This window comes from Typha angustifolia, chromosome 13 (genome assembly GCF_048772165.1).
Source record: "Typha angustifolia cultivar Huaian chromosome 13, ASM4877216v1, whole genome shotgun sequence".
Lineage (NCBI taxonomy): Eukaryota > Viridiplantae > Streptophyta > Magnoliopsida > Poales > Typhaceae > Typha > Typha angustifolia.
Window position 1 is genome coordinate 7,752,351 of NC_133251.1, and position 72,089 is coordinate 7,824,439.

General features: G+C 37.2%; 2 protein-coding genes across 3 annotated transcripts; one reads left to right on the plus strand and one right to left on the minus strand.

Annotated features, from left to right (window-relative positions):
* The first annotated feature begins 8,786 nt into the window (after positions 1 to 8,786).
* On the plus strand, positions 8,787 to 20,148 carry LOC140772802 (beta-glucosidase 8-like). Its single transcript, XM_073114995.1, has 11 exons — positions 8,787 to 9,095; positions 13,004 to 13,062; positions 16,000 to 16,075; positions 16,203 to 16,274; positions 16,370 to 16,457; positions 16,865 to 17,108; positions 18,730 to 18,845; positions 18,924 to 19,141; positions 19,252 to 19,283; positions 19,512 to 19,614; positions 19,690 to 20,148. Exons 1-11 carry the CDS (start codon positions 8,867 to 8,869, stop codon positions 19,959 to 19,961), a joined length of 1,509 nt encoding a protein of 502 aa, XP_072971096.1. The 5' UTR covers positions 8,787 to 8,866; the 3' UTR covers positions 19,962 to 20,148.
* A 1,938-nt stretch (positions 20,149 to 22,086) lies between these two features.
* Positions 22,087 to 27,499, minus strand: LOC140774654 (eukaryotic peptide chain release factor subunit 1-3). Of its 2 annotated transcripts, none has more exons than XM_073117730.1 (2): positions 27,366 to 27,499; positions 22,087 to 23,679 (listed from the first exon to the last, which is right to left on the minus strand). In XM_073117730.1, the coding sequence occupies exon 2, from the start codon at positions 23,637 to 23,639 to the stop codon at positions 22,326 to 22,328; it is 1,314 nt and encodes a 437-aa protein (XP_072973831.1). In that variant the 5' UTR covers positions 23,640 to 23,679; positions 27,366 to 27,499; the 3' UTR covers positions 22,087 to 22,325. The 2 variants fall into 2 exon arrangements, with proteins under 2 accessions (XP_072973831.1, XP_072973832.1); XM_073117731.1 differs by lacking the exon at positions 27,366 to 27,499 and adding an exon at positions 27,152 to 27,302.
* Between the last annotated feature and the right edge of the window lie 44,590 nt (positions 27,500 to 72,089).

The following is a 72,089-nucleotide window of genomic DNA, read 5'->3' on the forward strand; positions in this document are numbered from 1 at the left end:
TATCTTCCTGATATTTTCACAAAACTATGCGGAATTAGGATTTTAGAGTTTAAGTATGGATTTTATACTTATACTTAAACTATAAAATTTTAGTTCTGCTCAATTTTGAAAAAAAAAATATTTAGAAGATAATTATCTAGTGTCTAAATATTATGAAACCAATTGGATAAATAAATGGTGTAATGATCTAAAACTTTTGTATTTAGAGTTTTTTATATTCAAAATCTACTTCCTCTTACTACTCCTTGCCTCTTCTGGAAAGTTCCTTTGACCCAATAGAGTCTCTTTCCATATAGGGGAAGGAAACGCTCTCGCAGTAGTTGTTCTGTAAGGGCTTTCATTAGCGTGGGAAGGCAGTGAAAGGGTATTGAGCTACGAATGGCTTATACAGGGCAACTATAGGGCTTATAGAGAATGAGAGGGGCTCATTAAAGAATTTCTAGTTTAAGTATAAAATTTATAGTATAAGTATGAAATTTTAACTATAGTTCACAGTTTTTTAAGTAGATAATATAATTTAATATTAAATTCTTCTTTTGAAAAATTGATTAAAGAATTTTTATTTATTTAATTAATCCTAATTATCTCAAAACTATTTCTAATTTATATTTTACTTTATTAATTGAAGAGCAATTAAAGAGACTTATATTAAATAAAGAAAAAAAGAAAGATTAAGAGATTGAAGAAATAGTAGCTGCAGTAGAAGAATAAGAAGAAGAAGAAAAGGACAAAACGAGAGATGTTTTGATTTGAAGACAAGAGAGTGAAAAAGCTAAAAAAATGGGTCATTTCTCTTTAGTCTTACATTGTCCCATTAGCATTTAATGAACACTAAATGATAGAAAGATAAACTTAAAAGAAATAAATAAAAATTGTCTCATATGTAAAGAAAATTGAAAATGGGTAATTTTGTTTTTAGTGCAAATTACACAAAGATAAATAGATAGATACGAACATTTATTCATACCAAGAGGCTAGAAATGATATGGTCATAGGCCATATTTTGACGAGGATCTCACCCATCAGAGACACCTTTCGAGATGGTCGCTTAGAGGGATTTTGGTTCTGCCACTCGATCGGGGAGCCGAGGTTGAGGAGGCTTGGGCCTTGGGGCTTGCCAATGGCTCGGCAACCCTCATCACAAGACAACCGAAGAAAATAACACAAGAAGAAATTGCCAAAGACTATTCGTCAGAGACCAACTTAATTAAGATAGAAGGTTTTAACCTTAGTTCAGGGATTTATGTGCAAAGGCTAGTTGAATTGGTCTGGGACTAAGTTCAAGTTTCAAGACAAATCTTGAACTTGGATACAATATTCTTTTCACGGTATGTGTAATTCCTAACACCATATTTTAAGACCATATAAAATAATTTCAACTGAAATTGATATGAAAATGATATTAGCATGATACCGAATAAAAGTTAATTACTTTACTCAATAAAATATTACATAAGTACCTATTGAATTATGTTGGTAGCAACTAAATAAGTTTTAAGCCTTTGAAATAGTTGAATTTAAACATACTTATTAGAGTGGAAGTTTTAGAGGATTAAATAAGCTTTCCAATATTGCGCATTAGTTTTTAACATCAGTCCTACTTTATATGGGATCTAAGAAACCCACGTGTATAATATTTAGTTAGGTGAGTGATTTTTATCTATCGTTCATTGAACCTAATTGATTTGAGTTACGGTTTCTAAATCTATTGGAGATTTTTCTATTTAGTTAAGAAATTTCCTATGTATTCATGATAAGGTATGATACGATAAGGGTAAAAAGTAGTTGTGATAATAAAGGACCTTGCCTCTCTCTCACCTATAAACGGAGGGCTCATATCCCATTAATAGTAATGCATTCGGTGAGGTTGGTGAGAAGGTAGAACCTTAATTATCCCTAATGCGTGGAAATCCAAGATGCGGAGACGATTACTTTCCTCTAAAGAATTAGCATGGATCGACATCCTATCTATCATATTGACATGTACGTCTCCAATCTTGATTAATTTTTTTTATCTAATAATTAGTATTAGAGCAGATTGTTTGAGTTCTCAATCTCTTAAGTATAGATTTTGGGATCTCAATGTATCTTATACATATGTTTATTTCTTATCTTTTTATCTATAGAAAATTTGGATATATATATATATATATATATATATATATATATATATATATATTGCTATTTCCTTCATCTCCCTTGCATGGAATTGCCACAAACATGGATTGTGAAGTACAAATGTGAAGATTGATTTTAGGTTTTAGGTAGAGGTGATCATCGAGCAAGCTAGGCTCGGTTTGGGTCGAGCCTACCGAGCCAACCGAACTGGGCATTGTGTTTGCTAGCCCGCTTGCAAGCAAGTCGGGTCAAGCCAAGCTGGGCTAGAAAAGTCTAGCCTATTACTACCCATCGGCCTGTTAAAGTGCGGGTTGGAGACTCCTCTCATTCCACTATTTAGCACGATATCTGTTGTCTCCCCAGAAACAACAACTTTGCTACCTTTTCACTCTTCCCTATGAAGAATAACTCCGGTGCTACGTAATTCACTATGATTGTTGTCCCCTTCATCTTCTTCGATCAGATCCATACTAGCCTCCATCGCCTTCAAACTGTGTACACCCCATACCTAAGGATAGAGCAACCATTAGTTACGATGACATTGCTACCACTCGCCCGCCGTCGCCCTGCGTGAGCCATCGTTCTACCTCCTCACAATACAGGAAGGCCCCTTGAACATTGACCGCAAAGGTGGAGTCCTTGTCCTCAAGATCTGTGTTAGCGATCAAGGGGTAATTCGGGTCAAGCAGCCCGGCGTAAGCCACGAGGATGTAATTCGATTGGTCGAAGGAGGATTTAGCCCTATCAAAGAAGGCTTAGACTCCAACGCGGTCGGAGATATTAGCTTTGACAGACACGATGTGGGTTTAGGAGGAGTTAAAAAATATAGAGTATACTAAATTTTCTTGTGTTTTATTGTAGCTAGTTGGGCTTACGGGGGTTCAATTAGAAGGTGAGCTTTCGATCGGGCTTATTGGTGGGCTGATGTGCTGGCCGATAAGCGGGTTGTCTAGTTGAGCTTATAGGCAGCCTTTTGGACTGGGATTCCAGGTTGGGTTAAAGGGCTAGCGTGTGCTACCCATTAGTAATTGGGCTGAGCCCAAATAGGGTTCGGGACGGACATAGGCAGCCTAGGTTGTCTGATAAGATCTAGTTCTTGATTTTTCTTTCTATTTTTTCTTTTCGAGATATTTTTTCATTGGGTTTTGATTGTGTTTTACTTGGCTAATGGAGCATCATGTTGTGATCGGCGATGAAAGGGAGTAGTCACCGAGTTGGATTACTGGTGGGGATGGTGTCAGCATTTAGAATGAAGGAAGATGGCGATTGCGATTGGGCTAGAATGGCTCAACGGTAGATCAAAGTGGAACTGGTGGTTGTGGTGAGGGAGAATGAAGGTGGGGTGGTGTCGAGGCTAAGGAAGAAGAGAGATGAGGTTTGCGATTGAGTGAGTTATTGATGAGGGTAGTCGGAGTGATGTGAGAGGAAATGGGTAGGTGTTACGATGGTGGTGTGAGGGACTCAATTGGTGGCCTCGATATGGGCACCACCAACTAAGAATAAAGGTTTAGAGAGAGAAGGGGGGGGGGGTGAGAGAGGGGAGAGGAGAGAGAGTAAGAAAATTAGGGTAATTTTCTTTAATACTTTTGGGGTGCTCACCACACCTACTTAATAGTGGTTACCCCATTTAGATGAATTACCCTCTAAGTAAAGCTGAAAAGAGCTAGACTAGACTCAACCCAGCTCACCAAATAATGAAATGCATAGCTCGACTTGACTAAGTGTAGGAATAATAATGGACTCATAACTAAACTAACTAGACTAAGCCCACTGGACCTCTCAAGCTGGGTTATAACACATTAGATCTAATTAAGGAGGCATAATAAGTACTATAGAGAAAATTTAAATCCCAATAGATACCAATTAAACCTCTGATCACGTTGTTTCAAGTATATAAGATGACATAATTGTTTGGCATAAAAAATTACTATTTGGTCTTACTAAGATATTGAGATCTATCAAAAAATCTTCATACTTTATTGATTTTGGTACATACTAAACCCCAAACCCTAATGTTATATTAATATTATTTGATATATTTAATATATATATATCTCAGATGTAAATTATATATATTCTCACCATCTCTATTGTGTATTAGACAAATGTACATTTCGATTAGGGCGACATTCTATGGTTACGATTCTATAATATGTGTTTTTTTAATTTTGTCAAAAATTGATTTTACAGAATAGATGCTTATAACCTCTCCCGCTATGCCCTGCGGTAATAATTCCTTGGGCATTACGACCTTTATAAACTGATGCCATCAGTAGATCAAATTATTTGGTTGATTGGATTTCACTTTTACTGTCTACAGCTGAATCTTACGCTTTGCATCTGTTTTGCAGTTTGATGTCACATATCAGGTACATAATTTCAATCCGAATTTGATAAAGCATGTAGCTTGAATGCTTATTTATTTCCTTAAAAGTATTAATATTGCTTTTCCCGTTTTATTTTTAAAATTGACCTGTCTATCCACACAAACTCTTTGATTGCTTTTGTCCTAATCGGATTTTTTTTTACCGTGACATCATTGTTAATTTTAAATGCTTTAACTCTAATCATTGATTATGTGATTTAGTTAGTGTGAACACGGAACACGTACTGTTTTATGGATTAATTAAACAGTAATATTCTAGAACATGTCACACGTTATATCTGCACTGAAATATTATATGTACATAAATTTTACAAATCACTTCTTACATTTTATTTATCTTTTTAATTCTTACCTCATATTTGAGATTTTTTTTAACTCAACACTACTTTTTATTTATAATGCTCATTTAACACCTTTCGTTAATTTAAACGATACTAACAAAGTAATATTCCGTTATAATATATAAAATAATTTATAATTATCTAAATTATCCATGCCTTCTTTAAAGGAGGGGCAAAAAGGAGGAAAAAAATAGTGATGAAAGTATTTAATAATTTGATCAATAACAATTAGTCAAAAAAACGTCAGAGTATTAAATGAGAATTATAGAGAGAAAGAAAGGGTCGAGTTACAAAATTATCAAAGACGAAGTGTAAATTACAAAATAGGTAAAATGTAGAGTGTGATTTGTAAAATATCTAAAATTTTATTATAGTTTACCATAGACATAAGATTAAATCATTATACTAAATATTTTAGCATGATATTTATGAAAATCATCTAGCTTTAGATATGACGTGTATATAAGGAAATTATTGCAAACATAAAATTTTGTTTGTTAACGTAAATTATCGATATATGTTATATTTGATTGAATTGATTCTACTTAGAAATCTTATGATTGAGGGGCTAGCATCTATTAATAAGCATAAAGTTTAAAAGCTCATATAAGGATATCTAATAAAGATACTTTATCGAGAGCAATCAGTGATAACTAATTACGAAAGGAACTATGAGAAAGAATTGCAGTAGAATCGTCGTAGTTTTTATCGGTGTTATCTCTATGTTGAATTAAAAGATATTGATTCTTAGTTTTCTAAAATTACGTATGTATCCTATTTCTAAAATAAATCAGGTTCGTTGTTCTTTATAAATATGTATACAAAATCTATATCAATATTTTGAAAATACACGTGTGATTATTTGCCGAGTGGGAGAATATTAGGCGTGGATTATTTTTGTGATGTGGATCTCACCTCACATGGGATTTGAGAGACCGACGTACATAATATTTAGTTAGTTGAGTGATTCTTATGTAGTATACGAGATAGCTACTAACTACTCTATTAATCTTTTTAGTTGCCTACTATGTGACGTTTATTGAACCTCGATTTGAGTCGGTTATAATTTTTTAATCTATTAGGATTTTTCTATTTGATTAAAAAAATTTCTACGTAGAAAAAAGAGTTGTAATGATAAAGGAATCTAGCCTCTCCCTCACTTATAAATAAAGAACTCATATCCTATCAACGGTAACCGCATCAAATAAGGTAAGTGAGAGGGAGGAAGCTTACTATTCCCTAGTGTGTGGAGATCCAAAATATCATCTCTTTTTGCCTAAAGAATTAGTATAGATCGACATCATATCTACCATGTCGACACTAATTTTTTTTATACTAATTAAAGTATTTTAGCTAACATCCAACGCATATAAAATAATATTGGTCAAAGTTCATATAAAAAAAGATATGAATAAAATACTAAATAAAAGTTAAATATCTTACTTAATATGAAATTATGCATGTATCTATAAAATTACGTTGGTAGAAACATAAATAATTTTAAGCTATGAAATAGTTGAATTTAAAGATATGCATTAGTGATAAAATTGTGGAGGACTGAATAATTTTTCCAAGGCATATAAAATAATATCGATAGGAGTTCTTATAAAAAATATATAAGAAAATTAGTGGATAAAAGTTAATTATGTTACTCAAATATATAGACTACCTAGGCATTTATAGAAGCAAACAAAATTTTACTTTTACTTTAAATTATACTTTTAATTTAAATTTTAAGCCTCTAAAATAATTAAATATGAAGATACTAGAGATGAAGTAATAAAGAATTGAAAAATCTTTACAATGCATATAAAATGATACGAATCAGAGTTTGTAGAGAAAGATATAAATAAAATAGTAAAATAAATTAATATAATAGTCGAATTTGAAGATACTAGTTGGAGGTCAAGTTTTCGAGAATTAAATAAATTTTTTAGCACATTTACAATAATGTCAATCCGAGTTTCGTATTAAAAAATTAAATAAATACTTAAAAATTATAGCTACAAGATCTTGCATCTAGTCTCACCTAATAATAATAGGATGGGAATAAATTAGCCAGAAAGAAAATAGTGAAATACGAAGAATTTATAATAAAAATATAAAATAGGAATGAATGCAAATTTTGCCTTAGTGTCAAAAGGGCGCTCCTGGCCGAGTTCGGGCTGAGCTAAAATATTTTAGCCTGTTAACGCCTACTAACCCATTAGATATTAGGTTTGTGTTAGATATAATAGGTCTAATATAATGGGTTAAATATAAAAAATATTATATCTTATTGGGTTGAATTTAATAGGCTTATATAAAGATATTTTAGTTATTTTTCATAATGGGTCAAATATAATAAGTTAAATATAAAAATATTATATCTTATTGGGTCAAGTTTAATGGGCTTATATAAAAATATTTTAGTTATCTTTTATAAGAACATACTTATATATTAATATTTAGTTTACTAAATATTCAATATAGGACTAAAAAAAATATAAGAATATGAATACATTATGAGTCGGGTCATAGATGATAATAATGGATCGGGCTCTCAGACTCGGGTCAGACTTAGCCCGATTAAAATCGGTTGGGTTTGGGTTGGATTTGGACAGGTCAAGCTTAATTATCATGTCCAGCGTAAAATGCTTTATTTTTTAAAATGCCTAGCAGGTGAATAGGTCCTAATCGACGCCCACTAGTTTGAGGAATTCTTTGATTAAAACAAGCAAAAGAGAGGCATTAACTTGCGGAGGATCCAAAGAGGTGCCTCGCTGGTTTACTTCTGCAAAGGTATATGCCCAATTATCCATCCCCACTTGTAATGCAGATCAACGACGGTCTTTTCTTCCGAGTTATTCACGTGCAGATGTGATGCTCACGTGAAAGACTCAAACGTTTGGCTACACGGAACCCGTGAAGTTATTACGGATCACGGAAACTTTTTAGTATTATTATTACAATTATTAAAATTAATTCCGTGTCAGCATAATCTATTCCAAATCATATCTTGAAAGAAAGACCAAATTAGATTGTACACGCTACTAGCAGAAATATTGGAAAAATAAATATCATCGTTATCGCTGTATTCTTTAGATCACCATATTTGTCATTAAAATCATTCCATCTTTTATATTGCAAATTTTAATAGGTAATTTCTTAAACTTTGTTTTTTAGTAGTCAAACAATTATTATTCGCTAGGAATAGGATATTATGACGCAACATTATGGGGGACCCTCTAATAAATTAATTCTTTTAATAGCATCTCCGCATTTATTGTCATATTTCTCAAATTATTATGCTCACGTTAATCATGATGTTGGATTCATTGGGATGCTTCTCTCGATAAACTGTGTGTGCAGAGTACTTGAACACAATTAATTGACATCACAATTCACAAGTATACGAGGAGCATGAAGTAATTTTTTTCTAGCGTTCAAACCATAAAAGACTAAATACATAATAGACAAAAGGTTAATTATGTTTAGATACAGAGTAACTTAAGTCCATCAAATTTTAACTAATATATAAAATCACTTAATCTAAAGTTCAAACTATTAAATTGTTAAATAATTTATTTTATAATAATGATTTGAGGTTACCGAGGGGGCTTATGGATTTTACTAAAGTTAGTTTGTAAAGGTAAAATGTACTTTTCTGATGAAAACCTATCTATATAGGTACTGTACATGCAATAGATTGCTGCAGCCCTAACTGCTGGGATCCAGAAGGTAGGGTAGGTACTACTTCTAAGGCTGTTTTTGGACTGGCTACGTCTACAAATCATCTAATACAGCGTTCAAGTAAATTTTGGAAATTACTGTTTGTACCGTATTAGAACATTAACAAGTACCAACCTAAACTTTAGTATTTTTACGATGAACACCCTGGCTTAGTGCTATTTATAATTCAACCCTTCTATATACAGCAGTACGTACAAAGGTGGGAGTCAGTCATCATTCGAGCTATTGTAAGCTAAATTATATAAACATCTCGGAGCTCATTCGCTCTTCGTCCTCCAGAGGCGACAGGATGACTCCACTGCCTTCTCTTTTCTTCTTCTTCCTCCTACTCGACTACGAATGGCGAGCAGTAGTAGTAGCAGAGCAACCTCAGGAGATGGACACCGGCGGTCTGAGCCGGAGCGCGTTCCCGGAGGGCTTCGTCTTCGGCACGGCCGCCTCCGCCTACCAAGTGGAGGGTATGGCGCTCAAGGGCGGCCGTGGCCCCTCCATCTGGGATCCCTTCGTCCATACCCCAGGTTAATTTATTGATTTTATTTCTTTTGCAGTAATTAATTTCATAGATGATGAGTATATTATAATTTCATCTTGTTTTAAGTTCAATTATCTTGTCTTGATTTCTTTTCCTTTTTGGATTAACAAAGACAACAGAGGAATTAGAGATGCATGTAAGTTGGTAGGTAGTAATGGTTTTGTGGGGCCAAAAGTTGGAAGTGATTTTTTGCCTCAGATTTGACTACTTTGTCATTTCTTTCGCCAGTCCTGGGTAAAAGTAGATCATGTTGATTATCTTAATTTGTCCCAATCTATAAGTGCTACCTAAGCACTGACAGTGTATGGTACGTATCTTAAATGTATGCTGTTCATTGGTAATAAAAGTGAGAACTAAATGGTTCGTGGTTCATGGCTCATGGCTCATCAATTTAGATATGAGATATAACAAGTGGGAGGTTAAAGATGGAACATAATGAAGTAGATAAATAGCTTCTAGAAGTGAAGAAAAGGGGTTCCAGCTCGAATGTACCAATGCATTATGCACCTCCTTCCTACCTCTATAGAGAGTAGATTGAATGTGGTATTCGTTAAAGGGCCCACCCACCTAATTTACCATGTGAGTCATTCTTGGGTATGCACGTTCTTGCATCTGAGGGTCCACCCAGATAGGAGCGCTCGAAAGTAAACCACACCCTTTTGGAAAATCGTTTGCACCAACTCCCAATATGAAACAATCAAGGTTGGCACTACCTTACTCATTGACTGCCAAATTGATAGAGGGACAAATGTTAATTGGATCTACTCAAAATTGATATCTCATTTAATGGTTTATTCAAGAGATAATGATTGAAACTAAATCTCATGGAATTGGAGTGGAAAACAGGCTGTGACGAGCTTGTAATTGAACAAGATTTGGTAATACAAGGAAGGTGCATTGCTGATCAAAACTCATCACAACTAAAGGTTATGAACTCGGGTGAATTTTGGTAAAATTCTTGTTTTCGGCTCAAAATTAGTGATCGTGTCATTCTGGGTAGAAAGGATGCTCCAAAATGGGACTTAGAATCTATATCAAATATGGGTCGGATACTCTCTGGACACGTATCTAATACGTTTTTAGAGCATCTGAACTAAAATAATTCACTTTAGTTACCGAATAAATTTGAGATATGACCGAACATGTAGAAAATATGACTGACATATAATTTTTAGGTTATTAGTTATTTTAGGTGAACATTGGGTACATTAAATGGTTTAAACCTATTAAGCCTTATCCTTTTAACTCGTGAAGTTATTGGCAAGTGAGAAGGAATAATAAGCATCAACTCAATCCTTTCATAAAACACAACGTTTCCTAGCTCCAGCTCCCTCCTTTTCTCTCTTAATGTTGACGGGCTTCTCACATAAGGCATCAATCTCCCTCCTCTCCTCCCATTGGCTTCCTTGTGTACTATATCACCCTTTCCGCCCAAATCCTTCAAGCTAAGTCTCACCTCTAAGGTTAGAACCCTTCCTTTCTACAATCTAGTGTTTTGGATAGCGGTCATGGCGGCGAACCAACTACCCCACTAACATGGTTGGGGCTTGTATAAGGCAGTTTGTTACATGGTGGCCAGGCACTAAAAGGTGCTAGGTGGGCTAGTGGCTTGATAATGCGGGCTGTAAGTGAATCAAGTTGAAATGGGTCGGGTTCAATTTAATGGATCAAGTTTAACTAACTAACCATTTTATAAAAAAAACCCCTCTCCCCTTTGCTCACTTTCTCGATCAATTAAAATGTCAAAACGCTAAACCCCTCTCCGGCTTTTTTTTTTCATACTCTTGAACTATTGATTGCCCAAATATTCAATTAGTTTTAATTTTTATGCTAGGCAGCTAAAGATATTAATTGGAGGAATTAATTGCGAATTAGCTTGTGAATTAAGGTTATTGAATTTTTTCATAGTTTGGCATTATTAATTGGAGGAATTACTAACTAATTGCTAATTAAGTAAATAGTTGCTGAATTAACTGGAGGAAGTAATTAGTAATTACTGATTAGTGATTATTCATTACTGTTTTTATATCAATAATTATTATTGTCTTACTGATTATGTACAATAATTACTTTTTAATTTGTAAGATGTGAAATGTGAATTAACTAGTGTAGTGCATTATTACAAATTATATATATACTATTAGTATCAATAATATTTCATATATAATTATTTTTAATTTTTTTCAATATAAAAAATGCTAGACCACTTTGTCCCTCACCTTCCACTTAGGTGGTGGAGTGACTGCCTGCAACCGCAGCCGCCTTTCAAAACATTATTGTAATCCATTCACTTCCGCCCTTTCGCCAACCCACCTTAGTCCTTTCTCCTCTCCACCACTAGATTACAATCCCATCGTGACTGACTTGCTTCTTTTGCTGCCAAGAAGCTAAGTCATATGTTAAGCCTTAGATTTTTGGACTTAGAATATAAAGGGATGCTATGTGTCGGTAATTAAATTTATATATTTTGGATATTTTTTATCTCCATTTTCTTTTCTTCTATGAGAGAGAGAGAGAGTAGAGAAATGTGATAATATTTAGTTACTTAGATGGAAATTTGCACATTTCATATATTGTTTTAAAATGTGTATATTTCATGTGTTTCTTAGTCCTACATGTATATGTTATCTTTTACTTTCTACAAATAAGCATGTATAGTTTGTCATTAGAATATAATATAATATAATATAATATTTTATTTTATTTCTTTATTCTTGTATACTAGATGTATTGCATGACTGTATCCTATTTTTCAATGATTTGCCATATCCTTGTATCGTATTTATCGTATTCACTCATAGATGTCAGGGGAAATTACAGTTGAATTTTTTGTGGTTTGGTCGATCGTCTTACCCATGTATAAACTTGAGCACTTAACTAGCTCCCTCCACCTGCCCCTCCCAAAACACACTCAAAGTTGCAAATATTAATCAACTATTAATAAAAATGTGAAAAGAGTTAAGTACCCATTATATATACACTATAATTACGAAATGGTAGGGGTAGTTTGGTCTTTGTATTAATAGTTTGTATGAAAAATCTAACAATTACAATTTGGTCTATACTATATGGGGGTTGGGTTTTTAATTTTAAAGTAAAAGGGTGTAACTTGAAATCAGGCCAAACCATGAGTGGTGAAATATAATTTTATCTTGGTAGTATTATCAACTAAAATTCAAGTTTTTTTCTCAATTGCAAACTTTTGTGTTTCTCAAAAGTTGATACCTTGGATCCGGTATTCGTGAGAATTAATAGATTAGAGAGAACTTCCTTATGATGTTTTATATAACTTTGTTGATACATCACAAATTTTGGTAAAATCCTCTAGTTTTTTAAATTGAAAGTTTCCAATTAATTAACTCATAAAAAATAGAAAGTTTTAATTACAATGAAAACAATAATAGATTGACTCAGAAGTATTAAGTAATTTCCCTAATTGTCTTATCTTTCAAAATTCAAACTAAATGAAAAAACATATATAGATGGAAAGAAGTATTGATTAGAAATCTAAAATGCAGAATACTAGAAAAATAAGGTTTTATTGGCTTAATGTGATGATACATCAATAAGTTATCATTTATATAAGATCTCAAGAGAAACATCACTACTATATCCACTTGGTTGCTAGGCTGAAATTTAATATTTGTGACTAGTGTAATTTCCTGGCTATGCAAGTGCTTCTCTCATTTTTATAAGAAACGACTCAAATAACTTACTTTTAAGTTGCCTTGACTCACTTAGAACATCAGAGACCAATTGATGACTCTCTAATATCAAATCTTTGTCACCCTTTATGCTCTTGTATGATAACGCCTCCAAGATATTGTTTTCCTTATAGATTAAGGATATGTTCATTGTAAATCTCATCTAAAATTGTTTTATTGATATGAACAGGGAATATTCCAGGAAATGCTACGGCAGACGTGACGGCGGATGAGTATCATCTCTACAAGGTACTCATAAATAATCAAAGTATGCTAAATTTGTCGTAAAAATAACTTAAATGATTTAATGTTACTATATAGATGGATGAAATATTGTTCTTTATTTACTCATTTCTAAGAAAAAGAAACTTTAGAGATTAGCTCCTTGCAAAGACAAAACTTACAATGTTTATAAACTGATTAATCTTCTTATACGTTCCCTTAGCATGTGCCTGATTTGCAATTTGTAAACTGTATAAATAACTACAAACAATGAATATTGGCCTTTGATTGATCTATCAACCAAGTTTCCAAACATTAATATTAGTTGCTCAAAAAAATGATACATATTGGCTGTATTGGTGGCTCATATTAGACAATGATATCGAATAATTTTTTTTAATTACACAAAATTATTCATATTAAGCCTACAAAATAAAAATGTACTCACTCAAAACTATAATGAATTCTGAATTGAATTTGGTAAATTTCTATGCTTGTAAATTACTATTGCAAAAGTGAGATAAAAGAGATTTATTGTTTTTTTCTCCCGTCACTAGTAAGAGAAAGAGAGAAATGGAGTTAGAGAGTGGGAGAGAAAGAGAAAAAATTTAAAAAAAAAGAGAAAAACACTCACCTCGAGAAAGACAAACCTGAATCCACTGATTGGCACAACAAGTTGTATGAGTACAAGGACGTAAGAGACTAGTCACCTTGAGAACAAGGTGTCAAAAGCGTGGTGGATTGTTACAATTCGACCATATGGGTTAAGTCGAGTCAAGTTAATTACTTAGCTTGACCTATTGTTATGAATTTTAAATAAATCGGATAAACCGCATGTGGATCTGATCCGCTAGGTATTTTACTTCTATAAATAGGAGTGGACATATGTTGATAATTATTATTGAAGAAATCTGAGTTTAGCCAAGTTATTATTTTCGTCCTTATCTTTTATCGTAGTCGTTAGATCACTTTATCTTTCTAGGTGTAGATCATAGTTGTAAAACCTCTAACGCTTTCAAACCCTGGCCACCACCTTCCTCCAGCAGCCATCCTATCCTACGACCGTCCACCATCCTACCCTATGGCAGTTCACCACACCACACCTTTACCGTTCTGTCCTATTCTAATATATTTCTATTATTTTATTTTTATCTTTTCATTCCGATCTCTGATTTAAATGAAACTAGAGCCATTAAAATCCTAACTCAGGAGGATACTACCACCTAAATTTTTATAATTTTCTTACATTCAGATTAGTCCAAATCTAATTTGTAACATATATTTACTCTCCTCTACTTGGAGTGCCTTTTGGAAATCAAATGGCAAATAAAAGACTATTCGCTGATTAAGGTGGTAAATTATTTAAGATTAATATAAGTTTCTCCTAATTGCTAGTCAATGGCATTATACCTTTTTAAACATGATATTTTCTGCTCTTTTTATATTAATTTTTTGCTACTTTTTTGAATTTTGTACATCTCTTTGAATTATTATTACTTTTAGAATGATAGAAATAAAAAATACCGAAACTCTTAAATAGACAAAAATGATTTATAATTTATCATGATAAATTACATGTTAGTGAAGTGGGCAGTTTTATGTTTGACTTCATCCAACTTTTAGGAGTTCTCTATTTTTAGTCAAATCAACTTCCTCTTCGAAAGATGGAGAATTGGAGAGTCAACTTCTCTAAGATAACTCATATTATTTTATTTTAAGTTCTTTCTATATGTATAATCTTCTAAAATCTATTATTTTCTGTATACCATTCTAAAAATAATATTTATATTTATCTTCTTTAAAACTCTTTAGTTTTTTACATTTATGTTTTTTTTAAATAGTTTCTTTTTAGCCAACCTCAAATCAAATTAATCATTAAAATTTCATCAATTTGACTAAAAAGCTTAAAATATCCTTATCTTTATTTTTATACAGTCTTTTCAGTGAATAGTAGTTTATATCTTTTATATTTAAGTATTATATATTTTAACTTATATTAGTAGAAAACTAATATGAAGGGCATATATATATATAAATTATGGATTTTAAAGGATATAAACATAAATATAAAATTTAAAATCAATGCATACAAATAAATAATTTTAAAGGATTTATAGACGTAGAAATGGAGTTAGAGAGTGGGAGAGAAAGAGGAAAAATAAAAAAAAAGAGAAAAACACTCACCCCAAGTTGACGCGAGTGCAGAGTCATCGGATTTGCTGTCAAATAAGATCGAGAAAGTTTGAGGAGTGGGAGGAGAGAATGTCTCTTTGTGTGTGTGTGAGAGAGAGAGAGAGAGCGTAAAATGTGAAAATTTTGAAATGAAGGCAACTGAAGACATCAATTATTGACATCCCTCAGGTCAGATCTGACCAAAATCTTTAAACAACCAGTATCAGGCCATTTTGGTTGACTTTGCCAATCTCACCGATCCAATTCTGAAATTAGCCATTTTGTTTGGATGGGGTAGGTCCCGATCAGTTTTGGCCGATTTAGATTAGGATCAATAGAAACTGTCATCCATGCAAATCAACTATCAATATAGTTCTAGTTGACAAAGTAGAACAAAAACTTATGTAGATGCTTATGCCCTATCCTTTTCCATGGATACAAACGGAAATATTACCCAACCATAGGTTTTGCCACTCATACTCCTCTTCTAGTACTCATATCCATCTATTCCCCAACACTTTCTGTCTTGTCTATCTTCTCTTTTAGAAACCAACAGTCTAAACTAAGTACTCACATGATCAATCCAGCAGATCTATATGCAGAACCAAAAAAAAAACAAAAAAACAAAAAAACTTAAAAGTCTGAAGTAAGAAAATTTTTCATTCTATTTTGTAAAGTGATGTAAGCATTTAAGATGCCTGCTACTTCTCTCAAATAGTATTCAAATTCTTATTATTTTCATTCTATTGTTAAAGTAAGTTCAATGACTCAGTGATGGATATTATATTGTAGGAAGATGTGGATATCATGAAAAAGATGAATTTTGATGCTTACAGGTTCTCTATTTCATGGTCTAGGATCTTTCCAGGTAAACAAAACTTTTTTCTGATGCTCTGAGATTAAGTTCGTGCTTGTCTTTTTACTTGAAATGAGTTGGTAAGACCAGATTAGAAGATTTCATTGAAAGTAATTGGTGGTGACATCCCTTTATGTAGAGGGAGAGGGAAGAGTTAATCCGAAAGGTGTAGCATATTACAACAAGCTGATAGACTACATGCTTCAGCAAGGTAACATGATAGGAAAAGAATTAGAAAAGCTTTTGATGAGATCAGAATACCAAGAGCTAAGAAACAATTGTCACTGACTTATTCCCTGAAAATAGGCATCGTTCCATATGCAAATCTTCATCATTATGATCTCCCTCTTGCGCTCGAGGAAAAGTATCACGGTTGGTTAAACCCAAAGATAGTGTAAGTTCAGAGTTGCAATAATGCTCTTTTAGCTATTCTTTCATATCGTATAAACTGTGGCTCTTTCTGGCATGCCATGGTAGGCAACTTTTGTTGTCTTTTGATAAATTCATTGGGCAGCTATAGAAGCTGTTGTAGACTATGCTTCATGAATAGAGATGTGCTAGAAAAAAAAATCAATGTACTCATTTAGCAATTCAAAGAACATTTCTGTAAATTAGCAATCATACTCACAGGAATAGCATAAAGAAGAAAGAAATTATCATACCGATTTGATAAGGCTATACATATATTTGATTTTTACTAAGGATATTAACCAAACCATAAGGCCTTGTCATGCTGCATAGATATGCAAAATATTACAGGAAGTGGACTGAAACTTTGCTTTGATAATTTATCTTATGCAGGGATCTATATGCTGATTATGCTGATTTCTGTTTCAAGATATTTGGTGATAGAGTAAAAAACTGGTTCACCTTCAATGAGCCAAGGATAATGGCAGCACTTGGTTATGACCAGGGCATACATCCCCCTTTAAGGTGCACTAAGTGCCCAGCTGGTGGAAACTCCTCAACTGAGCCTTACATCGTCGCCCATCATCTTATCTTATCTCATGCGACAGCAGTTAAGAGATATCGTGATAATTATCAGGTAATATCAATATTATTTTTGTTCTAAATTGAAATATAGCTAATTGTGAATTGCTCTGGTTTATTGATTTAATTAGTTTAATTTTTTATTCCATTTACTTAATCATAACCAAATTTAAATTTAAATGGTCACTACGTACATGTGACAATATCCTAGTCTGCAATTCTGCATCAGGTACATTTAACTCCATTATGGTTTCGTATATCTTCTATAGTCTATAATTCCAAAGATTTAATGGAAAACTTTTCTCCGACCATTATGTCTCCAACCATTATTGATTTCATATATGGTTTCATATACCATGTTTATGTGTTAAAGACGAACTTGACCTTAGTTTAACCCATTAGCAAGGGTCGTTCAGCACATGGTTGCTGCCAATGAAGCTGTAGGAGGATTAAGGTATAAGCAACTTCTGTTAGAGGTTAGCTATCGTTATTTGAATCAGCATCAATAGGGCTCATGATGGAGAGCCTTGTCATCACGCAAGCTGGCTTTCTCTATTTTAATCCATTACATAATTTACATTACAAAATTAATTTTCTTCCAAGTTAAATCTGCATTGAGTTCCAGCAAGGGGTGTCGAGAAGTGAAGCCTGATATTCAGCAAGTGGTACATATCCTTGGCTGAAGATTTAGGACCAGTGTGTGAACATGCGTGTGTAAAGCATAAATGCACACAAAACATACATGAGAGCATCAAATTATCATCGAGTACACCCTCAGGGCTATGGGGAAAGTTGATCAGTCGCAAGTCCTCATGGAAAAGATGTATCAAGAATTATCGAGGAATACCCCAAGAGAAGTCGTAGAACTTGAGGGTAATATTTGCTAAGCCTAATAATTGAATAGCTGACTGATTTTTCATGGCACAGATAAAGATCCCAATTGTGTGACCTGTCTCATAAATATCAATATCATCATTGTTGCATCTTTATGTGGAAAATAATAATCATATGAAACCTTGACTCAACACATCGCTATTCACCTTATATTGTGGGTACAACTATGTGCTCGCCACTTCACCCACGTTCTTGCGTTATACCATTCAGAGGATCAGCACTTGTTAGTCGACAAAATCTTTCGATATCGGCTCTTCAGAATTCACCAAGTGTTGGATTGTTCACCAAGCAATAGGGAATGCGAGTTGGTTTTAGATCATCATGAGATAGGTTAGTTTTACCCTACCGATGACCGTGTCGCGATAGTAATTCAACCTAGTATGAAAGAAAATATTGATTCACACAATTGGTCATCGTATTTGGTTGAAAAATCAGTAGTGTAATGAATGGTTATATGTACTTGATGGACCACATGCTTGAATGTCTAAGATCTGCAAACTAGATCTCACATGTGAGACCTAATAGTATAATTTTAAAATATTTTCTTGCCCCATTATCCTGGCAGGGACTTTTGAATACTATCAAGACAAAGTGAGTCCTCCTATTATTGGTACATGTGATGCAAGTAACATATCTATAATCCAAATAGTCAGTTTTTGAATAGTTTTATTGTTCACTCGGAACATGTGGTGACGAGTGTTAATTTCTCTAGTTCATTGTATAAAGACATTGATTTATTGCATAGTAACTGATTTATGAACAAGAACAATACTACTTTGTAGGCTACACAAAAGGGCAAGATTGGGATTCTTTTGGATTTTAATTGGTATGAGCCTCTTTCCAACTCCACCGACGACCAAGCAGCAGCTCAGAGGGCTAGGGACTTCCACGTCGGTTGGTAAGAGCTTATCTTTGTGGAACCTTCAAATTAAGAACTAATAGCTATGAAACATAACACTGGTATTTAAAATTTCAGGTTTCTTGATCCGATAATAAACGGACAGTATCCACAGATAATGCAGGAGATAGTTAAAGAGAGACTTCCTAATTTCACTCTAGAAGAAGTTATATTGGTAAAAGGTTCTGCAGATTATGTAGGAATCAATCAGTACACATCTTATTACATGAAAGATCCACACATGAGTCTGCAAACACCATACAGCTACTCAGCCGACTGGCATGTTGATTATGTTTGTAAGTTTTTTCAATAATTTTCATGTTTCGGAATGGCCAGAAAATCTGAATTTTTATTGATATTTATAGTAGAAATTATATTTTTCTTATTTATCTCCTTAACAATGCAGTTGAACGTAATGGCGTGCCAATTGGACCACGGGTAAATTATCTGATCTCCACTATGGTCTTCAACTAGTTGACTAGTTACAATCCTGCATAATTTGAAAATTCACTGAGTAAACTTGACAAGTTGAGATTTGAATCAAGTTGTCTGTAACTGATAGGTCAAGTCAACTTGGCAAGTTAAGTAGCAACATTAGTAAATATTTGTTTTTGCCTAGAAGTGATATTGTGATGGTTTATTTAAGAAATGGAAAGCTATGTGCAGGCAAACTCTTACTGGCTTTATATCGTACCAACGGGAATGTACGGTGTTGTGAACTACATCAAGGAGAAGTATGGCAATCCAACCATCATTATATCGGAAAATGGTACGAACAAAACATTGATCACATTAGATAATTAACAACTAAGTTCTAAGGTTTTGCGACAATAATGTCCAATAGGTATGGATCAACCAGGCAACGTCACTCTCCCTGAAGCCTTGAATGACACCATAAGGGTGAACTTCTACAGGAGCTATATAACAGAACTCAAGAAGGGGATAGATGAGGGTGCCAATGTGATAGGCTACTTTGCATGGTCTCTGCTGGATAATTTTGAATGGCAGTCGGGTTACACTTGCAGGTTCGGTCTGGTCTACGTCGACTTCCAAGACCTGAAGCGATATCCAAAAATGTCAGCTTACTGGTTCAGGGATATGCTCGAGAGGAAATAAAAATTGTGATCAATTGCGGCTTCTTCATTTATTACCTTGAAGAATAATGGTACAAATGTCATGTTAGCTCTGCATAGCTAGCAGTTTATACGCATTGATCTATGAATGGCATTGTCTCAAAGGACTTATAAATGGATAAGAATATATATATCTCTACAGAATTTAGTTAGATTGAGACTGCATGGTTAAATGACGCCAGATTCATCTTAGATTAATTATTTATTGTTTAGGGTGATTTACCAGCTTAGGCAAGTACTTTGCTTTTCATTGATTTATCGAGTGGAAAAAGAATGCCCTAAAAGCGGAGAAAGACCATTTTAGTTCAAAAATATATATCGAGTAGGAAAGAGTAATTCTACGATGGTTAAGATGTGAGGTAACTGTGGTGTTGTTGATGAAAAGGTGAAAAGGCGAAATCCAAATTCCATGAAATAAATAGAATTGATAATCTAACTTCATGAGAAGGCACTATAAAAGCATCTTAGTTGGATTTGATTGATTTGAGGTAATTTGAGAGGATTGACATATATATATAAGTTATTCTAATATTTAATTCAATACTAATATAAATAATAATAATTATATCTGATGTGATATAAAATTAATGTTAAATTATTAAAGAATAATAAAATTGTAATAGAGAGATGATCTTCTTTGCAGTGGGGAGAGAGACCCACGGTAGAGTTAATTTTCTTCTTCTTTGTCTTAGAGATGATTCTTCTTTTCCCTAGAGAAAGAGACCAATGATAGAGATGATCTTCTTTTTCCTTGCCCTAGAGATGATTTTTTTCCTTGCCCTAAAGAGAAACCCACGGAGACCCGGTGAGAAATTAGGCACGATAGAGATTAGTAAATTATGATGGATATTTTTGATAGTTTAGAAGTTATGTTTTAAAAACCAAACTTTTTTTAAAAAAATGGTATTTCGTCGTGTTCCATCAGGTTAAAGCTAACCTGACGGTTTTTTTAAGGACTTATTATAAAAAGCACGAGTCGCCGGCAGAAAAATGAAGGGTCCAAACAGAAATAAGGCAAAGGAGGAGGGAGTGAAATAAATTTTTCCTATTTTTTAAAAGTAGTTGTGCTGCTATACTACCTAACTACGGGAACGTTCCAAAGCAATTCTCTCTAAATAGTAACCAAAGTTAACTCACATAAGAAAAAGATGATTTGACTTCGCTAATGACAGAAGGGGTAATTCTTCACAAAAGTACACCTTGATAATCCTGCCTAATAAATTAAGAGACGACAAAACAAAACAAAACAAAACAAAACATTAGATGTATGCCTCATATGAACATCCTAGAAACTGCAGAAAGAAATCTCCGGTGTACAACTACTCTGTCTAAGAGACAACTAAACAAAAATGATTCTGAATACGAATGCAAAACGAGGCAAAGATACACATACCACGATTCTAGGAGGCATCACATTAAGATGGCTAATAAGAGTTTTTGTCCTAACTAGCCCCTCCAAATATTTATTTTATATGTTTAGTAGACTTCAAAACTTAAATAAGATACTAGGTGTGTTACAAATCACTAACTTAATTAGCAATTTTCAAATATAAATTACTAACTGAATTAGCAAATTATACATAAGTTTCAAATTCTTTAAAAAATTTATTAAGTCGGAGGGAGAACTTTTTGTAGCAATTTTTATTTTATAAGCTGCTAAATCGAAAAACCACTAATATAAAAAAAATTTCTTAAAATGTGGCAAAAGTTTTGGAGGATTTCAAATTTCAATATAATCACTGACCCAATTAACAATTTATATTTAATAAATGTTGACTAGTTAGTATTTTTTAACATACCTAATCTTGTTAAACTTTTGAAATGAATTACACATTTAAAAAAATTAGGACCAGACTTGTATAGTAAAAACCTCGGCCAGTAACTAGAAATAACATATGCAAGTGCAACGCTCATTATGAATGTTTGAAAAGCGTGTAGATGAATCAAGTAATTAGCGCAACCATGCAAACGGCAGTAAGTAAGTGGCATACAACAAAAATATTGCATTGCTGGAAGGAGGGGCCTTGCACGACACTAAACGGCAAGAAGTCTAGATCTTCTATGATTTAACATCAAAATGATCCAACAAATGTACTTACCCAACAATCTGCCTCTAAACAAGAAAACATATTTTCAGTGAACAAATATTACCAGTGATCAAATGTGTGATACAAATCGATGATTTGGACTACATGTTAAAGATGCAGGAATACAACTAAATCTATTACCAGATGATGAAAAGAAAGATTAAGCACCATTGATAACACATGAAAAGCAGGATCTGCAAGCAAAATTGAGCAGTTTTGCAAGGTTGTTGGGTAAATAACGATAACTGCTTGGCTCACTTCTAATCAGAGTCCTCGTACACTTCCCCATCATCAGACAGCTCGTCAAATGACCTGATATCAAGCTGATAGCGCAATATACCACCAATACCGCCAAATCCTCTGCAGAACTGTGATCCCTCTTGAGATTTGTTGGTAACAAACTCAAGTGTGCAGCCAAAACGTTTGTATTCATTAGCAAACCATTCCAAAAGAGACAACTTCTCCTGGACCTCTAATTCAGCATTGGCAGCTAAATCACGAAAGTTACTCTGGTCTGCTTCTTGCTCCTTATTCAAATGTTTTATGATAATTTCTCCAGAAACGCTGTTCTTCAGCACATATCTGTTGATATCCAAATTTTCCCACACAATCAAAGTCTCAACAGCACCCATTTCAAGAGTCTTTAGGGTGTCATCCACACCAAAAACATATTTGCCAGTGTCTTGGCTTATTTCTTCAAAATACTTCCCTATCAACCGTTTTTCCTGTATGAACTTTACGTTTGATAAAATCTCTGCTGACAACTCAATTGCTTGGTTAAAACCATTCTCTCCCCCATAAGAAACATCAACCACATTAAGTATTTTTGCTTGAAGACGAGGATCAAACATGTCTGACTGGCTCAATTCTGTTTTAAAATCAGCAGAACCAGCAAGAATTAGTCCAGATACATTAGGCTGACTTGTGGCTGGATTTATGAAGAATTGGGTGGCGAGCTCAGCCGTCTTTCGAACATAGTTATGGCGCTTTTCCATCCGAAGCCGTGCAAATCGAAGTGCTGATTGTCCTCCTCTCCCATGCTTCTTTGGAAGATCAACAGTGAATTTATGAAGCACCTCACGTGTATTACCACTTAATGTGCCAAAAAGGGTTCCATTTCCATCCATAACTATGAAACCAAACTTATCGTCAGATTCCAGAAGCTCATTCAAAGCTTCAGTGTGGAACTTGTTATCACAAAGGTAAAGCGATGCATTAATGGGCTTGAAAGGCTCAAAATCAATAGTGACCTTCTTCTCTTTTCCATCTTCAGTAACAATAGTTCCAGTGTAGAGAACGAGTCCATTGGGAGGAACCTTGTTATAAAGTTTCAGCCTCTGCTGGGCAGAGGTGATGGCTGCCAAAACAGATTGCCTATTGACCCTACTTTTGATATTTGAAGCAGTACCATATTCATCACCTAACATCTTGGTGACACGAGAGACTTGATCACGTGGAGGCATTATGAGAGAGATCATGCTTGTGCCATTACCTCTTGCAGATTCCAGTGCCTTGATCAATTTCTTGATTTTCCATATCTCAATATTCTTATCTGTTTCATGACCATCCGCCATTTTGGGGAAGATGCTAGAGACCAAAGATTTATTAAATCACCTGCAGAAATCAGAGGATAAACCACCGATTCAGTATGAGATGCTGAAGCAGGTATGTCTCAATGCATCTTAAAAGGAAAAAATTGTCAAGTAGATAAACTGATTGAAAGTGCAATAGCAAGTGAAATAAAACCTAATTTTATCATCTACATCTACAACATAACCCTGTAGATGTAATGCATGCAGCCAGTTATTATCAAGATTCTAAGTATCAGAATCAGAATTTGTAGTTCAAAAAAATGATACATATCCACTGTATCAGCAGAATTGGCCTATATTTTAAAATAATTTTTAAAATACAAAAAATTCTAAACTTTTTAGAAAAAAAAATTACAATATATAAATATAAATTATTCATATATAAAGTCTAAAAACTAAAAAATAAATACTATATTCTCCATCTCTATCTCTCCCCCTTTCTACCACTAACACTCCCTCTCCCTCTCCCTCTTCCATACAAATAAAAAGAATTCTTACTTTCTCTTTCACTAAGTCTCTCTTATTAAACTCTCCCTCTGATCAAACTCTCTCCTCCACTAACTCTCTCTCCCACTAGCTCTCTCTCCCACTAGCTCTCTCTCCCACCAACTCTCTTCCTTAAATTTTTTTTTCCCTTATCCTCTCTCTCTCCCTCACCCTCACCGACTACCACCTCTATCCCTCTCCAACATAGTTTTTTATTTTTTTTTCTCCATGTCTCTCTCTCCCTTCTTCCCTCACTCTTACTACCGCAACCTATAAACTTTCTTCTCTCTTTCTTCTCTCTTTCTCTCTCTTTCCCTCTCTCTTTTCCCACCTCTTTCTCTCTTACCCATACCTGTCTTGGTCGGGATCGGCCCAACCGGAAACAGATCGAGTATTGACCAATACCCGGCCGAAAATAGCCTAGGATCAGGATTGGCTATGGCCGATCCCACTCGGGATCGGCCGAAACTAGGAACCATAGTAAGTATGTGGCTTATTTCTATTACTTCGAAGAAAAGAACTTCCTCAAATAACAAATTAGAGCTAGTTGCACCATAACAGAGATAGAAGATAGAAACTATACAGTATATTTTAGTATGCCTCAGTGCATCTCATCTAACTTGTATGGCCATACTTTAATCATATAGCAAGAGCCTCACAGCAACATGATTACGGCCTTACTAGAGATGTTTTCTTTGGAAAAGAATTGCAGCCTTGCAGGTAGTCAGTAAATATCAAAGTTAGACTACTTGGTCAAGACACGTCCTCTTTAGATTATGAGTCGTTGGTATGTCTATGCATGCATGTGTGAATGTATGCATATGCACATCAGTACATACATACCCACATATATGTATATGGATGTACTACAAGAATCTTGACTGTAAAATAGGGGTGTAAACGAGCTCTAGACAAGCTGGCTAATGTGGGCCCAACCTCGACTCACCAAAGTATCAAGTTGGCTCCACTCAGCTCGAATATAGTTCATTTCCAAAATACATATAGAAGATTAGCAAATTGATTTAACTGATTTAGTAACTTAACGAAGAGCTCAACTATATCGAGCTAATTCGAGCTTGAATATTGAGAAACAAAATGTTCTCCTTTTCTATTGTTAGATTAGCCAATGTTAGGTCTAATTTTACCTCATGGTGTTTTTAAGCAATAAAAGCAAAAGGTACGGGTTGGCCATGAAGTTCCAAAAGACAATGCGTATAGTGTAAATGATAATAATCACAAAATGCAAGGTGTTATTTACAAATTTTCCTCGGAAGTATATCTCTTCTATGTCTCACTAGCCTACTTGAAATTTGCATTATTTATATTAGATGAGAAAATCATAGTATAAGGTTGAATATGTGCTTTCAAATTTTGAATTTCATCATTTCATCTTCATTCCTTTATGGTTTTGTTTTTGTTGCATATTCTAACATTGTGCACATGCACATGTATCCACCTCACAGATATATAGTAATTAATACCTTGCCAACCCAAATATTGTGACTATCTTTTGGAATATAGACATACCTATCATCATACCTCCTACTTAAGACAATCGAATATTAACACTACAACATAGAATAATAGCAGTAATTATAAAAAAATCAAAGAGATGAAGAATGTGTTTACAGCACAGTAGTGCAAATAAACATGGACAAACATATTAAGCATCTTCCCTCATGATTTTGAGGTTAGCTGCATATCTATATTGGTCATATAGTTCTGTTAGACTGCCACTCATTGTAAAAGAAGGAAAAAGGAATTTCTTATTTCTTACATGTTATTGAAAAGATTATTGGCCTTAATTATAGAAACAAAAAAGTAGCATAGCCGATAATGAATACTCTAAATAAGCAAGAATAGCAATTCTTAACTTCCTAGAAAATACAAATTCAGCTTATATCTAGCCAGTATATCAACAATGTGAAGTGTAAAGTAAACCTCTAGTAGGAGAATCTGAGAATCTATATTACAAACTATGCCAGAGTGCTAAACCTCATAAACATATTTTGGTCAAGAGGAGCCATATTTATGAGGTAAATAACTATCTTCTCTGCAAATTCTATGATGGATTCCGTTTACAATACAAACTCTATATCTAAGGCTTTGAGATACAAGAAGGGGAAAAAGTGGACAGAAAAATAGCAGTTTCAGTACTGTGACCTAGCAATATCAGCAACAATTTCACGTTAATGGGCACACCACAAGAAAACTCAGAACTTCCCAAACAGGGAGCTGCTATTGCTGTTGACCATCTAAATCAATGGCAACAATGATTGTTATCGACTTATTGTCCTCAATCCTCATGTGTGATTTTACATTAATTTGAGGAATGTACCATTACATTCAGAATGAAAACCATTGCAACTAGAATGAAAAATTGTAAGGAGATGGGCTTTCAACTGTCAAGGTTAACTAACCAATGTTTCTAGTTCCACAAGAAATAGTCAGATCATAACATTGTAGGTCTATCACAATCATGTATGGTCTGGTTGAGTGCATCAAACAAATTAAACTGATACAGATGAGACCCAGAAATTATCAAACCATTGAAACTTATAGTCCAGATATAAAATGAAAACAAAAATAGTGATGATGACTAGAAGCATATATAGAGACAACAAGATGCATTTCTGTCAAAACAAAAGAATGATGCACTTCCTTCACATAATAGAAGAAAAAAAACTAAAATAAAGCAACGAGGCAAGAAGAACATAAGTAACCAATTTAGTGTGTTAATCGGTTAGAACTTAAAACAAGTCATTAACAGAACTAAGAAATAACAAAGACCACGAAGAAAACACATGCTAGCTCAAACAAAAAACACAATGACACAATGACAGAAAACAGAAGCGTACGCCCGTAAACATAATTTATTCAAGTTTCCAACATTCACTACATAACAATCCATTAACCTAATCCATTCGTTCAACCTTACGTTCCAAATAAAATAAAAATAAATGATACAATGAAATGAATTACAACTAAAGTTTTCTCAAAGATTGTACCGCTAAACGAGACCTGAAAGCTTAAACTTTCAAAACAACCACAGGTTCACAATCCTGAACTCCAAATCCAACAATCCTAGAAACCCATTCTTCGAACCTTATGCATCTAATGATTCTCACGTGTAAAAGGAAAAGCAACCGAAAGCATAAGAAACAAAACTCAACAGAAAAAACCAATCCCAAATTGGTTTCAAAGGAGAGGGAGAAGGATCACCCGCGTAAGAAGAGCGGCGACGCCAGAAAAACGACGAGAAGGGCTCGGCCGCCGCGTTTCTTCTTTAGATCCAAGAAGACGACGGATGACTCCCCAGAGAGAGTCCCAAAAACGGCTGTAAATTGCCGAAATTGACCCTGGGAGACGGACGGAGATTAGGGATAATGACGGAGGGATACGGGTGAAAACGGGTCGGATTAACTCTGATCCGACCCGATTCGGATCGGATTCGGATCTAAAATTTTTATCTGATTGGGATACGTTTTCGGATACGGATAGAGTTTTTGAAAGAAATTCGGATACGGATTCAGATACGGGTCGAATATATTTTTTGGATTCGGATACGGGTCGAATATATTTTTCGAATTCGGATACGGATATCGGATATCCATTTACCCGCATATTATTTTGAATGATTTACAGTTTCTAGTTTGCTTATTTAAATAGTAAATATTAATATTATTACTAATAATACATTATATATTATTTATAGAGATTAATTTCTCTATTTTACATATTTGACATACAAAAAATTTATTTATTGTAAAACTCTTAATATTTTTGTGTTAATTATATCTAAATAAAATATTATAATTCTTTTAAATTCAATCAATATTCGTTTAAGATTCGATCCTCTATTTGAAAGTTATTTGTATCCATTTAGTTAGGATATGGTTTTAAATTTTGCTATCCGTCCAATATTCATATCCAAATCCGTATCCGGACTAAAAAAAATGGATCCAGATATGGGTTGAGCACTATCCGATCTGTTTTCACCTAGGGAATAAAATTGTTCTCGGGCTGACTATAGGAAACAGAGTCCGTGGAAGTGTGCACATTGTTTCCTGGGTTAAACTCAGGTCAGTTTTTTTTTTCTTTTTCACAATTCGGACCCAACAACTAAATTGTTGATCATGTTGTCTACTGTTTGGTAGAGGTGTGGCATATTATAATTTGATTGTGCGCCTCATAGGGTTGTCAAGCTTGACGAGCAGCTTAGGCTTCGCTCGGACTCGACTCAGTTGAAGCTTGAGTTTGACTCAACTTGGTCAGAGCTGAGCCGAGCCCAAGCTGCTGAAACAAACTTGAAATTAATATTAAGTTAAGCCTGAGGTAGAACCAGCTTGCTCAGGCTTGGCTTGATAGGCTCGATAAGCATTATTGCCTGACTCATTACCCTCACCCATCACCCCACCCTCACTCATAGCCCTCGCCACCTCCTCATCTCCGTCAACTTCTATCGGCAAGCCATCACCACCTCCTCCCTCTCCGTTGGCCTCCATCGGCAAGCCGCCACCACGGTGCCACCTCCTCCTCCTCCATTGACCATCTCCTCTGATCTCTTTCAGCGACCTCCTCATCCATCGGTGTTGGGCTTGGTTAGGCTCAGCTTGAGCTCGGCTCGAGTTGAGCTGGGCTGAGCCTGAGCAGAATTTAAAGGCTCGAAAGTAATTTCAAGCCGCGCCTTAGCTTGAGCCGAAGCCAACTCAACCAGGCTCGGCTCATTTACACCCCTAGTGCCTTATGTTCCTTATATCAAATTATAAATACAAGATTGTTATACAAACCAAGTGGGAGACTATTAGGAATTACTTTCAAGATTAATGATAAATTCAAAATTATAATCAGTATTCTATTTAACGTTGTCCATATAAGAATCTATATTTGATAATGCTTTGTTTAGATAGTTATTATCGATAAGAATTAACTGCATCAGATTCCTAATCAAACTATATTACGAAGGATGGTAGGGCCAAAAAAGATAAAAGAGATAAATATGGAATGCTAGGTCCTCTCACTCTCTAAATAAATGAGGATTTTTATCTATCACTCATCCAAAGAGACAACACAATCAAGGTTTCACTATAAGAAGGCTTCCCTTTAGGGGCATTTATATATCTAAGTTATACCCACATTTATAAATGTCAGAAGATATTTTATATGCCCTTCATAATTTCCAGCATTTTATACATGCCGATAAAGATGGAAATAAGTGATATTTTTAAAAATGCTGCTATTTCAAAGTGAAATGTGGCATTATTTATCAATTACCGGCATTTGATAATTGCCGGAAAAGCTCAAATATTTACAGGTAGTTGTTGAATGCTAGTAAATACTTAAAAGTAATAGACGCAAATAGGGCAAATATTAGTCAGGATTCGGATGCGGATCAGTAAACAAAATCCGTCAAATATTTCACAGTGCGCTTCTTACAGTCGATCTGTTCCTCCAAAAAAAAAAGCCCTTCAAAATCCCTAATTGTCTTCCTCTCTTCATTACCGCAGCCGCTGTCCTCTCATTCCTCTCCTCCTCCTCTCCATCAACGGTAGCCGAGTGCCCCATCATCTTCTTCTTCCTTTGTGACCCGAGCTGCTATATTTGTCACTCTTTTTTTTATGTGCAGGAAAGTAATGAAGATGCCTGCTATATTTTCCACTCTTTGAAGAATTTCTCCAAATAATAGCTTAGGTAAGATTGTGGATCCATTTCATCTAGGAAAGTGGTGATCACGATTTTGAACCTCCCCCCCCCCCCCCCCCCCCCTCTCCTCCTCCCCCCTTAAGGTTTTGGGTTTAAGTATGCATGATGGTGTTCAGATCTTTCGGTGGCATCAGTTCCTGACCCGAGAGCAATAAATACTGCCTCATGGTATCGAGCTGCAGCCCTTGCTGTGAAGGGCAAGCTGCAGCCTTCACAAAACTAGCGACAACTATGTTTTCCTCTTCCTGATTAAAGTGCCATAGCTAAATGATAGATCTTCCTATATTTCGTTCCCCTTAATTCTTATATTTCTCATCTATTCCCTATATGAAATGAGGGAGCTAAGATTTTCTTTTCTTGATTTCTCACTCAGGAGAATATATAAAATTCATACATGGAAAAACCTATTGTGATAGAAGAGCACCATGTTAGGAGGGGAAAAACTTTGCACTCTCTGTTGCTGTCCTTTTCTTGAAGATGATAATTGTACAATCTTGAAAACATATAATGAGGCAGATATATATTTTTTTTTGTTCTGATCTGAACATAGCAATCAATTATGTTCTTTTTTGACTTAACTAAAGGATCTTTTTTGGGAAGGATTTCTGATAATGCCTCCTATTGATCTTGTAGTCAGTTCTTGCATATTTTCTATTTTTTTATTATGAGAAAAAATTATGGTTATCTGTTATGAGAATTTCAATTGCTTGATAAATTTGTGCAAGATTGCTAATTTCATGGGAACTAAACACATACTATCTATACTAACAAAAAAAAGGAAAATTTATGGTCAGCTCGGTTATCATGTTTTCACTTCTGTAATTTAAATTTACCTACTCAAATGTTTTGCCGTGGTCCTTCTATACACTTTCTTCTGATAATACCTCAGGATAGGTAAATGTTTGTAAGATAAGAGAGAGAAATATGATATTCTAAGGTTTTCTTAAGGAGGCTTAAATGATAGAGATATCTTTTGGCATTCAAAATCTAATTAACTATGGATCAAGATGTTAAACAATTGAACTTACAAACTAAATCAAAAGAAGTCAGTCAAACAGAGTAGGTCCATTCACATCGGAGTGGTGCATCATTCGGTTTAATGAGCAAAAAGTTTCTCAGTTAATCACCATAAGCGTCTAATAGTGGGAAGGGTAAGTTTTATTGTAACTGTGATTTATTATAATAGATTAATTGATAGGATTATTAGTATTTTTCTCTATCAAGAGAGGTATTTTCACGGTAAAATAAGATAGGTATCTCTATTTTTTTAGTAATTATTCCCATATCCATGCACAGGAAAAATTTAGTATCTTTATCTCTCCTAATGGAACTTTTAGTTGGGTTACATGTTCATGAAAATACTCATCCTTCAAGGCTGCTTTAGACACCAAATGGAGTAGTGCACTTGTTCAATTAGCATCATGACCATCAGAATATTTTAGGATAAGTTTATCTAAACATTTTTTTTTTTTTTTGCGTTATTTTTGTTTCGACTGTTTTTTTAATGTCTAAATCAACCTCTGAGATTTAGAACCCATTAGAGGGATCAATCTTTAAGTTAAAATGAACCATGATTATCAAATTACTATTGTACTCTTAAAACACTGAATAGAAAAATATCATATTCTATATTGGGTAATGTGACAATCCATTTAGATATTCATACTCGTTTGCAAAACCTTACCCAATGACTAAAATAAGAAAACTCATTCCTTAATTAGGTTTGCCTTTAGGTCTTCCCACTGCATCATGGTCCTTCCTAATAAACATCATCTTTTAGGTTTTACTCCTGCCAAAACCTTGATACACCTCTGTTGTATATCCCAGTTTGTATCCTTCAATGTGAAGTTTATTGGAATGTACTAGTTAGTAGCTAGGCAGATTGAGAGACAAATATGACACCAAGATAAACTCCCAGGTCTCTATAGGGAAATTTATAAACAAAATTACTACATTCAAGTGAGAAATTTTATTCTTATAAGATTGAAAATAAACCACTTTCTAGTAGCTGTATATAAATATTATAGCACCAAATTAAGTCTTTTATTTTCTCTGAGATCTCTCTCTCTCTTTGATTTGAAAAACTTCAGCAAGAAGAAAAGTAGTCATCCTAATAAAGTATTCCAATAGGTAATATTGGTACTTTAAAAATCAGGTTTAGAATATAATAAATATTTATTAATAAATGTCATTCTGTCATATTTCGTTAGGTTGCAATTTTTTTTATCTTTTGTGATAAATTTTGGGAAAAGTTAATGTGAGGATTTTTTTTTTCAAAGACACATGCGAGGAGAAGCGGAAGTTAAGTTAGGATGGAGAAAAAAATGAGGGGCCAAATTATATAATGTAACATTAAAAGAATTAAATAAACTTTTTTGACTGTTTCTTTTTTAAAAAATGACCATCTGGATAGTTTTCACCAATAATTTGTAGTTGGTTTGGTGACATTTGTAGCACCTTTTGAACCCTTGAATACATCTCGACATTCAAAATAGACACCAGCCTATTTTGGATGCTTGAAGGCTCCGCTGACCCGAAGGGATTTAGAAAAAATCTTCTTTCTGGATAGTGATCGGTCATGGTATCCATAGTGTTGCATATATATATAACAAAACATTATTTTTTAATCTTTTTATATTTTGACAATTATATATTAATTGAAACATCAAGACATAGAACAAAGAAGTTGAGTGGGTATGCATTTCCCATGATGCTTAATTAGCATGCAAAAATACGCATAATAAAACAAGCACTTCGTTCTTATTATATATGTGTCTTGTCTAATAATAAACTTTCTTTCCTGTCAAAACGGAAAAGAATGGGCTGTTACTACAATGAAGCATTTAACTAAAAAAGGGTAAGATTAGCTACAACTCCTCTTTCTTGAGGTTGGCTATAAATCCAACTTCACCAACTTATCCGGCGCTTTTGTTTAATTCCCTCTCCAATCTCTTGCACGTATAGCAAGCACCGTCTCCCCCTCCTCAACACGCCACCGAGTGAATCTAATTAAAAGATATATATAGATGTATTCGAAGAGAGTAATCTGCTGCTTCGTCCTAGTAGTTTTCATCCTCATCGTGATTTCCTTCTTGGTCCCATACGCGAGGGCACCCTCATCATCTCCCTTTCTCAATGTTCTCCTGCACTACCAGCAGGTGACTATCCGGAATAACCAGAAGCAAGTGGAGGGCCCTTTTGAGCTCCACTGCAGAGGCTACCATGATTACAACTACACGACCCATAGGTGGTCGACGACTGTGATGGTGAAGCCGCACAGCAATGTGAGCATCACCTTCCCTTTGGTCAAATTAGCGCAAAGTTTTGAGGTCTATTGCACCTACCATAGTAGAGACGGGTGTTGGGCACACAAGATTCTACTATTTAGATCCCCCACCAATGATAACTATTTCTGTAACAACCGTCGGAATGCATGCGTGTTCGATTTTCAGAGAGACGGTGGGGTCAGCAAGATGTACGACAGTGTCGAGACCACCTTCCAGGGATACGTCCCGACGGAGGACAATGTAAGGGATCAGTGCTGGGGGCCCATTTGCTTCCCCAATTTCTTCAGCCAAATCATTGGGGAGAACAGTTGCTGTGATAGCTCCTGCCAAACGTGGGATCCCATCCCTTGATCGTATATATGTACGTGTAGCATGCATTTTCTTTTCTTTTTGTTGAAAATTTTCATATGATTGTTAGTTCTTTGTTAATTTTATTTCTTGTTATATGTATTAATTAAAGTCATTAGATTGTTTGTATTTCTTTTTCTCTAGTAATTGCATTTCTATGTTTGACAATCTTTGTATATTCTCTCAGGCATATATGATCCTTTTTCACTCTCTAAGTGTAAGGAAAAGAATAGGATATACAAAATTATTTTTAATGCACTCTATAATACTATTTAGATTGTGCTTGGCAAGAAATTTATTTCTATGCGATTGATCAAAGTTAGACATAATAAGTAGTATAAGTTTTATTTTATGATATGACAACATGTAGAGGAAGGAGTAGTTAAAATATGGATATGTTTTCCCTTTCATCTTTCGTCCTTCTTGTTTCTTTCCTCCTCTTTCTCTCTTTACTCTTCTCCACTCCTATTTTTATACTCTCTTCCTCCCTTCTGGCATCATCCCAGCTATCTTTGCTCCTTTTTGCCCCTACTAGTCTCCTCTCATTCTTTGCTTTCGGTAACACAACCGCTATGGAATAAGTTCTATTGATTATCCCATTCACCTCGATTTCCCTAACCAGCATTCACCATTAAGATGAGGAATTCCAATAGGTGTCTTATAGGTAATCCTATCACGAATCATCCTTTTAATGTGGAAGTAAGAAAAGATGGCCCTGCTGCATCTCTCGGTTCCCAAGGAAATGTCTTTTCCATCACTATTGTGATGTCGTCCCCAAGTGCTTTGAAGAAGGATGCTTTACCTCGGGCCTTGCCCTAAATTCTCATGTCACTTTTGCCATCACTAATCCTCTAGTAAAGTGGGACAAGTGTCTTGAGAGGAGACATCCCTCTTTTCACTCCCAAACACTTGCCAATGAGAAGGAGAACTCTTATCCCTATTAAGTGGAGCAAGTCAAAGCCCTTAAAAAAGATAAAACTCCCTCATGCATCTTTTTGTCGAATTAGTGCCCTTCTATTTTGCTTATGCCACTGTGGGCAATTAATGCTCTTCATCCAAATAGTAAGTAACGTTCTCCTCATATTAAAATTGCACCTGAACTTTTTATTCCTAGTCATTTTTTATCAAGAATATCTCTTTCCTCCCCATTTGACCCATACCAAGGCATTCTCAAATCTGGTGTCTTAGTCCAATCCGCTTGGTAACTCCTAGGCTCCTCTACCAACTCCTTCCTCGCTCTTCGGATATGGCTTGGCAATCAAAAGAAAGACCTCTACTAAAGCTAGCTCCTCCACTAAGTGATATAATCCTTACTCTGTGGAGGATAAAAGCTTGCTTCCTAAAAATAGAGGGATGGATAAAACACCTGATAATTAGCCTACCTCGACGGCGTAGGAAACTTTTCATAATTTGGTAGAGGTGGGAGGCTTACCAAAAGTTTGAAACTTATGCAACATTCTATTTAATACTAAAGCCAATTTTGCATTTCTCTTACTCAGAGATAAAAAGATAGATCTAAATCTCATACTCTTATTGACTCTTTCGCCTTTAGAAATAGTTTCATAGTAAGCTTCTTTTGTCATGCTGGGCTCTTTGGCTTCTATGAGATGAAGCCACCATCATGAAGATTTTCAGACCATTTCATGTTTTGGCTAAAGTCTCTAATATTAAATCTGAACATTCTTGGATCTTGTATGGTGTCTATGGTTCTTCATAGATCAATCAACAAGTACGTTTAGTATAGTATAGCATAGCTCTCTACTCCTCCAATAGTGCTCCTCTTTATTGTTTAAGCGACTTCAATGCTATCCTATCTCTGTCAAAAAAAGAAAAAGAAAGATGGTGACAGTGGATCCAATTCTTCTAAATCTTCTATTTTCTCTAACAAAATTCAATCAATTGGCTTGATTGATCTCAATTTTATTAGGTCTTCTTTTACGTAGTCTAATAGGTTTAGATAATGCCCTCTAGTATAATGCTTTTCCGAAAGCCTAAAATATGCATCTCCTGGCAGTGTCTAGTGATCACAATCATTTCGTCCTAGTGACTAAGCTTCTTCATTATCAAAAAAATTGTTTCCATTTTGAGAATTGGTGGGTGGGTGTTGATTCATTTCCCTCTTTTTGAATGGAGGCTTGGGCCCTCTCTCTCATTTGGCCAACAAAACTCTTTCATGCACCTTATCTTCCCTCACTAGAAATTTGAAATGTTAGGCTCATACTAAAGCCAAAAACCTAAAGAAATAGCTAAATATATTATAAAACAAGCTTCTTGAAATGCGCTAGTAGCAATGTGGAAGCAACTCTTTGCTTGAATGTGTCGTAAGATGCAGATATGAAGATCTTCTATGGAAATATGAAATTTACTAGGGGCTACATATCCCGTTCCAAGTTTTTAGCTTGGGGTCACACCCTGGCTACTACTCATAAGTGTTGTAGCAGCAATAGTGTAAGCAACTCTTTGCTTGAACATGCCTTACGGTGCAAAAAATAAAGATCTTCTATGAAAATATGGAATTTATGAGTGCCAAAAGTCATATTCCAAGTTGCTAGCTTGGGGCGATTAGAATACCAAGTACTTTCACACCTTGGCTACTACTTATAAGGGTAAGTTCATTATTGCTCTCCGAAAGAAAAATGGGGTTTCATTACTTTCTCTTTTCTCAGTCAGGTGGAGTGGTCTAACTTTCCTACGTTAAGCTTTGTAGATGTTGAAGACTTGACTGTGTCACCTTTGATTGAGGAAAAGCAGTGGAGTTCTAAAAGATCTAGACCCTGACAAATCTTCGAGTCTGGACGGATTGATAACCTGATTCTATCAAATGTTTTGGAGCTATTTGAAGTAGAGGGTTTATTTTTTTTTCTGCAATTTTGGATAGCAATTTTTTAAAACTATTCATCCATAAAATGGACAACCCAATTAATATGGGGGAGTTTTATTAGATTAGCTCGTGTAACACTCTTTATAAGCTCATTGCCAAGATTCTTGTTGGCCGTATCAAACCTTTGCTAAACAACATCATCTTAAATGTTCAGAACTCATTTGTCCTAGGTTAGCAAATCGTTGATAATCAAGTGTTGGCACACGAGCTTGTTAACTACTTAAAGAGTCCAAAAATAAGAATGGATCTTTCATGTTAAAGGTGGAGTTGTCTAAAGCTTTTAGAAATGGAATGGCCTTTTGTTCAAGAGTGTCTCCTCTTATATGACTTCCTAGTGAATTTTATGAATTTAGTTATGGAATGCATCACTCCTTCAAGCTTTATAATTGATATTAAGGGGTAATCAAATGGCTTCTTTAACCCAATTTGGGGTCTTCACCAAGGTTGCCCCACTACCCTTATCTTTTCATTCTTCGTGCAAATGTTCTATCCTACTTTTTTGGGAAAGAGGCTAGGTTAAGAAACTTACATGGCATTAAGCCTGTGCATGGATCACAATACATCAATCATATGCTTTTTATAGATGACCTAATTCAATTTGGCAGGGCCACTAAAATGGAGGTTGTTATCTTTTTCAAAGGTCTTATGCCTCTACTCAAAGATCTCAGGTCAACAAATTAATCATGAGAAATCTGCTCTAACTTTTAGCAGGAGAATGAGTGAGTGCTGAAAATGATGTATCTTGGCCTCTCTCAAAGTTAGAAGTCTACCTTTACTTTTTTCCAAATTTATAGGTGACGCATTCAACTTCATTCTTGACAAGCTTAATGCTAAGCTATTGGAAAGATAGGGTGTTGTCATACAAGGGTAGGCTTGTTCTAATCAAATCTATCTTGCAATCTATTCCTATGCAATACATGAGCATGGTCCTTCTCCCCAGCTATCTTCTTGCTAAGGTTCATGCCATCATCAGAAGCTTTGGTGGGGATTTGAGGGTAGTAGAAGGTACTTGCATCTTTGCAACTGGGATAAGCTGTGTCAGCCTATTGATAGGGAAGGTACGAGAATCAAAGATATCTCTACTCTTAACAAGGCCATGGTTGTGAAACTTATATCAAGGTTGATCAATAACTTAGTTGCACCATATGCTAAAGAAAAGTTGTTATGGCTTAGCTTGGAGGGTCTGGTGGGTTTAGTCTAGTTGGTTTAGTCATGAGTCTATTACTATTCCTACACTTGGTCTAGTCGAGTCATGTATTTCACTACTTGGTGGGTTGGGTTAAGTCTAGTCTAGTTCTTTTCAGCTTTACTTAGAGGGCAAGTCACTTAAATATGGTAGTCAATGTAAACGAGGTGTTGTGAGCACTCCAAAGGCATCAAGAAAAGTTACCCTAATTTCCTCTCTCTCTTTCTCCCCTAATTTCTATTCTCAGCTGGCGATGCCCAAACCAAGGCTGCCAGCTAACTAACCCAACCTATCTTCACTAGCCATCTCCTTCCTAGTCCCCCATCCACATTCTCCTTCACCAACAGCTCAACTGAGCTCCTCCAACTCCAATTGTCGCATCCTCTCAAGCCACACCCATCTCAACTCCATGCTCGTTGCAACCATTCCCACCCTTGAGCCACACCAAACTGAGTCGACGATCTCTTTCACCAAAACCTATTATCTATACCTATCTCACCACTGATCACGACATTGGTATTAGAGTCACTCCATCCTCGGCCATGACCACCACACAAGCGACAATGAGTTGAAAAGCTGTTGTCAGAAGGAGCTCCATCGCAGAGTCCCTCACCATGCTCCTTCTCTAGTAGGGGTGTAAAAGAGCCGAGCCTGAGCGAGCCGGCTGCTACTCAGGCTCGGCTCGAAATTAATTTCGAGCTTCTTTATTGGGCTCAAGCTTGGCTAGCCTCAGCTCAAGCCGAGCCTGATCGAGCCCGAGCTGAGCCCGAGCCTGAAACAAGCCTATTATCAAGCCTCACTTCGAGCCGAGCTGGCTCGAGCTGGACTGAGCCCAAGCCGAGCCACAACATATTTAAAGTGAAAAAAAGCTGAAATTGAATAACAAATTTAATCTGTAAATAAAATAAAAGCCAACCAAATTGACTATAAAATTTAAAATTAATCAGTGATTAGCAATCACACCCATTTCAAAATTTTTATCAGTAAATATAATAAAAGCCAACCAAATGAACTTAACTTAAATTATACAAAACCTTACTAAAGCCAACCAAATTATCATACCAATTGCAAAATATTAACATAGTACCATTCATCAAAATTTGCCTCAAAGCAATCACACCAATTTCAAAAATTTTACTAGTAAATATAACAAAAGCCAACCAAACCAAATGAACTTAACTTAAATTATACAAAACTTTATTGAAGCCAACCAAATTATCACACCAATTGCAAAATATTAACATATGGTAATTCATCAAAATTTGGCTCAAAGCAAATCCAAATTTTGACATGACATCCAAATCATAAGTCTATCACTTGCTAAATATTACAACATAAAGTACTTAACTTATATCTTGCCAAATATTACAATAAAATCTAATAACATGCCAAATATTACAAAAATTTATTTGGCACTCTCAAGTCTCAACACCAAAAAGAAGCTTCATCCTATAACTGCAAAAAAAAGAAAATAAGTTAATTGCAGCTTAAACATCATTGCAACCAGTATAAACAAACAATGATAGTAAAATTCAGAAAATTCAGTTGTTAATTGGTATGCCATGATCACTGAACATATAAAAAGAAAAGATCTTAGTTTGGCCTAATGGTTGGCGCATATACTTACAATCATTATTTCAGGCACAAGAAACTAAGAAATATATATAGGCTAATGAAAAACAATTGTAGGATTTGAATTGGGTGATAAGATAATTAATCCCACTGCAACTGTAGATAAAACTAAGTAAATGGTACAATTATGTGATCCTTATTCTACAAAGTAAACTGATTTTCATAACCTTGACACTATCACATATTAATTATTCAACATTCAACAATATTCACAATACAGACAAGTGCCAACTATAGAAACCAATAAACTTTCTCTTGCCTAATTTGAACTGATAACTGTAACATATGGTAAGTAAAATACGAAACCAGGATAAATAATAAGTTATAATCTATTCATCATGAATGAACAAAATATGCATACCTCTAAAACACAACAGCAACATGAGCAAAAGAAAAAGTGAGAAAACATTTGACATGTGTATGAAATTACATCAAAAATTTCATCAACATAGAATATCATCTTCATACCCATTTCCATCCTTGGAAAGATCAACAGGTAGGCTATAATCTAAACGCATTAAGAATGACAGGAATAAGTGCCAGAACTGCCTGCAAGAAGAGCAATAAAAGTTAATTGTTTATATTACTAAAATGTTGTGCATTATATTCCAGCCAAGAGAACAATATAATAATGTCAGGTATCCAGATAGATATGTAACAAGTTACGAGTAATTATTTTACTTTACTGACTAAAAGAAGACAAAGAAGTTAGTTTTTCTATTCAGAATGTCCTGAAGGCAAATTCTGCCTTCATTGTTTGATACTGAATCATAAGTTGCATGGTTCACAAAGCAAAACCAGAGAAAATATAGAAAAGAGAATACCTATTTATCATTTTTTTTTCATCAAGATGAATGGAAATATAGATAATGGAGAACTTACTAGGATGCACAAAATTGGCACACAGAGGTTCTTATCAACATCTGTAAAGAAAAAACTGTGTATGTACATGCTCATTTATTCTTCTTTCTAATTAGATTATCCCAGTTGCATTATTTCTTGTGGAACAATTTTGGTAAGATGATCCTCTCGTGATACCTTTAATGTAGATTGAAAAGGAACATAACGATTCATAGTATAACCTAAATGTTCGGTGATCATAGCATACTAATTAAGTCAAATAATACTTTTTAATATATCCTTGCCTCTTCTATCATCTATGCAAATGAAAATGCTATACAAATAGAAAAGACATACAATATATGATACTTAAATATTAAACTACATTTGGAATCTTCACAAACACATTTTCCATCGCCGATACCTAAAGAAAATAAGATTATAAAAAAGAAGTTAGCAATAGTTTATAAAAGCATAAAATGAGAAAAATTTATTATGAGAAGTATAGTACACATACCCTAGAGGAGCTGATTTGTTTTTTTGATGATTCTCTAATCCAATTTCCTCCACATATCAAAGCCTTCATTATCTCGGAAGACAAAGAGCTTCGAAAATCATTTAGAACTCTACCGCCAGTGCTAAAAGCTGATTCAGATGCACCAGTGGTAATAGGAAACGAAAGGATATCTCGAGCCATCTTGGAAAGAATAAGAAATTTCAACATGTTTAGTCTCCACCATTCTAGAGCATCAAACTTGTCAATCAAACTTGTAGTCTGCTCTTCTAAGTATATTTCTAATTCAGATTTCAGAGGTTCAACTGCATTTGTTGATTCCAAAAAAATTTTAAACTCTACTTGACCTTCTGATCCTTTAGCACCAATCAAGTCATCACTCTTATCAAGTTGAGATCTATCATTCATTCCATTATTTTCACCTGATGCATTCTCAAGTTCATATAATTCAAAAATAGTATACAACACTTTGTGGACCCTTTGCATGTTTATTTGAGTTTCTGCAAAGCAATATATTTTTGGAAAACAAAAGTTAATAAGCTTCATTTTGTATCGAGGATCTAATACTGCTGCCACTGCCAATAACATATCACATTCTCCCCAATACTTATCAAATTTTTTCTCATTTCTATAGCCATATCCTTCGAAAAGTAGAATTCACTTTCAGATCCATTATTTAAAGCTTCTTTCACTTTCCATAAATCAATCAAAAATAGATTTGCAGTAGGATATGAACTTTTCGATATAATTTGAGTAACATCATAAAATATTTTCAAAAATTCACAGACTTTTGCAGCTTTAAACCAATCATTTTCTGAAGGTAGTCATTTGTAATTTGCATCTCTCGTTGCACATTGTTCAAAGACTTTTTGGTACATAAAAGCATGCTCTAATATAACATATGTAGAATTCCAACGAGTTGCAATATCAAAAGTTAAACCCTTAGAAGTAGGAACAGAGAGTTGTCTTACAATTTCACCAAACTTATACATATGTGAATGACTCTTTTTTAAGTAACACTGTATCTGATATTTTCAATGACATCTTGAATGATACAGACTTTTGCAGCTTTAAACCAATCATTTTCTAAAGGTAGTCATTTGTAATTTGCATCTCTCGTTGCACATTGTTCAAAAACTTTTTGGTACACAAAAGCATGCTCTAACATAATATATGTAGAATTCCAACGAGTTACAACATCCAAAGCTAAACCATTAGAAGTAGGAACAAAGAGTTGTTTTGCAATTTCACCAAACTTATACATACGCGAAGGACTCTTTTTTAAGTAAGTAACACTGCATCTGTTATTTCCAATGACATCTTGAATGACATGAATCCCATCTTGAACAACTAGATTTAAAATGTGAGCACAACATCTAACATGAAAAATAAGCCCCTTGAAGCACAATTTATCTCTAACTTGAAAGTTATTCATAATAGTTTTAGCAACAACATCATTGGCGGAGGCATTGTCTAAGGTAATAGTTGATACTTTATCCTTTATGCCCCAAGCAATTAAACAATCAATAATAGCATCTGAAATAACAACTCCGGTGTGTGGAGGTTCCAATTGACAAAAGTTGATAATGCGTTTTTGTAAAGTCCAATTAGAATCAACAAAATGAGTAGTCAAAGACATATACCCAATATTTTGATTTGAGGTCCACAAATCTAAAGTCAAACTAATTCTATTAGTTCCTTGCAAAAGCAATTTCACTTCTTCTTTTGCAGATTCATATATTTTCATGACATCACTTCTTATTGTGTTTCTAGAAATCCGTTCATAACGTAGATTAAGAACCTTCAGAAGAATATTGAACCATGCATGCTCAACCATATTAAAAGGATACTCATGTACTATCATCATTTTTGCCATTATTTCTCTCACCACATTTTGGTTGTATCCTGATGAAATAATTTTGAGATAATTTTCTTCTATAGTTGAAGTCCTAGTAACACTAGATGCAGAAGTAAAAGGAATTTTTTTTTATCCTTTGCCTACCAAACCAGTGCAAAATTTCACGTCTTTTTATGTGTGAAGTGGTGCCTTGCTTAGGAACATTAAATAATGACGAGCAATTATTACACCGATACTTTTCTACCTCTTCTCTATTTTCTTTCACCTTAACCCGCTTGACATACAACCATACATTAGAAGTTCTTCTTCTCCCTTTCTTTTGACTATTACTTTCTTCTTCCTTGTTAGTTTCATTATCCTCTTCACCAATATCAATTTCAATAGGTTCATTTTCGCTAGTAACATCAGAAAGATTCTTAGTTACTGACTCTGACATCTACATAAAAAAACAAAAAATAAAAACAGAAGTACTACTTAAATTTTTATAATACTTAATTAGTACAAAATAAAAATATATATGACAGATACAGTTAATCACCAAGGGAAACAGTATATCAGATCATCTACAAGGACAGTTTGTTATGGTGCAACAACCTAATGCAGGCTAGAAATAAGGAAAAAAAATGTAAATAAGGTATACTCATTCAGGGATAGATTGGTTTATCTGTGCAATTGTATTATGAACTTAACGAACCATCACTGCTTTTGAGAAAGGAAATAGCCAAAAGTGGCAAAAAAATTTACAAAGTGTTCAATTATCTTGTCAATCAGCTCAGTACATGGAGGCAAACTAATATTCATTGCATGTTTAGGATGCTTGCTTATATAGTTAATTGGCATATTAACTTTTTGGTGGCACCAAGCAAAATGGGAATTGTCTATGGCTCTAAGACTTTGGGCAACAAATTAATATGATATCTGCATTTAAAGAAAATAAGCAAAGCAATTTAATACCACCAGAAACAAGAAAAAATACTCTAAAGAAAAAAAATACTCTAAGAAAAAATTACTCTAATGGAGGAGGATGATAGAGGATACCTCTTGTCTACTGATGGAGGAGGACAACGTGGCGGCGGTGGCTTGGAGAAGGAAGGTGAGGCGGAGCTTATAGGAGACTACTGTCGCGAGAGGAGGACGATGTGGCGGCGACGGCTTGGAGAAGGAAGGTAAGGCGGAGCTTAGAGGAGACCACTGTCACGGGAGGAGGACGACGCGGCGGCGGCGGCTTGGAGAAGGAAGGTGAGGCGGAGTTTAGAGGAGACGACTGTCGCGAGAGGAGGACGACACGACGGCGGCGGCTTGGAGAAGGAAGGTGAGGCGGAGCTTAGAGGAGAACACTACCATGGGAGGATGATGTATTTCATGTTTGATGTATTTCATATCTAATATATTTTAAGTTTTAATATTTACATTAGGGATAATTTCGAGTAATTATATTTTAGGATATATAATTTATTAGACTCATTTTTATAAATAATAAAAAATTTTAAATTTAAATTAACTCAAAAATAATTTAATATTAGACTCATTTTTATAAATAATAAAAAAATTAAAATTAAAATTAACTCAAAAATAATTTAATATTAGACTCATTTTAAAGGTCTTGATGAGACCTTTCCAATAGTATTATTTTTGTTAAAAACTGATTAGTAAAACTAATTATATACTCAATTTAACTAACTAAATATTTAATAAAATATACAAATTGAATTAAAATTATTGAATATAACAATTATTGGACAATTTTGGCATTTTTAAAAAGTTGATATGACAAATGGAGCCCGGCTCTATTTTCATGGTGGGGCTCCAAATTTGGAGCCCCACTATTCCTAGCGCCAAATTTGAAGCTAGGTTTAGAGTCCCATTGGAGCTCAACCGGGCTCTAAATTTGGAATTTGGAGCTCGGTTGGAGCATCTCCAACCGGGCTCCAAAACTCCAAATTTGAAGCCCAGTGAAGTTCCAACCGAGCTCTAATAAATGGGGCTCCAAATTTGGAGCCATGAATAGTGGGGCTCCAAATTTGGAGCCCCACCATGAAAATGGAGCCGGGCTCCATTTGTCATATCAACTTTTTGAAAATGCCAAAATTACCCAATAAGTGTTATATTCAATAATTTTAATTCCTTTTGTATCCTTTATTAAATAATTTAGTTAGTTAAACTGAGTATATAATTAGTTTTACTAATCAATTTTTAACAAAAATAATATCATTGGAAAGGTCTCACCTTTAAAATGAGTCTAATATTAAATTATTTTTGAGTTAATTTTAATTTTAATTTTTTTATTATTTATAAAAATGAGTCTAATAAATTATGTATCTTAAAATATAATTACTCAAAATTATCCTCAATTTTTACCGATGGCTATGGAACCAGAACCGGTAGCTATGGAGATGATTTACTAGAATATTAAGTCAAAAGATAGTCGCTGTAAAATTGTGTAGAAGTAAAAAGGAGTCACTCTATCGCCAAAAGAGACAAAGTAAACTCTTGCGAAGTCTGCAATAACTGGTTAAAAAATTAAAAATTAACGACTTCTACACAATGACCACATCTTTCTTGTCGGTCGTATATATATATATATATGTATGTGTGTGTGTACTTAGTCAAAATCGTACGCTTTCTTTCTCCGTTGTAATATCTTGACATCCCTTTAAAAGTCCTGTTGGAATTAAATGTAGTATTTAGAGTTTTTGTTACTATCACAGTGCGTGCGATGGACTTTGTCTTGTTTCAAGAATTGCTTTCTGGACTTTGCCTTATAACGGTGAAGTATGGACAGACTCAGCTTGTTCAGAGAGACTAAAAGTTGGGAATCTAATCTAGTGAGACAAATTTGCTTGACGAAGACCAAACTGAGCCAAGATTCTGGACCAGAGTATAGAAGTAAACAAATTGGACTAACAGAATTCCACGGATCCGACGTCCAACTTAAGGTAACAACATATCTGAATGGAAAAAATCAGTACTTTCACTAAATGACTGATCCCAAGTCTTCCTCTTTCCTCTTCTTATATTCCCTCGCCATCTCGCCACTAATCCTCTCATGCCACCATTCCAATGGCCATCCTTCACTACCAACATCATAGCAGCATTAGTTTCCTCAAACCATCATGGCTCCTTAGGCCTCCTACCACCAAAGCAACCACAAAGAGACCTCGCTATGCCACTGCCGCAGTTGCCGCCGCCGCCTCTTCATCATCTCCCCACACAAATAAGAAAACCAAACTTAAAAAGTTCTCCGGAGCTGCCGATCCATCGTCCCCGAGAATTGGTTGCATGGGCCAGATCAAGGGTAATCTACCGCGTACTAAGCCTGCGGTTTCTAAAGAATGGAATAGTCCGTTGTCGAAGCTCATCAGGGTCTTCTTTGGACCAAGAGTGAACCCAAAAGCGTGCTCGAGGGTAAGAGACATTCCTCGACATGTGGCAGTCGACATCTGTGTCGCTGAGATGGATCCACCATTGCCGGTGGTGAGGAAACATTTGAGGAGGGACGAGGATTCGATCAGTTTATGGGAAAGAAGATGCAGGGATAGTGCATTGAAGGGTCTCCAGCTTAAGTCAATAGCACTTTTGGTACTATGAACAGCTTAGCTATAGATGAAGGGAACTTTATAACTACCTGCTTTATATATGTGAAGGATGTGATTAGTGCGTAATTGTTTCTATTACTAACATTGACTCTTTAGTTGGGTATCTATATATACTCCATCCTTTTTTTGAACGTGATTCTTGATTTTTTTTTAATTTTATGACTGATTAAAGTTAAAAAAGTAGGAGAACACATTTGATAATTGTTTCTTTTTGTGTTTTTTTACATTTGATAATTATCAGTTTTTTACATTTGATAATTATCAGTTTTTTACATTTGATTAATGTTAAGAATTCTTCTATTGCTGACAACTAGTTTATGGGCTGTTCTTCTATCCATGCCCTCTTTTACATTTAGACACCTTTTATGAAATAGAAATCGGACTTTTGATTGACTTGATGGCATATTGAAGAATATATCTCGCACACCTCCTCTTAAACCGGTTCCACCAGTATAAAAGGAACATAGAGCCAAAAAAGGTACAGTGATAAAAGAGAGAGCAAACGAGGGCTATCAAAATAAGTTACTTTAACCTAAACCCAAAATTAAGTGAGCAGTCCCACTATAACAAAATCAATCAGCGGTTGCTACGCCAGCAGTTATGGAAAGTGTCTTTGAAATTTTGTACTAGCAGTACCTGTAACATCCTGTATCAGCATTTAAAAAAAAACAATTCCATGTGCACGTGAGGGGCACATGCCCCACTTTCCCACTCACCCGCGTACTCCTCAGGGTTGTCAAAAAAAGCCATGGACTAGTGAGGCTCATGGACTCGGCTCGGTAAACTCAAGTTTTAAATGAGCCGAGCCGAGCCGAGCTTAAGAATTAGGCTCGAAAGTATTATCAAGCTAAGTCGAGTAGCATTGGCTCACTTAAGCTCGGCACACTTGAGCTTGGTTCGATCAGGCTTGTATATTTTTTATATATAATTTAGAACTGCTCGATCTTAGATCCAATGGTCGGTATGATCTATATAAGTTAGAAGAAACCCTAGCCTAAATCAATCCTTGCTCCCTAGTTGGCCTAAACCTTCTCTAGCATTAACCAGACTCCACCGAAAACCTCTCCACTCTCCACTCTCCACTCCGATGGCCACTCTAGCCCAAACCCTCTCCACTAAAACCCTCTCTAGTATGGCAGCCAGACATCTTCACATTTCGGCTGTCCTAGACCCTCTCCACGAAAACCCAAAAGGCATCTTCACTAGTCCAACAGTCACGAGGCATCTCTATCAGTTTGGCAAATTACAACACATCTTGACCTTCATCACCGAGGCACTAGCCACTAAGACATCTTCACCACTGAGGCATCTTCCAACTGACTAAGGCATCTTCACCACCAACTAAGGTGGCAAGACTTTGAGGAGCAGCCAGATTAAACCCCTTATTATTATACTTTTTAATGTTGCCATTGCCGAGCCATTAGAAAAAAACCTGATAAACTAGAGAGAAGATGTAACGCTCTCACCTGGTACGGGCATGTGCACGCCCATGCGCCCACACAGCACGCGCAGCGCACGCGACAGGTTAAGTGGGACCTGTCACGCGCAGATACACTCCTGTGATCATATAATCATAACATCATCAAATAAAACCTGCTAACATATTCATGCTAACATAATCCATTATCAAATAGATTATACTATTAACCAAATAAACATATTAACATATGAATATCCAAGTCCATAACAATATATACTAGACCACTACATAATTTTGTAGGGTCCATAGAGGCCACGACAAACTATCAAGATACAACTAAAACAACTAATACATGAGTACATTTAATCTGACCTGTATTATACAAATCATTGTCTATACAATGGAGTACAAATATCAAATAATGGTACAACTCAATATCTAGATAAACTATCTTCTATACCATCTCACGTCTATAGCTCACCTCATCTTTGCTCTAAAATATCTCCTCATGATATTTTAAGTCGCTACCACCTACCATAATATCTAGGTTAGAAAAAAAATAACAAGAGCCATGAGCAAAAGGCTCAGTGAATAGACCTTATCCCAAATCAGTGATGTCAAATAGAGAGTAAATCATATACTGGATAATATGAATCAGAAAGAACATCATGTCATAAATGAGTGTATGAATACGTCCTCAATAATACATACATGAAAGGTAGATATCATGTCATAACTGATCACTTATATAATTCTCGACAATGTATAAATAAATCTCAATATCATATCATCATCATAACTCTCTCAAATATGACACATATGATGCATGCCGACTATGACCATGTTATGATATCAAATGCAACCACATATGATATATATTAACCACTCAAAAATTAGGTATATCAAATGATAATGAAATTATATATATTTCTCAACTTCTTAGTCATCAATATCGACTCTAAATAACATCATTATACTAGACCACTATGTACAGTTAACACCCGGTACCCAGTCTCAACATCATGCCTGAAGGCTCAGAGCATATTTTGCCATCCACAAGGAGTATCTCAAATATAACCATACCCTACCATCCGCTAAGGGTATCAACATCTATTCAGACCGGGCACCCTTCTAACTAATAGAAACATCGTGAGGATAACTAGCCATATATGCCCTGACGAATGACATGTGTCCAAATGTCTGCTACGCACATAGACTAACGACCTCGGATGTAAGGCGACAGGATCGCGACTATGTCGAACGATCAATCATCCACCAAGCGCGTCCTAACCCTCGCGCTCACTTGGGTATCCTCACGCTTTCTACCAACTATCCAATCAATCACATTTTATGCTTTCCTTTTAATTGACAGATCATATACATATATCCAGTACAATAGCAAGTCAATGCATGACAGGAATTTAGGTAGATCAGGAATCAAGAGAAAAATGATGCAATGTAATCTCCAACCATATAGTCAACACATGCATATTCATGCTACAGATCAACTAGACATAAAATTAGACATAAAATTATAACAGCATAGTCATATCTAATTATCTCTATTTATCATCATCATACTCATATCTAAGATCAGCCTAATTATATGCATGATAAAATATGCTCGACTATAATCATCTCTAGATAAAGTCATATGATCATGTTAGAGGCTAAAACATGCATGTACATAATATATTGATACGATCACGCCTCGGGCTATGGAGCTCTGATACCAAATTGATACGATCTCCCCTTAGGCTAAGGTTCGATCTCTTCCAATTTTCTGATCTGGACTAGATCTGGCACGGAACTTTGAAATAAGATCTCGAAATATGTCGCTGTCGGATCGACATGAAACTTTGATATGTTGTAGAACCAGAAAGAGCTTTCCAATAAATCTAGTTTTAGGTGAATCGGATATGGGGATCTCGAGATATCGTCCGATTAGTGGACGAAGGTCAGGTGGTCTGTTTTGGATCCGTGGATGGAGGCACGTGATCTTAGGTAATGGTGGTTGAAGGTGGACCGGCGTTAATGGGGTGGCACCGGTAAAACGTGGTGGTGGAACGGTTATGGTTGATGGAAGGGTTAGGGCAAGTGTTGGATAGATTGGAAGAAGGGGGAGGAGAGAGCCACCCCTAAGGGACTAGGGTGATTGGCCGGTCGAGGGAGGTTAGAAGCGGCGTCGCTAGGGATTGAGAGAACGGGAGCGAAGAAGACGAAGGAGGCAAGGCAAATATCAATCTCAATATTCAATAATCAATCCTCACTTTGGTTGCCATCCACATCCTTTTAAAGGCTAACCAACAACTCAAAATTAACCCTAAAAATACAATTTTTGCCGACCGTGTTCGAACGCACCGAGTTCACTCTTCTGGATTTGCGAACGCGATGCAGGCGTTTGAACGCGCTGTAGGCGTTCGAATGCGCTGCAGGCGTTCGAACGCGAGATCGAACGCGCGATCGAACGCCCATCTCGGTATTTGCAAACGCGATGTAGGCGTTCACAGTGTGTTCGAATGCACCGCGTTCGAACGCACAGTGCACTCTCTTCACCCACGTTCACAACCCCGTTTACAAACCGCGTTCGAACTCACTCCACCCGCGTTCGAATGCGACTTACAGAAAACTTATTTTAATGGAAATTAAACACTAAATCATGAAACAAAAACACTCCTAAAGTGAATCCATGCTCGAGACGACGTCGGTGAAGTCTGAATCGTATCATATATAATATAATCTAATTTGAGAAATGCGTCTAGGAGATAAGACTACTCGCATCTGATTAGAAGGTACACACGTATCCATCACGACCATCGATCAACCGCCAATCATTGCTAGTAAGGTTCACGGGGTCTCAAATAAGGGGTTCGGGATCTGAAAATATTTAAGTAGTATGATGTTAGCCGTTTATCCAATTAGAATCCGTTCATATAAAATATAATAATTTATTAAATTTTATTAAATAACTGGGTTTATTATATATATGTAATTATGATAACCTTATTCTAATTATATATTAGGTATATAAAAATTAAATCAGATATAAAATAATATAATTAAAAATATATAAAATAACTAAGAATAATTCAATTATTTGGCAATGACTACTTTTACTTAACTAGTCACTAGTTATACATAAAATAATTATTATCTGTTTATATAAAAATACATAGCTTAGCATTTTATTTATACAAAATAATATATATAACAATAAGATGCTAGAAATGCATTATATATATATATATATATATATATATATATATATATATATAAGTATACACGAACATTAATGGAAACTTATATAATTTGATTATTTTTAATAAAACTAAATACATTAACCTAATAATGATAATTAAGCTATAAATACCAAAATACTTATAATTACAATTAATTATATTTGTCCTACTTATGCTTAGCTAATAATTATATTAGTAAGTTGTAAATTATCAAAATTATCTAAATAAACTAATTTACCTTAATTTTTGAAAATAAATTATATAATTAATAAAAATAACAAAAGGGAGCAACCTCCCCTTGCTACAGTGCTAGCCTCGGCCTAGCACCTCAACAATACAAGTGCTGGGCTGAGCCCAGCACCATGTGCTGCAGGATGCTGGGCCGAGCCCAGCACATGCGCACAGCACATTGAAGTGTGCCGGGCCGAGCCTAGCACCACTGTAGCTGAGGGTCGTAAGCTCGAGGGAGAAAAAGAAAGGGAGGGGAGAAGAAGAAGATGAAGGAAGAAGGAAGAAGAAAGAAGAAAGGGGAAGGGATGGGAGGGGCTACGGACCCGAGCTGGCGGGGAGGGGACCGGCCATTGCTAGCCAGCTAGCGGCTGGCCTCTCGCCAGTGGCTCGCCTTCGGCCAGCCTGAGCTCAAGGCAAGAAAGAGAGAGGGAGAGAGAGAGAGAGAGAAAAGGAAAGAGAGGAGGACTGTGAGATCTCACCGGTGGCGGCGATTCTAGGGGAGGTGGCAGTGGGCCGATGCCGGCAATGGGAAGAGAAAGAGTGTGAGAGAGAGAGTAGAGTGAGAGGGTGACCAAGAGAGAGAGAGAGACTTAAAGAGAGAGAGAGAGAGAGAGTAGGTGGTGGAGCAGGGAGGATGGTAGCGGCGGCGGCTGCGAGCCCTGCAGCACCCAATTGACCCGACCGCGTTGGTCAGCCTGACGGCTGGGTGCGCATGGCACACCTAAAACTAGCCATGGTAGGTGAGAAAATTTCTCACCCGCTGGGCTTAGCTTGGACAAGAGGTCGACCATAATGTGGTCGGTCGCGTTTTGTGCCCAAATAGATTTGATTTCTTTTTTAAAAGTTTTTTTAGGGCTGGGTTGTTACAGGAAATATTTGTGAACTCTGTCTCCACATCACCGAACATAAAGATATCTCCTAGCCTGGCTCGAGTTGGTGAGCCGAGCTCAAGCCTCATTGAGCTAAGCTCGAGCTCGAGTCCAGCCAAGTTGAGTTTTTCCAACTCGAATTGAGCTAGAGCTAAGCTTGAGCCTGGTAAAAATACCTATCAAGCTAGTGATACACCTAGTTAGAGTCTTTTCTTATTGCATTAGTTATTTATTTTCATTAAAATAAATTTTTTATAGGTTGCGTTCGAACACAAAAGGGCGAGCATTCGAATGCCTTTGTGAATACCTGCATCAGTTCGCAAAAATAGAGAAAGCAAAATGTGCGTTCGAACATAGTCGGGCGCGTTCGAACGCCCGTGTGTGAATGCCTGCATCAGTTCGCATCGACAGTGAATGCTTTTTGTGCGTTCGAATGCGATTAGGCGCGTTCGAACACGATCGGCGAGAGTCAACTAGAATTAGGGTTAATAATTATTATTCTGGCTTGTTGGTTAGCCTCTATAAAGGTGTGGATGGCAGTCAAAATCATTATGCTTAATGAATACTGGTTTCTTTCCTCCTCTATCATATCTCTAGTCTCTCTACCCTAATCTCCCTCCTCCCTCTTCACTAACTAGCTACCTCTACCATTGTCAAGGTCTTATGTAACTTCTAATCTCCCTCATCTATCAAGTCCTCCCTCCTCTTTGGGATCTCGGCCACTTCTTCCCCTTCGTCTTTATCCCTTAAACAATATCAACCATTCACCCTCATCTCAATTATCATCCATAACCCTAACATACACTCCACTCGTCACCACCACCTTCACCCCCACTCTATCGTGTTTTCATCCCAGTTGCAGTTCGAATCTGGAAAGGACGTAAATATGAAAATCGCAGATCAGGAGCAAGCTTTCATTTGGAAAGCGCAACATTACATTGGTATCAATCCTTAAGTGCCCACCAGTTGTTCGATGGATGGTCGACATTTGTAAATGCCCTATCTATGCACTTTGGAACCACAGGTTTTGAGGACTACAACGCCACTTTATCAAAGAATGTTCAAAAGACGCTGGTTTTGCCTACAAGGAGGACTTTGAGTGAATGAGTAGTCGGTGCTGACCACAATGGTCGCAAGAAATTCTAATCAGCACTTTTTATCTCTGGGTTAAGCAAGGAGGTCCGGATTGATGTACTCTCTCTACAACAAAGGACTGATACACTTAGTTAGGATCTTTTCTTATTGTATTAGGTGTTTATTTCATTAAAATAAAATTCCTATAGGTCGCGTTTGACCGCAGGTGGGGTCGCATTCGAATGCCTTTGTGAACGCTTGCATCAGGTTCGCAAATACAGAGAAGGCATATTGTCGCGTTCGCACTTCCAGAGATAGAGCTTATTGAGTATGTTCGAACGCGATTGGCCGCGTTCGAACGCAATTGACGGAAATCCTCTAGAATTAGGGTTTCATATTATTTTAGGACTTGTTGGCTAGACTCTATAAATATATGGAAGGCAGCCAACTTCATTATACTATTGGATTATTGATTTCTTGCCTCCTATCTTCTTTTTAGACTTCTCCCTCCTTCTTCACCATCCTTCCACCTCTACCGTTGGCAAGGTTTCTTCTAACCTCTAATCTCCCGCGATTGTCGAGTCACCCCTCTTCTTTGGGATCTCGACCACTTTGTTCCCTTCGTCTACTTCCCTTAATCACATTCACAATCTACCTTCATCTCTATACCCATTCATAACCCTAACACTCACTCCACCCATCACCACCACCATCACCCACGTTATTCTGTGTTTTCATCCTTGTTACAGTTCGAATCTGTAAGGGCGTAAATATGAAAGTTGTAAATCAAAAAATTAGGACTCAACCTAATTAGTTTCGTAACTATCTAACTATTGGAGAATATTTGACAAATATATTTCCATGGTTGCGCGGGCTGATTTTTGTAATACATTCAGATGTTGAAGGAATCTTAGCGTAACTTATCTTTGGTTCCAAATCCTATCAAATTAGTATCAGAGCCTTTCAATTGGTATCAGAGCAGGCGAACCTTAGACCTCCATTAATGGTTGAAACAAGGAAGATGACATCAACAAGGAGACCTATGGAGAGCACACCGACAAGGAAAAACTCAATTCATGATGACCCTAACCCGTGAGGCCGATTCCTTTAGAGCGACCACGGTAGGACCGAGTCAACCAACGTCTATGGGTTCGAATATGGATGAACTTAGGGACATGTTCCAAACATTGTTGCATAGAGTTGACAACATGCAAAAGGATCATAATGAATTCAAAGAATATGTTGCGAATCGATTGGGTTCGTTATCTCCTCGACGATGAATAGAGTTTCAAGAATGACCAGTGGTGGAACCCCATCGAACCGATATGTTAGGCTTTGATACCAAATTTATATGCTTTGATACCAAATTGATAAGCTCTGATACCAAATTGATGGGTTCTTGAATCAAAGATAAGCTACGCTAAGATTCCTTCAAGATCTGAATTTATTATAAGAATCAATCTGCGCAATTATAGAAAAATATTCTTCAGTAGTCGGAAAATTACAAAACAAATTGGGTTAGATTCGTAACTTCCTAATCTACAAATTGGGTATGTAGATGAGGGTGGATTGTGGAAGTGATTAAGGAAAGTAGACAAAGGGAATAAAGTGGTCGAGATCCTAAAGAAGAGGGGTGACTCGATAGACGAGGGAGATTAGAAGCGAGGAGAACCCTTGCCAATGGTAGAAGTGGAAACATGGTGAAAAGGGAGGAAGAAGGAGGGAGGAGTCTAGAGAGAAGATATGAGGCAGAAAATCAAGAATCCAATTCCATCATGAAGTTGGCTGCCATCCACATATTTATAGAGGCTAGCCAACAAGTTCTAAAACAATATGAAACCCTAACAAACCAACTAAACAAGTATTCCTTATCTTCTCCGATTATCTCTTGGATTAAGCTTTCGTCTTGTCATAGATAAATTCTGAAACTGGAGAAGTCATGAATATCAAAGTTATAGATCTGAAGGTTAGCGACCTTATCCAATTAGTTTGATATTATTTGGATATGTGTAGAATATTATACGAATATTTTTCAAAAATTGTACAGAGTTGGATTTAGCTAATTAAATAAAATCCTAACCTACTAAGACTCTAACTAAACCAAATAAGATAATTAGACTCAATCCATTGAGCCTAATCTCCTTTTGATGTGATCCGATTTGATCTGATTTGTATCAGAATATTAGCACATATGGTCATGAAGTTGGCTGCCATCCACATCTTCTCCAATGCGCTCCCTCAGTAATGAAACATGAAAGACAGGATGCACTCTCGACCCCTCCGGTAGCTCCAAACGATATGCAACCGGACCAATACACTCCAACACCCGAATGCATCCCTGGTTCAGTAGCAAACTGCCTCGATTCTCTAATTCTGGATGGCGCTTCGAATCATCCATCACCTCCTGCAACAATCTCAAAATATCAGGGTCAGAAGTACATGCATACCTCAGCTCGTCAAGGAAGGATATTGGTCCGGTGATGAATCGACGATAATAACCAGTCATCCCCAGAAATCCTCTCAATCCGGTGGTAGTAGTAGGAATAGGCCAAGCGGTCATACATGTAACCTTTTGAGGATTTACCGCTATACCATCTGCTGAAATGATGTGGCCTAAATACTCCACCTTTGGTACTCCCCATAGGCACTTAGACTTATTGTTCTTCAATTGGTTTTGCTCCAACAAATTCAGCACGTCCTCCAAATGCCGCCAATGCTTCAATTCAGTCCTACTATACACCAAAATATCGTCAAAAAATACCAAGACATACCTTTGCAAGAGAGGCCAAAATATATCATTCATGAGGCCTTGAAAGGTAGCTGGAGCATTGGTGAGACCAAAAGGCATCACTCAGAACTCATAATGCTCATCTGGAGTCCGAAATACAGTTTTGTGCACATCCGCCGGGTGAACTCTAATTTGATGATACCCGGCCCTCAAGTCAAGCTTACTAAATATAGTCGCCCCTACAAGCTCATCCAATAACTCCTTGATAACCGGAATGGGATACCAGTCTTTAAAGGTAATAGCGTTTAGTGCTCGATAGTCGACACGAAAATGCCATGTTCCGTCATTTTTTTGCACCAATAGCACGGGGTATGAGTATGAACTATGACTTGATTGTATGAGACCTTGCTCCAACATCTCGGCTACCATCTTCAAGATAATTTCTTTTTGCACATGTGGATACCGATATGGTCTCACGTTCGTCGGTGTAGCCTCGGGTATAATCTCTATGCAATGGTTCGCTGGTCTCCTTGGTGGTAACTCCTGCGGCTACTCAAATAGTTCAGGAAACTTATCTAATAAATTAGACAATTATTTGGTAGTACTTGAACTCGTTTGAGGCTCATCTCCTACTAATCCTAACTGAAGAAGATAGACCAAATCATATGCACCAAGCAGCCCCACCATAGGTTGCATCGTAGGAATCGGCGAAGTCCAAACACTATCAAGCCACACATCTTTGTTTCCTTGTTTATATTTCATCCACATGCTTCGAAAATCAAATGTGACGGGTCTCAAACTCTGTAACCACTAAGCACCAAGGACAATGTCCACTCCTCGTAGTGCCAACGGATAGAAGTCCACAATGATGTCGGGTCCTTGCACTCGTATACCGACTCGGTGACACAAGCTCTTTGCTCTATGCTTCATGTCGTCTCCAATAGCAACGTGAAACCCCGTAGTCGGTTCGACATCCAAACCCAATCTTCTCACTAGCCTCTCGTCTAGAAAGTTGTTCGAATCGATGAGGATGTGCACACAATGCTTTCTAACGAGTCCGTCTACCTATAATGTCCTCGGCGCGGAAGTACTCAAATATGCATGCATCGATATTTAAGTTTGGATATTTTCCATCACGCCTTCCTCAACGGTCTCCTCTGGATATTTTCCATCATCAACTACCTCATCATCCTCCTCAGGACCATGGATAAGCATTACACTCCCGATCGGTTTAGTACACCGATGACCGGGGGTCAAACGCTCATCACATTGAAAGCAAAGGCCCTTCGCTCTTCGCTCCTCCACCTATGCAGATGTGAGAGTTCGAACTGGGGGTCTAGTGCTTGCTCTAACATCGAAAGAAGGTCTCAAAGGTGGTCGTGGTCTAGTAGTTGTAGTCGCTATTTTTAAAATCGTAGAATTTCCAGCTGACGTTTTAGGAGCAAACTGCCCATCTCGGTTGCCCCAATTGGTTTTCGCTGCCATCTTTAGAGCCCTATGCTTTTGTTCCATCCTCACGACCTTCTCAAAGGCCTCCTCAAGTGTAGTAGGACATAGGGTACGAACATCTGCTTGTATCTCCTATCGTAGCCCTGAAATAAATGTACTCATCAATGTACATTCGGGCCACGTGTTACGATCCTTCCTCGGCTATAGGCTCTGATACCAGCTTGTTACGAACCCTCTTTTGGTGCTATGGCTTTGATTCAAGATTTATACGATCTTGCACGGAACTTTGAGATCAGATCCCGAAATATCCCGCCGTTGGATCGCTGTGAAATTTTGATATGTTGTAGGCCCGGAAAAGAGCTTTCCAACGGATCTAGTTTCAGGCGAATCGGAGATGGGGATCTCGAAATATCGTTCGTTTAGTGGACGAACGTCAGGATACTCTGTTTTGGATTCCGTGGATGAAGGCACGAAATCCTAGGTAATGGTGGATTGTGGAGGGCCGGTGTTGATGGGGTGGCACCGGTGTAAAAGTGATGGTGGAAGGGTTATGGATGATGGAAAGGTTAGGGATAGCGATGGATAAATTGGAAGAAGGGGGAGAAGAGGGCCACTCCTAAGGGACTAGGGTGATTGGCCTGTCGAGGGAGATTAGAAGCGGCGTTGCCGGGGAGATTGAGGGAACGAGAGCGAAGAAGATGAAGGAGGCAAGGCAAACTCAATTCTCAATAATCAATCCTAATTTTGGTTGCCCTACACATACTTTTATAGGCTAACCAACAACTCAATCTTATCCTAAAACTCAATCTTATCCTAAAACACAATCTTATCCTAAAACTCAATCTTATCCTAAAACTCAATCTTATCCTAAAACTCAATCTTATCCTAAGGTAAATCCAAACTTGAGACGATGTCGGTGAAGTCCGAATCGTATCAATCCACCACGCTTCCGCAACCTTGTCCTCAAGGTTTGAAATTTGGGAAGCGATCCATGATGTCTGCCTCTAGCTCCCATGTAGACTCGTCAGTAGGTTTGCCCAACCACTCAATCAGCACTTCAGTCTCTAATCTGGATCCTTGGCGTCTTCTCCTACGACTTAGGACTCGAACCGGCTCAGTAGAGCCATCTTCCTCCATTGGTTCGGGTAAGGTCGAACCCACTACATGGTTAGGCCCGATCTGGGCCTTCAATGCCGAGACATGGAAGACGGGATGTATCCTGGTTCCTTCAGGTAGGTCCAATCGGTAAGCTACTGGACCGATTCGTTGTAGCACTCGGTACGGACCATAGTACTTGTATCCCAACTTTTGGTTCAAAATTGGCCTCAATGTGGATTGTCGATACGGTTGAGCTCGAACGAACACCAATTGATCCACCTCAAATTCTCTCTCACGTCTGCCTTTGTCATGCGTTTGCTTCATGCGGTTTTGTGCTGTGGCTAGGTGAGTCTTGAGCCGTCTCAATGTTTCATCTCGATCAGCAAGCTCCAAGTCAAGCTCAGTCCTATCCGTCGCCGCGAGTCTATCGTAGGCACGCAAGACAGGGGGAGTGCGCCCATAAACCGCCTCAAATGGGGTCATGCCAATGCTTGAGTGATGAGCGGTATTGTATGACCACTCAGCCCAGGGAAGAAATTTGACCCAATCCTTTGGTCGATCCGCCACAAAGCATCGCAAGTATTGCTCTAGTCCACGATTCACCACCTCGGTTTGGCCATCCGTCTCGGGGTGATATGCTGAACTAAGATTGATTTGAGTCCCTTGCAATCTGAAGAACTCGGACCAAAACTCACTTATGAAGATGCGATCCCGGTCTGACACGATAGTCCTAGGCATCCCATGCAAGCGTGCCACTTCCCGAACAAAAATTTCAGCAACCCTTTTTGCTGAAAACGGGTGAGACAATGTTATGAAATGTGCATACTTGCTCAATCTATCCACCACAACAAACACCACCGATTGTCCTCGAACTTCCGGCAGCCCCTCGATGAAGTCCATGGAGATATCCTCCCAAATACGCTCTGGTATCGGTAGTGGTTGCAGTAGCCCGCTAGGCTTGAATGCCTCTGATTTGGTTCGTTGGCAGATTTGACATTCACGCACATACTTCTTCACGTCCGTCTTCATCCCAGTCCAAGTACAGTTTTGGGCCAGCCGCTTGTAAGTACGTAATACCCCTTCATGACCTGCTATAGGAGTATCATGGAAGTGTGCCATCAATAGCCTCCGTAGCTCTTCGTTTCGGGGTACCTTGATTCGCCCGTGCTCTAGTACTAACCCATTGCGCTCCTCGTGCTCGGGGTTGCTTGAGGGGTTCTCTCTCAACTCCTCCATGAGTCGGACCAGATCACTATCCTCTGCACTGGCTCTTCGTAGATCTGAAAAGAAAGGAAAAGTGGGTGCCGAGAAAGAAGCGAGCTCCCTTTCATTTGGAAGTTCAAGCAGCGGTTTACTTCCATCTAACAGCACTCTCTGATCATTTCTCCAAAAAGTCAATGTGAGGCTTGTAAAATCAAAGGTCACGGGCCCCAAGCTCCGAAGCCATTGGGTCCCTAATACAATATCGGCACCTTGCAAGGCCAATGGATAAAGATCCAATGTGAAAGTTTGGCCTTGCACCATCAATTCTGCACCTCCACAAATAGAATCTGCTCGCAAGGTGGTGCCATCTCCAATCGTCACATCGAACCCTTCCGTGGGTTCCGACTCGAGCCCAATCTTCCTAAGGAGCCTCATGTCAATGAAGTTGTGGGTGGACCCGGTGTCAATCAAGATTCTCACTGTGGTTTTCTTGATTACACCGTTCACCCGCAAGGTCTTTGGCGCGGCTGTCCCCGAATAGGCGTGGAGGGAGATTTTGGCCATCGTGTCCTCCGCGTGATGTTGCTCCTCAACTTCTTCTCCTCGATGTCCAGCCACATCTGCACTTTCAGCTGCCATGGGTGGAAGATCGTGGCCTTCTCCTTTGAGTGGTAGCTTAGCAGGGAGCTGCAACGTCATCGCTGTTTCTGTAGGGATCAGGAATGGTGTTGCCAGCACTTTGTGGTTTGTCGACGAGGTCTCCGGTATATGGGAAGATGTGGAGGTTCCGAGGGCTGCTACAATGGTTGCGGATCTCATTGTAGTTGGTGGCAGTTCGTTGCGGCTGACCATAGGTCGAGGTGTAGAATCTCGCTCTTGCTGGATAGCCGAACTTTCCCCTATTTTTGTGATGAACGGGGAGGCCGTGGAGGATGTTGGGTATGTTGTGGAGGGTTCCCAATGCTGTCTTGTGATTGCCTTGCTTGTTGAAAAAGGTTTCGTCCATGCCCGTATTTCCTGCATCATCTCCATCATTATTTGCTTGTTGATGGCAATCTGTTTGGAAATAGACCCCAACATGGATAGAACGCTAGGTTCTTCCGTATTCCTATTAGATCGAGTGATCGTCATTGGAAGCGCTTGTCCGAGGAACGGTGGCTCTGATACCAGCTTGTTACGATCCTTCCTCGGCTATAGGCTCTGATACCAGCTTGTTACGAACCCTCTTTTGGTGCTATGGCTTTGATTCAAGATTTATACGATCTTGCACGGAACTTTGAGATCAGATCCCGAAATATCCCGCCGTTGGATCGCTGTGAAATTTTGATATGTTGTAGGCCCGGAAAAGAGCTTTCCAACGGATCTAGTTTCAGGCGAATCGGAGATGGGGATCTCGAAATATCGTTCGTTTAGTGGACGAACGTCAGGATACTCTGTTTTGGATTCCGTGGATGAAGGCACGAAATCCTAGGTAATGGTGGATTGTGGAGGGCCGGTGTTGATGGGGTGGCACCGGTGTAAAAGTGATGGTGGAAGGGTTATGGATGATGGAAAGGTTAGGGATAGCGATGGATAAATTGGAAGAAGGGGGAGAAGAGGGCCACTCCTAAGGGACTAGGGTGATTGGCCTGTCGAGGGAGATTAGAAGCGGCGTTGCCGGGGAGATTGAGGGAACGAGAGCGAAGAAGATGAAGGAGGCAAGGCAAACTCAATTCTCAATAATCAATCCTAATTTTGGTTGCCCTACACATACTTTTATAGGCTAACCAACAACTCAATCTTATCCTAAAACACAATCTTATCCTAAAACTCAATCTTATCCTAAAACACAATCTTATCCTAAAACTCAATCTTATCCTAAAACTCAATCTTATCCTAAAACTCAATCTTATCCTAAGGTAAATCCAAACTTGAGACGATGTCGGTGAAGTCCGAATCGTATCACCACGGTAGTTCACAACAACTACTAACTCTTTCAAACTCAACTTGGTACTCTAATATGGTAGTCCTCTGAACCATCTTGCTTAATGTGGTAGCAAAATCTTTATATGACGCTGTCTCAAATCTGCGTGTAATCCTCCTACAAAAATCAGCCCATCCGGTAAATCCACCACCATGAATAACTGATCTATACCAATGCAATGCCATTCCTTGGAGGTGAAAGCTTGCCATTTGGACTTTTGCATATTTTGCTGTACCTTGACAATCAAAATATTGTTCAACTTGAAACACCCAATCCGTTGGATTACTGCCTTGGAATTTTTGAAAGTCTAAACGTGCGGTTCTCCCCCAAATAGCGTTGTCGGGTTTACGAAAGATCGTTGGTTCAAGTCTAAACCTTTGTGCATGTTGATCACCTTCTCTAAATCCTCGAGCATGTCCATCACCAACCCCATAAGGATCAACCTCATCCTCATAGGCTAAGATTCGATCTCTTCCAATTCTCTGATCTGGACTAGATCTCGCACGGAACTTTATAATAATATCCCAAAAGATGCCGCTGTTGGATCGATGTGAAATTTTGATATGTTGTAGCCCTAGAAAAATAGTTTCAGGTGAATCGGATGTGGGGATCTCGAGATATCATCCGATTAGTGGACGAACGTCAGGGTGGTCTGTTTAGGATCCGTGGATGGTGGCACGAGATCCTAGGTTATGATGGTTGGAGGCGGACCGATGATTATTGGGTGGCACCGGTGAAAAGTGGTGATGGAAAGGTTATGGTTGATGGAAGGGTTAGGGTAAGTGTTGGATAGATTGAAAGAAGGGGAAGGAGAGGGCCGCCCCTAAGGGTCTAGGGTGATTGACCGATCGAGGGAGGTTAGAAGCAGCATCACTAGGGATTGAGAGAACGAGAGTGAAGAAGACGAAGGAGGTAAGGCAAAACTCAATTCTTCAATAATGACCTCTGGTTGCCAACCACATCTCTTTTAGAGGCCAAACAACTTAAAACTAACCCTAAACAATACAATTTCGCCGACCGTGTTCGAACGCGCCCGACCGCGTTCGAACGCGTCGAGTTCGCTCTTCTCTAGATTTGTGATGCAATGTAGGCATTCGAATGCGCGATTGAATGCGCCTGTTTCCCACTTCTCTGGATTTGCGAACGCGATGCAGGCGTTCATAGTGCGTTCGAACGCACAATGCACACTCTCATAACCATGTTCACAAATGCATTCACAACCATGTTCAAACGCACTCTACTCTCGTTTGAACGCGACTTACGGGAAACTTATTTCCTTGGAAATTAAATATTAAAACAAGAAATAAAGACACTCCTAAAGTGTATCCATGCTCGAGACAACATCGGTGAAGTTCGAATCATATCAAGATTGGGTTTGGATGCCGAACTGACTACGGGGTTTGACGTTGCTATTGGAGACGGTATGAAGCTTTGGGCGGAGAGCTTGTGTCACTGTGTTGGTATATGGGTGTAAGGACACGACATTATTGTGGACTTGTATCCGTTGGCATTGTGAGGAGCGGACATTGTCCTTAGTGCTCAGTGGTTATAGAGTTTGCGACCCGTCACATTTGATTTTCGGAGCATGTGGATGAAATATAAACAAGAAAGCAAAGATGTATAGCTTGATAGTGTTCGGTGTTTGCCGATTCCTGCGATGCATCCTATGGTGGGGCTGCCTTGTGCGTATGATTTGGCCTATCTTATTCAGTTAGGACCAGCAGGAGATGAGCCTCAAACGAGTTTAGGTATTACCATTGAATTGTCTAATTTATCTCGAACGCCCGCGTTCGAACGCCTGTACCGCATCCGCACATCTAGAGAAGTAGCTTTTTGAGTGCGTTCGAACTCGATCGGGCGCGTTCAAACGCAATCGACGAGAATCCTCAAAAATTAGGGTTTCATATTATTTTAGGATTTGTTGGCTAGCCTCTATAAATATATGGAAGGCAGTCAACTTCATTATGCTATTGGATTATTGATTTCTTGCCTCTTATCTTCTCTCTAGACTTCTCCCTCCTCCCTCTTCACCATCCTTCCACCTCTACCATTGGCAAGGTTTCTCCTCTCTTCTAATATCCCTCGTCTGTTGAGTCACCCCTATTCTTTGGGATCTCGACCACTTCATTCCCTTCGTCTACTTCCCTTAATCACTTCCACAATCCACCCTCATCTCCATACCCATTCATAACCCTAACATCCACTCCACCCGTCATCACCACCATCACCCACGTTATTCCATATTTTTGTCCCTACTAAAGTTAGAATCTATGAAGGGCGTAAATACAGAATTTGTAGATCTAGAAGTTACAGATCTAATCCAATTAGTTTCGTAATTTTCAGACTACTGGAGAATATCTGACAAATATGTTTCCACTATTGCGCAGACTGATTATTGTAATAAATTCAGATCTTGAAGGAATCTTAGCGTAGCCTATCTTTGGTTCCATATATTATCAATTTGATATCAGAGCTTATCATTTGGTATTAGAGCTTATAACCAATGTAATTGGTTCCGTAATTGTCTGACTTCTAGAGAATATCCGATGAATATTTTCCTACGGTTGCGCGAATTGATTCTTATAATACATTCAGATATTGAAGGAATTTTAACGTAGCCTATCTTTGGTTCCAGATCCTATCACATCTCAGCTACCATCTGGGAGATGACTTTCTTTTGCACATGTGGATACCGATATGGTCTCACATTCGTCGGTGTAGCCCTAAGCACAATCTCTATGCGATAGTTCACCGTTCGCCTTGGCGACAACTCCTTTGGCTCCTCAAACAGTCCAGCAAATTTCTATAATAAATTAGACAATTCAATTGTAGTACCTTGACTCATTAGAGGCTCATCTTTTGCTGATCCTAACTGAAGAAGATAGGCCAAATCACTCGCTTAAGGCAACCCCACCATCGACTGCATCGCTGGAATCGATCGAGATCGAACACCATCAAGCTGCATATCTTTATTTTCTTGCTTAAATTTCATCCACATGCTCTGGAAATCAAATGTGCAGGCATTTGCAAGGGCTTCTGAATGCGCCCCTTTCCACGTTCAAATGTGATCTATAGAAACTTTATTTTTTCTAAAAATAAACAACTAATACAATAAGAAAAGACTTTAGTAAGATGTATTAAAAAATTTTCTTGAAAATTGTGATCTATTTCCTAATTTAAAGACAAATCGATACAATCAATGATAGAAAATTCTTCACCAAGATTCTCATTGTCGTTATGGGAATCAATAACATTTGCTATGATAGTGTTACTAGAATTGCGTACAGGAGAATCAACCTCACTGTTAAGTACATACTGTCCATTTAAGTCGAAGGGCTAATTAGTAGGATGATTGAGAAAAGATGATCCTCGTACCCTTGAAGTATCCATGTTAATATTGCTCGGATTTGGAACATTTGAAATAATAGACAGCTAGTCATTCATAGAAATTTTCTTTTGGAATATCTTAAAATAACATTAATAATATGACGATGTTAAATATTAAGAAAACTCGTAGCTAAATTCGTAGTTCAATTATGAAATTCATAACTAAATTTGTTCTACAATTATGAAATTCGTAGTTCAATTATAAATTTAGCTGCTATATTTGTAGTTCAATTATGAAATTCGTAGATAATTGATAGTTCAATTTTCGAAATTCATAGCTGAATTCGTAGTTCTTACAAAATTTATAGCTAAATTCGTAGTTCAATTATGAAATTTGTACATAATTGATAGTTCAATTTTGAAATTCGTAGCTAAATTCATAGTTCAATTGTAAAATTTATAGCTAAATTCGTAATTCAATTATGAAATTTGTAGCTAAATTACAAATGTCATCATTAAAGCACGACATATGTTATTGAATAGCGATTTTTATGTTCAATGTCGTCATTAAAGAAAGCAAAAGTAATTTTCCTGCATGTTCAATGTAATCACGAACATAAAAATATTAACTCACCCAGATAAATCCTTCTCTTTCCTCGTTCCAAAAATTTGTATAGCTCGACAAAATAACGGTGACAGATCTTACATCTCTACAACATTACTATCTTTGAAGATATCGACAAATATATCGTGGTTGTCCGAAGGAAATAGGTACTTTAAAGAGACTTCAAACTCACCTGGAGGGATTCGCATTACTTCGGAGAACTTCGACTTCAAATCTAACAAACTACATTGTCTGGCCCTCATAGTGCAAAAATCTCTTTTTATCGTCCAAAATAATAGCACCATTATAGTGAAACAAAACCCTCACATTATGGTCGGATAGATGTTCCATCTTATAAATATAATGAATGAATAAGGGCGAGACAAAATGATGAAGATAAGTTCTCAAATGCACAAATTGGAAGAAGAAGAAGAAGAGGAAGAAGAAAAGCAGCTTAATCCATTCCTAGAATGTTCGGTCAATCACCTTCATGTAAAAAATATTGCTTTCTCTATCTACGGTATTTAATGAGAGACTCGAGTACAAAAAGGGCAAAGTTGGAAGAAAAATAAGGAAAAAGCCTCAAATGCAAGGGAAATCGAAAATGACCTTGGCTTGCCAAATTGAAAATTAAGTAGAATTTTGGTGCAAATAACCCAAAAAGTAATAAGTTAATAAGAAATATGAAAAGGTAACATATTATAAAGTAAATGGTTCGGTGACGTGTCATTGAAGAATAAGAGTAGTATTCATAAATTAGAGTTATCTTACTTATTGTTTGTATTCAAACACCACTTAAATTTAATTTATATCAAAACATAGTTATCATTCTCTCACGTTGATACGATCTCCCTTTTAGGCTAAGGTTCGATCTATTCCGATTTTCAGATTTTGACAGAATCTGACACGGAACTTTAGAAATAGATCCCGAAAAATACAGCCGTCGGATCGACTTGAGATTTTGATATGTTGTAGCCCTAGAAAAGAGCTTTTCAACAAATCATGTTTTAGGCGAATCAGATATAGGCCCTAGAAAAGAGCTACTTCTTCTTGATGTCCAGCCACACCTTGATCTTTAGTTATAAACTCATCCTCCACATGCTCCAATCCATCTATTAGCATCACCGATCCCACCGGTTTAGTGCAGCGATGCCCTGATACAAACTTCTCATTACAACGAAAGCATAGGCCTTTGGCTCTTCATTCCTCCATTTGAGCAGATGTGAGTGCTCATCCTGGACCTCTAGGTGCGTACTTCACATCTTGGGATGGCTTTAGGGGTGCTCGAGGAGGCACCATTGCAGTAGCGATTCTTGTGGTACTCCGATAATATTTCCGGTCACTATGGTTGGTTGAACCGAATTGCGATTTCCTTGGCTCATCTAATTCTGTTTCAGGTGTAACTTCATAGCCCTGTGTTTATCTTCCATGAGCACTGCATCTTCGAAGGCCTCCTTTAAAGTTCTAAGTCTTAAAGCTCTCACGTTGGCTTGTATGTCTCCCCGTAGCCCAGAAATGAAGGTACTACGAAGTTGCTGATCCATCCATGGGGGTTAGTATCGGCTACTCATCCTTTCAAACTCTTCTTGGTATGCCCCAATCGTGGTCTTTTGCACCGTCTTTGAGAGGCGAGCATCGAAGTCTTCATACCCCGACGCTCCAAATCACCGTGTGATATCGGCGCAAAAGTCAATCCAAGTTTCGATCACCTCATTGGCATTGGCTGCTCGAAACCAATGAAGCATTGCATCTTCAAGGTGGAAGCTCGCAAGCGTCGCCTTGTATTCTTTCGTTGTACCCTAGTATGCGAAAAATTGCTCTGCCCTATACAACCAATCAATCGGATCGCCACCTTTGAACTTATGGAATTCGAGACACACGATTTGCCCACGGATGCTGTTGTCTCGATCTGGATCATGTCCAAGTCCTTGTCTAACCAGAGGAGGATGTACCATGAATGGTTGATGATCCCTCCGATTTTGATTAACTCAACGTGGTTTCGGTTCGTCTTGCCCCACCCATAGATCTAGATCTCTAAGGTGATCTCCCTAGTGGTTAGCTCGTCGGATGGGCTCACCTACAATGAGGCCTGGTGGAACCATCCTTGCTTGTCTCTGCCCATAGGGTTGTGGCAGCAGCGGCTCTTTTGGTTGCAAATTCTGAACCGGTGGTGGCGGGTTCATGGGAGTGGACTCGCGTCGTGGGGCCGATGGTGCGTTCTCGTTCATTATGGCTTCCCTTGTCGCCCGTAATTTCCGCATCATCTCCATCATCATCTAGTTGTTGATGGCCATTTGTTCGGAAAGAGACCCAACATAGGTTGAACACTAGGTTCTTCCGTATTCCAATTTGATCGGGTGGTTGCGCGAGTGGAAGTCCCTGCAACTGTTTCCCCCTCCTCTATTGGGAGAATCTCTTCTTCCTCATCTCGCCGTATAGCCGTGGCTCTGGTTGTCGTCATAGGAAGTGCGTGTTTGAGGAACGGTGGCACTGATACCGGCTTGATACGATCTCCCCTTTAGGCTAAGGTTCGATTTATTCCGATTTTCAGATCTGGACAGAATCTAACACAGAACTTTAGAAATAAATCTTGAAAGATTCTGTCGTCAGATTGACTTGAGATTTTGATATGTTGTAACCCCAGAAAAGAGCTTTCCAACAAATCAAGTTTTAGGTGAATTGGATGTAGGGATCTCGAGATATCATCCAATTGGTGGACAAACGTCGGGAGGTCTATCTTAGGATCCGTCGATGGAGGCACAAGATCCTAGATGTTGGTGGAGGGTGGTGGACCGACGTTAATGGGGTGGCACCAGTGTATAAGTGGTGGTGGAAGGGTTATGGAAGATGGAAGAGTTAGGGCAAGTGTTGGATAGATTGGAAGAAGGGGGAGGAGTGGGCCGCCCCTAAGGGACTAGGGTGATTGGCCGGTCGAGGGAGGTTAGAAACGGCGTCGCCGGGGATCAAGAGAACGGGAGAAAAGAAGACGAAGGAGACAAGGCAAAATACTCAATTCATCAATAATGACTCCATGGTTGCCATCCACACCTTTAGAGGCTAACCAAACAATTCAAAAATAACCCTAAACAGTATATTTTCGCCAACCGCATTTGAATGCGCCCGATCATGTTCGAACGCACATACTTCTCACTTCTTTGGATTTGCGAACGCGATGCAGGCGTTCGCAACGCACATATTTCTCACTTCTGTGGATTTGCGAATATGATGCAGGCGTTCGCAGTACGTTCGAACGCATAATTCGCACTCTCTGGATGTGCGAACCTGATGCAGGCGTTCATAATCGTATTCGAACGCACTCCACCCGCGTTCGAATGCGACATACAAAAAACTTATTTTTTAAGAACTAAACACTAAAACAAGAAACAAAGACACCCTTAAGGTATATCCATAGTCGAGACAACATTGGTGAAGTTCGAATCATATTTCACGTGGCCCATTATCTATATTTTCCTATTCCAACTTGAGTTGGAATAAGAGATGGTTGCTTAACCATGTTTAGTATTAGCATAAATATTTACTAGTATAAAATACTATAAAAGCAAAGAAAACCAGACACTTCTAAAAGCATTGGCCAAAAAACACTAAAATCTGCAATAACCAACCAACCCAGCATAGCCCAAAAGTTTAGACTAAAGGTCTTCATTTTGAAATTTCAATCGATAAAACTATCTGTACAGTAAGTCGGATTATCCACGACTTTGTTTTGGTTAGTCGGCGCCAATTTACTTAGACTCAATTATTTAATAGCCATTATGTCACTCTTTTGGACACCCCTAATTAAGTCAAAACAATTGCGCTCAGACTGGAAACACAGAAAAATCTTATGATGTTGTCTTGGGACTTTGTTAATTATGTATGTGTGTTATTCATATTGCTAGGAGCTCACTCTTGCTACAAAAGTTACACGAATTGGTCGTCCAATTAATAGTTGAAAGAAAAAATTTCGGTTCCTTTATTTTATTATTTTAAATATTAATGTAGTGCAGAATGCCCTAAAGACAATCCTGTAACTGACTATATAGCTTAATTAATAACTACTAACTCATCATATATTACACTTTTAATCATATGTAGTACGAACTAATACATACCCACAACTATCCTTGCCACTTAGATTATATTCCGCATCATTAGAACTTAAAAGGAAGACTAGAAAAGTCCTGTAGAACTGCTCTTGTTCAAATATTGGAGTGCGGAGAAACTATAAGCCAAGGTTTGACCAAGTACATAAGTAAATAGAAAAGTAGAACTAGTACAAGTCTACAATTTCCATGCGACACATACATAATCTAGTCTATAAAAATATGCTAGGAAATAGCACCGAAAATAGAAGTCAGCCATAGGGCCTGCTAATTAGTTAATGGGAACCAAGTTGCAATAGAATATAAGCTTTGAATATTCCATCAAATAGCTCTAACGTTGCAACATAGAATGATACGAATGGGTCCAACGACGCCCTACTCAAGCTATTGTCTTTAGCACAGAAAAAAAGAAAAAAAAAAGAAGGCAACAACAGCTGCAGTCTATGGACTGAGAAGACGTCTCTCTTCCTCTCTTTATATCTCCTCTTCTATCCTCTCTCCTCTCCTCTCATGCATACAAACACCACATTATTCTAATGGCCACTCTTCATTACCACCATCACAACATCAAATCCCTCAATCCATCATGGTTCCTAATTAGGCCTGTCCCAGACAAAGACATCGTAAAAAGACTTCGCCATGCCGCAGCCACAACCACCACCTTATCTTCTCATGCAAATAAGAAGAGCCAGCACCATAAATGCTCTACAGCTGACGATCCATCGTCTCCAAGAATCAATTGCATGGGCAAGCTCAAAGGAAACAAGCCGACTTCGCATGGATCAATCTACTTATTCCATCATTGGCAGTCGTCCGTACTACTAGTACTGCTTCCAGTGAAAAGAACAAGTTGTCGAAGCTTACTAGGGTCTTCTTCGGGCGGCGTCGAAGATCACAAGCAAGAACAAGAGTCGGTGATGTTCCTAGAAGTGTTCTGGGCGTCGTTAATGTCACCGAATTGGATCCACCACTACCAGTTGTGCGGAGGGAGGCAACGCGAAATACCTTTTATTCTGTAAGTTTGTGGGAAAGGCGATGTGGGGTGAAAGCACTTGAAGGCCTTCAGCTTCAACGGCAGTAGTATTAAAAATCTTTCGTTCCTTGACATGCACTATGCTCTTAACTTAACATTATATCTATAATTTTAACTCATTCGTCTCATAACTTTATTCCATATGAATTAAGTTCGCTTAGAAAACTAGCTGAACAGGAGTCGAATTAAGTTTGGACCTTGCATAGAAACGAGCCCAACAATGTGTAAGGATGAGCTTGTTCACAAGCGAGCACTATTATGTATGGAATACTTGGCAAATACTGAACGCTACAGCTTATACTATGATATACTTGCTAAAGTTTGTTGATAGTCGACACATGCATCTTCAGTATATTTGATAATAGTCAGAAAATGTGATTTGAGATCACACTGTAAGGAATTTGACCTAATGTGGCTAATACTAAACCGGCATTTACTATCGACCATTTATGCATCGTTAGAGTGACATTTATGAAAGTGTGACTAATTCGGCATAAAATGCCGGGTATCTCAGTTTTACGGACATTAATTAATATAAAAAAAATATTTATGGTCCCACATAATTACTGTCATTTCATAAATGCCGGTAAACACTTAAAATAATAAAACTTGAGTCCACATAGGATTGACATTTTAGTAAATGCTACTCATTTTAGATAAAATGCCACAGCATTATAGTTGTACTAGAATTTATAAATGCTAGAATATCCTCAAAAAATGTTGGCATTTATGAAATGCCGATGAAAATTTAAAATAATATATGTGGACTCATATCTAGTGAATACATGTCAAACGAATCCTAAATTTTTTTTGTTATAGTTCAGCTAGATACGGCTTGGACCTGATCAATGCGCCCTGAAAAGAATAATTTTGCTTTCGAAGAATAAAGACTTGGTTGTCATGTTTGAATGCAAGGAAGTTGTGTTTGAACGCCTCAGTCGAATGTTTACACACGTTAGCAAATACAGAGAACCGTTTTGCCTGTTCAAATGGGCTAGTGACCCATTTGTGAGGATGTATTATTTTTAGGGTTATCTTTTGTTTGCCTTACTTGTTAGATTAGCCTCTAAATATGTGGAAGGCAACCTTATTTGATTATTCATGAAATATTAACATTTTCCCTCCCTATACCTTTATCTCCTTCCTCCCACGGCATTCGTCATCGGACATCGTCTTCTTTCTCCTTTAATCCGATCATGCCCCCTTGCCTATCAAGGATCGGTCCACCCACTATCATTTCGTTTATCTTAATGCTCTCTATCCCACCACCACTGCCATTGTCACCTCCAAATACCCTAATCATTACTCCACCTTTCACTAACCATGACCATCCCGCCACCACCTGATCATCGATTAGTATTTTCCTTATAATTTCTAATCTACACCTCTGGTCAAGATGATTCTAGTTGTGCTGGATCCTTTACTTCAAGAGGAACAACCCATCAAAATCATAGGTCTTTTGGATGGCTAGATCGTCCGTAGTTGTTCTTGAAACTATGCTGATTGATCGTATCTCTCAATGAAAGCCACTTAGCAATGGTATTAGAGCCAGGCTGACCTCGAATGCACCATTAGTGGTGACGACTAGAGCTATGGATGCTAGAAGGTAAACAAAAGATTTAAACACATCAGAGGAAAGTGTAAACATGGAAACACCAAGGTGGGAAGCATGAAGAACAGATCTTCCCCTAGAAAGTCCAATGACCACAGAAGGCCTCGTGTCTGTGATGATGGCTGCCTTGGCACTGACAAACATGATC

What these genes read in the sequence shown, in the direction of transcription:
- LOC140774654 (XM_073117730.1), bottom strand. Translation starts at nt 23,639, where the DNA reads ATGGCGGATGGTCATGAAACAGATAAGAATATTGAGATATGGAAAATC.
- LOC140772802 (XM_073114995.1), top strand. Translation starts at nt 8,867, where the DNA reads ATGACTCCACTGCCTTCTCTTTTCTTCTTCTTCCTCCTACTCGACTAC. An exon ending in ATGAGTATCATCTCTACAAG is followed by an intron (nt 13,063 to 15,999) that starts GTACTCATAAAT and finishes ATTATATTGTAG; the next exon opens with GAAGATGTGGATATCATGAA. An exon ending in GCGTGCCAATTGGACCACGG is followed by an intron (nt 19,284 to 19,511) that starts GTAAATTATCTG and finishes AGCTATGTGCAG; the next exon opens with GCAAACTCTTACTGGCTTTA.